Source organism: Bos indicus, chromosome 14 (assembly GCF_029378745.1).
Source record: "Bos indicus isolate NIAB-ARS_2022 breed Sahiwal x Tharparkar chromosome 14, NIAB-ARS_B.indTharparkar_mat_pri_1.0, whole genome shotgun sequence".
Lineage (NCBI taxonomy): Eukaryota > Metazoa > Chordata > Mammalia > Artiodactyla > Bovidae > Bos > Bos indicus.
This window is the reverse complement of record NC_091773.1, coordinates 79694990-79767078: the sequence shown is the minus strand read 5'-3', so window position 1 is coordinate 79767078 and position 72089 is coordinate 79694990.

The window sequence follows — 72089 nt, the reverse complement described above, 5'->3', positions numbered from 1 at the left end:
ACTACTGAATAAAATTTACCAGTAATCTAACAAACGCTACTTCATTAAGATTGTAAAATAATATGCTGGGCTCACATTCCTACCTCTATAGCATCCCAGTTCAGTTCAGTTCAGTTCAGTCACTCAGTTGTGTCCAACTCTTTGCAACCCCATGGACTGCAGCACGCCAGGCCTCACTGTCCATCACCAGCTCCTGGAGTTTATTCAAACTCATGTCCAGTGAGTCAGTGATGACATTGCATCCCAACTAACATACAAAGTAAGCAGAAGAGTATGAGGCAGCGTTCAAGTACAACTTGATAAAGAAGGAAGATGCATCTGTGAAGATTAAACACTAGAGAAGTAAGTTATGCTGAAGAGATAGCAATCCAGAATATTTTAGAAGGAGATTTCATGCATTATAGGAATATTTTCCCTAGTATTCCACAGTGATTACGTCCTAGCTTTATAACTTTGACACTTCTGCACTCATCACACGGACTTCATGTCAAAGAAAGCATATTTGGTAACTTCAACAAACTGTATCTAATTAGGCTCTATGAGCATATTGTTATTACACGAGCCTATGGAATGTGAAGTCAGGAGGTGATAGAATTCCAGTTGAGCTATTTCAAATCCTCAAAGATGATGCTGTGAAAGTGCTGCACTCAATATGCCAGGGAATTTGGAAAAGTCAGCAGTACTCACAGGACTGGAAAAGGTCAATTTTCATTCCAAACCCAAAGAAGAGCAATGCCAAAGAATGCTCAAACTACTGCACAATTGCACTCATCTCACACGCTAGTAAAGTAATGCTCAAAATTCTCCAAGCCAGGCTTCAGCAATACATGAACCGTGAACTTCCAGATGTTCAAGTTGGTTTTAGAAAAGGCAAAACCAATACAATATTGTAAAGTAATTAGCCTCCAATTAAAATAAATAAATTTATATTAAAAAAAAGGCAGAAAAACCAAAGATCAAATTGCCAACATCCGCTGGATCATTGAAAAACCAAGAGAGTTCTAGAAAAACATCTATTTCTGCGTTATTGACTTTGCCAAAGCCTTTGACTTCATGGATCACAATAAACTGTGGAAAATTCTGAAAGAGATGGTAATACCAGACCACTTGATCTGCCTCTTGAGAAATCTGTATGCAGGTCAGGAAGCAACAGTTAGAACTGGACATGGAACAACAGACTGGTTTCCAAATAGGAAAAGGAGTTCATCAAGGCTGTATATTGCCACCCTGCTTATTTAACTTATATGCAGAGTACATCACGAGAAACGCTGGGCTGGATGAAGCACAAGTTGGAATCAAGATTGCTGGGAGAAATATCAAAAACCACAGACATGCAGATGACACCACCCTTATGGCAGAAAGCAAAGAAGAACTAAAGAGCCTCTGGATGAAAGTGAAAGAGGATAGTAAAAAAGTTGTCTTAAAGCTCAACATTCAGAAAACGAAGATCATGACATCTGGTCCCATCACTTCATGGCAAATAGATAGGGAAACAGTGGAAACAGGGAGAGACTTTATTTTGGGTGGCTCCAAATCACTGCAGATGGTGACTGCAGACATGAAATCAAAAGACACTTAGTGCTTGGAAGAAAATTTATGACCAACCTAGACGGCGTATTAAAAAGCAGAGACATTACTTTGTCCATGAAAATCCATCTAGTCAAAGTTGTTTTTTCCAGTAGTCATGTATGGATGTGAGAGTTGGACTATTAGAAAGCTGAGCACTGAAGAACTGATGCTTTTGAACTCTGGTGTTGGAGAAGACTCTTCAGCGTCCCTTGGACTGCAAGGAGACTCAACCACTCCATCCTAAAGAAAATCAGTCCTGAATATTCATTGGAAAGACTGATGTTGAAGCTGAAACTCCAATACTTTGGCCACCTGATGTGAAGAGCTGACTCATTTGAAAAGACTCTGATGGTGAGAAAGATTAAAGGCAGGAGGAGAAGGAGGTGACAGAGGATGAGATGGTTGGATGGCATCACTGACTCAATGGACATGAGTTTGAGTAAACTCTGGGAGTTGGTGATGGACAGGGAGGCTTGGCGTGCTGCAGTCCATGGGGTGGCAAAGAGTTGGACACGACTGAGCGACTGAGCTGAACTGAGCTGTGTCCTAAAACACTGCCTTGGCATGTATACTGAACTGCTTTACTTTTTGAAATTGGATACACCTTATACTATACTCCAAGGAATCAAGTTACAGCAAACATGGCTTTGAAGCTAGACCAGGAATCTCAAACTTTAAGGAATGACAGCCTTTAGTAAAGTATTGGGGGACATTAAAATCAGCCTTTACAAATCCATCTTTCATTAATATGGAGACAATTCTTATTAGGTCAAATATAAGCATTTGCAGAGAGCACTGCACCATTAATAAATAACAAGAAAACCAATTTCAAAGGACTTGTAGATATTTTCCTAACAGAAATATTTTTGTTTCAATTCATATTTGATTTAATTACACTCTCGAAATATGATTTTCTCAAATGAAATATAAGCTCAAATAATTTTCAGTCTAAATGAGTAACAGTGAGTAATAAAGTGAGACAAAGAAGGTTTTTATGGGTTTTGCTTTTTGAAGATAGAGATAGTAGCTGCTTTGTTTCAAATAGAAGGTTAAAAGTATGATTTGTTTAATGATTGACTGCTCCAAGAAAATTGAGTAATTTTGCATTACTAAAGCTAAAAACAATCTAGAAAATTATTACCACTCGTATACTTACAATTGTGTTTTTCTATACAAAAATATTTGCTATAATAATAATGTAATAGTATTTTACATAAATTCTTGGTTTTCTATCACCATAAGGTAGTTATCATGAATTCAAAAAGCATGACATGTAACAAAATCCTGTCATGCAGAATTCATTAACTATAGATTCATTATTAAAATGTAAAGAAATTTGAAACAGAGTTTTAAAATTTCCTAATAATACAAAATTATGGAAAAGATTGAATAGGAAGGGGTCTATATATCTTCAGAAAAAAATAATTTGTAAATAATTTGTGAAAATATTGAATGCTTTGAAAAGACAAAAATATGAATTATCCTTAAGGATACATTGAATGTCCTCTTTCAGTTGTGAGTTATTTCAGCTCTATTACTTAATCTAGAGCTTATTCTGCTTCTTACACGCACATATCTATATTTATACACATAGGCATATGCATGTACATATGTGATGGCATCTCAGGTTTGAGCATATCAAGCATGAGAAAAACAGAGCTGGAAACCACAGATTCAGGTAAAAGTCATGAATCTAAAAATGAACAACTACATTACACTGAGATAAATGTTGTGCAGTAGGAAAGCATGGATCCTTCAGAAGACTGAGGAAAGAGCAAGCTTTCCTCATCATAAAATAAAATAAACAAGAAACATAAACATAACATCATAAAATAAACAAGAAACACTGCTTGGATAAAATAGAGACATGTTAAGATTAGCTATATAAACAGAGGTGAGTCATTCTACTTAGAGTAGCGGCAAATGGAGAAGCTCAAAGCTGAAAAAGATTGGGGAGAGGTGAAGAGCTTCCACTCTGTAGGTGAAGAGGTTCTTGGAATTCAAGTATTTACCACTTAGAGTTTGACAAGAATGTGTTTTTGAGCAAACCAAAATTCCCAGATGAAAAACTCTTCTTGTGGCAGACACTGTAGATTAGTTCTATGTGTTGTTGGAATGCACATAAGTGAAATCGTAATACATATACCTTTTTGTTCTGCATACTTTCAGTTTGGAATTTATCCATGATGTTGATGTAACATTGTTAGTTTACACTGCTGTGTAGTATTCCATTGGGTGTACATATTAGCTTATTTATCTGTTCTAATGTTGATAGACAGTTGGGTTATTTTCATATTTGAGAAATTATAAATAATGGTGATATAATCATTCCTGTATATTTATAGTGAGAACATGTTGTCAAAGCTTTTTAAAGAACATTTACACTGTCAGGTATAAAATAACAAAAGTGCCTGATACTAATTTTGATATTGTATTATGACCCCAATGAACTACACCTACTTTGTGAACCCACTGTCAAAAATCTTTTTTCTCAGTGAGTTATATTGAGACTTCAAGAATAGCACACAATTTATTTCATAAAGCTCGATTTGTAGGTTCTAATCTAGTCCAATATGACTTAGGTATTAAACTAAGTGGGAAGATTTTCAAAACAAGAGAATAGATGAAAATAAGATCAAAACCATAAAGATCTCTGTTCACTACATCATCAGTGACTTGTGGTATATTTTTGAACAGTGCAATACACAACTATGCTTTTTAAAACCATTGTTCAATGGGTGTGGAAGATAAAGTGAAGAATATACAAGGGTCTTTTAAAATGAGTCAGTTCTTCGCATCCATACATGACTACTGGAAAACCATAGCCTTGACTGGATGGACCTTTGTTGGCAAAGTAATGTCTCTGCTTTTTAATATGCTATCTAGGTTGGTCATAACTTTTCTTCCAAAGAGCAAGCATCTTTTATTTTCACGGCTGCAGTCACCATCTGCAGTGGTTTTGGAGGCCAAGAAAATAAAGTCTGTCACTGTTTCTCCCATCCATCTGCACAAATCAGCCATAATTATATATATGTGTGTACTCTCCATCTTGAGACCCCCCCACCCCACCCATCTAAGTCTTCACAGAACACCTAGGGCTCCCTGTGTTTTACACTAGCTTCCTGCTAGTTATCTATTTTACACGTGATAGAATACACATATGTCAACTCTGCCTTCCCAATTTGTTCCACTCTCTCCTAATAAACTTGTCATGGTCATTATCAGCTCTCTTAAGAAGATAAGAAAAAGGAAGCGGTGTCACCCTGTGTATGGAGTTTTGTGGAAATCTCTGTGTAGTCAACTGAGAGTTACGATGAATATATTAACACAGAGGCACTGCATATATTTTGATTTTACAATATTTAATCAATCAGAGTTAACTCTTACAGGAATCTCTAGCTATAAAATGCTTTAAAACAAAACATTTGCACACATTGTTTTCACAATGTTTTAAAACAAAATGTTGTAGACTTTGTTTTCATAATTAAAATATAGCATTTGTGACAATATTGTAATACAGCAGTTTGGTCTTAAAACAGTAAAAGCTATGCTCTCTATTTCTGTTGGAATAACTTGGAGGAAAAGGGCCAGTGGAACTGAAGGGCCATATGCAATGTTGCAGTAGGAATATCACGTTCATCCTAATTTCATAATTCACTGAGAGACTCAAAAGCACTCTTTAAGCTCTCCTGGAAAATAAAGTTGCAAACATTTTCCGTGATTCACAGCAGTCATTAATACTGTGTAGGACATCAACCATTAACATCCAGGTAGAAAGAATGTCGACTTCTAGGGCTGAGGTGAACGGATAGGGTGATTTTCATCACTTCCCTTTCTGTCTGCAGATCACCAACAGTTCCTTTTTACATGTGCTTGGTAATAAGTGCTTGGTTTATTTAATATGTGGCTGTGTGAATATTAAAATCTCCCTTTCTCCTAAAAAGTCTGCTCTTTAAATTGGAAGACATTTCTGAACAGGCTCACAGTCATTTGTTCTAAGGTTTTCTTTCCAGATGTATCTTCTATTTTTATTCATAAACACTGTACCTTAGGCACACTGTTCTGTTTTATTCTTTAGGGGGAAAATCTCTCCAGGTTTGGCTGTCACCACCCCTTCCTGTACTGTTCCAATTTCAACTCTTCCTCAAGACTCTCCAATGCTATTCATTCAGGTAACTGAATTCAGAAAACCCTGGTCTGCAGTGATCTTTTTTTTTTTTTTTGGTCAGAAACTCTGTAAGAATACAGCAGATACATTTCTGAGATATTTAATCATAAGCTTCAGTGTGATAGTTCTTTGGAAATTTTCTTCAGAAAAGTGTGTATTTGCATCTGCCTTTAAACGGGGAAAGAAGATTTTGCTGACTATCACGATGTTAAGACTGCTTTGCACTAACCTTTTATACGATTGATATTATTTTTAGTGGTTGCCAAGATTGATTACAAAAGAAGTTTGAGTTTCTGCTGGAATAGTTACTGCTTGTGTCACAGGTTAAAACATCTGAAGCAGTGGTGAGGACGGCTCAGGGTTCTGCCTTCTCCTTGACCTGCTTTGCTTGACCGTTCATGAGTCAGGAGGCTTCCTCACCATACCTGTTTCCTTCTGATTATCTCCATCTTGATCCAAGCATCTGTTCAGAGAAAAACTCTCTGACCGTTTTTAAATAGTTTCCCTATCGCTTTGATTGCCTGGCGTCACCCTCTCCACAGAGGACCTTCCCCACCCTCCCTTCCTTTTCCATCTGTCCCTCCTTTCTTTCCTTCTTTTCTGGTTTACATCCACGGACTGGAAGCAAGCTGCATGCAGGACTCTATCCCAGTCATCATTTTACCCTCAGCTGCTAACAGTGCCTAGTCCTGATCAATGTTAAAACATCAAGTGGAGAGCTGATAGAATGACTCACTGACTATGTGATTCAGAGGGAAAAATCAGACAAGGAGAAGCAAAACTGTTTTCTGATAAAAATGGCTTTGGGAAGAACACTCTGGTGAACTACAAGCCTTTCTCTGTGGATTTGTTCAGGGAAGGAATTGAAGTCTGGCAGCCATGTGATAGGACTGAGGCAGAAGTGTCATGGGAAAGAAATGCATCGCAAAATATATTATCTGTAGAGGTGATACTTTGAAAATTAACCCCTTGACTCCTCCTATAGTGTAAACTTTGGGCTTGCCAGGGGCTACTGCACATGCCACAAAATAGACAGGATCCAAGTGTTTGCCACTAATAATGTGCAAGCTACTTTATAGGCAAATACATTCCCTTTGGTTTGCATTTTGTGTTCCTATATGTGTGTCTTTATAATGTTTTAGGATTCTAAAAGTAATTTTCAACTTGGATACATATAAAAACAGGCTACAAATTGGATTAAGCACAAGGGTCATACGTGGCTGACCTCTAATCTAGCGGTTTCAGTTTTTGAAATGGGACTATTTCACTGATACCTGCTTCTAACTTGAATTTATGAACTCTCTGGTACACCAATCTAGTTTGGATTGCTCATTCTGTGTTTGTTTGTTTTTTTTTTAATTCTAGAATTGTTTTTTTCTGTTCAACAAATTGCCTCTTTCTTTTATTATTTTCTCATTCTCTGTGTTCTAGCAAATAAATATTAAAAGTTGAAAGAGTGGACAATGTTTCTCAAGGTTCAAAACCTTGTTGACAACCTTTTCCAGGATTCTGCTACCTATAGAAATAGTCTGAATTCCAATGACCAGGCATTAATCAGTGTTGGAGTCCTTTAATGGACCAGAACCTGGTGGTCTGGAGTCGATGATAAGAAAGTGAAAGAGAGCTGGAGGGAGGGAGAGAGAGAGAGAGAGAAAGAAAGGAAGACACAGGGACCCAAGCTTTGATGGTGCAAAGGTATTAGCAAAAATGCAGGCTTATGTATCTTTAGTAAGATGATTACTCAGCTATTACACAGGATGAAATTTTATCAATAGTCACAATACAGATAGTCTAATACATACAAGGTCACTGATGCTGAAAAGAGTCACTGAAGGGAGTTTCTGAAAGGAGTCTAAGCGGATACCGTTTCTCATGATCTCAGTCCTGAGAGCTGCGTACAGCACTACACGTTCTCGGAATAAGAAGTGATAAGGAACAGAGAATTTATGAGTAACAGCACGTAGGAATCTTCCTGTTAGACATTCCTTGACAATTTCCCCTTATTTATTTATAATATTTGTAAAAGGGGTTCTGACCATTTGAGTTTGTTTAAACAATTTTTGCATGAAGGCAATGGTAAACGACAAATATAATTGTCAAGACAATCACCAAAATTACAGTACCAGACCCAACGTTGTGAGTAATGTTTTGAAACCATCTGCGTGGGTCTAGCCCAGATAATTGATCGGCTAGCTATTTAGCTAAAGCTTTCAAATTAGTGGATGAAGGCAGATTTTTAGAAAAGGTTCCAAAGGTTTCTTTTTGTTATAACTGTATATTCACAGAGGCATTATCATGTATGTTTTGTAAATGAAATTTGATTTGTTCCCAGTTGTAGACACTATTATTGAACTGAACAGGTGTAACACAAAATTGAGTGGAATTCCAATCCCATTTTAGCATCACCTGTTTTTGTACATCTATTAATTGATCTCAGCCCATGTGATGACTGTTTTCAGTTTCTGTATTTCATCTTGGATATCCTCATCTATCTGAGCCTGAGTGGCCCATGTAGTATGAGCATCTTTAGTCCAATTTTGGAAAAATTATGTGCTTGAATCGAGGTTTGTAAAGCAACACCAGTAATGGCAGCAGTGCTGCAAATAGCTATTAATCTCAAAATGTCAACAATCAGCCATCCAGTGAATCGCTTAAATCACCGGAGCAGTTTAGTAAGTAACCGGGAAGCAAGTCCAGCCACGGGACCTTCTTTCCAGGGCCGCTGGAGATTTATTGGTAATCACAGATTACGTCAAGATCGAAGAATCAAAAGGGATTCATTTCTTAAGGAAACAGAAGAGTTAAGACAAGTATATAATTTGCAATTTATACAAGTTACAGAACGTAAAGTCTTATTGAATTATAAATTTCTTATAGCTACAACAAAAGGAAGTGGAACACAGGCTTGTATGAAATATGATTGATTATAGTGAAAGAAATAATTACTATGACTATGTTTGGTCTCTGTGAAATGTCTAGTCTAAGTTCCAAGTTCTTAGGTGTTCACAGCAAGTTTCCAGATGTCTTATTGTTTACGCCCAATCTGTTTATTGAGGATGATTTGAGGGCGAGAAGGTGTCATTTCACTGTCAAGCCAGCCAAGGAGTCCTTGTTCTGGAAGTGTTTCATTGAACTGTTGGTAATCCATGCTACTTGAGTAGCATAGTCACACACAGTGCTATTAATATCACCTGAGCAGTTAGACACCCACATACCATGGGGTCCCCAGTCAACACTGGGGTAAGTGGCCATAAACATTGATTTCCCTGAGTTAGCTTGACATTTATCTCAATAAACAGGAGTATACTTAAAGTCTTTATAAGTAAACTTATATTTAACTTTTGTCTTTTTTTTTTTAGAGTTTTAGAAGTATTGACATGGTGTTTATAAAAGGACAGGGCAGTAAACAGTCCAAGAAATGTGTGGAGCTCCTTTTGGGGGGCAGGACGAAAGCCCATGTTTGTCGACTAACATTAGTACATAATGTTGTTGGGCCCATGCATAAAGGAAGGATTTCATAGCCTAGAGAAATGTTAGTTAGTGTTCTTTCTTTCTCAGGATGAGAGGGCCGCTCCAAGCTCTAAGGAGGGGACATACATGTTGAGTCATTAGTGGATATGATTGGTCCTATATCTGTCTATTCTATAACCTACAATAAAAGGGGTGGGGTAGGTATATAAGCGCAATAAGTGTGATCAGTCAAGTCAGCCTGAGCGGGGGAAGCAAAAGAAAGCAAAGCAAGCATAGCGAAAAAAATGTTTTCAGAGTTTTGAGGCATTTCCTGTTGAAAAATCAGATTTTCAGCTTGATTAGTAAGGGTTTTTATCTGTCCCCAAGTAGGGAGATCATAAGGTCGATGATGTTGAGTGCGGCATTTTTTGGAAATTTCTAAAGCCATCATGGCTTGTACTGGAATTTTTTCCTTCTGGGGTTTTTGTTGTTTCATCTCTAGTTTGAATGTTGGGGGCCCCCTTAGGTCGAATCTTCTGAAGAGGAAGCCATGTGAGTTCACTGGATCCATCTGGAGAAATAGAACCATAACCCTTTTCATGTGAAATTAGTTTCTTAGATTTTCATTGATTAGTTAACCAGTCTTGAAACCAAATGGGCAAAGGAAGGGAGGTGTCCTTCAAATGTCTTGAAATATTTTTCTGCATTTGTTAAAATATCTCCTTATGGTAAGTTTAAAAAAATTTAAAACAAATAAAGATACATCAAGGCTGTATATTGTCACCCTGCTTATTTAACTTCTATGCAGAGTACATCATGAGAAATGCTGGACTGGAAGAAACACAAGCTGAAATCAAGATTGCCGGGAGAAATATCAAAAACCTCAGATATGCAGATGATACCACCCTTATGGCAGAAAGTGAAGAGGAACTGAAACGCCTCTTGATGAAGGTGAAAGTGGAGAGTGAAAAAGATGGCTTAAAGCTCAACATTCAGAAAACGAAGATCATGGCATCCGGTCCCATCACTTCATGGGAAATAGATGTGGAAACAGTGGAAACAGTGTCAGACTTTATTTTTCTGGGCTCCAAAATCACTGCAGATGGTGACTGCAGCCATGAAATTAAAAGACACTTTCTCCTTGGAAGGAAAGTTATGACAAACCTAAATAGTATATTGAAAAGCAGAGACATTACTTTGCCAACAAAGGTCCGTCTAGTCAAGGCTATGGTTTCTCCAGTGGTCATGTATGGATGTGAAAGTTGGACTGTGAAGAAAGCTGAGCGCTGAAGAATTGATGCTTTTGAACTGTGGGGTTGGAGAAGACTCTCGAGAGTCCCTTGGACTGCAAGGAGATCCAACCAGTCCATTCTGAAGGAGATCAGCCCTGGGATTTCTTTGGAAGGAATGATACTAAAGCTGAAACTCCAGTACTTGGGCCACCTCATGCGAAGAGTTGACTCATTGGAAAAGACTCTGATGCTGGGAGGGATTGGGGGCAGGAGGAGAAGGGGACGACAGAGGATGAGATGGCTGGATGGCATCACTGACTCAATGGACGTGAGTCTGAGTGAACTCCAAGAGTTGGTGATGGACAGGGAGGCCTGGCGTGCTGCGATTCATGGGGTCGCAAAGAGTCGGACATGACTGAGTGACTGAACTGAACTGAACTGAAAGAACATATTGCATTGTAATCTAGTAAAGTCTCCTTTGGATAAGGAAGATAAAAGTATCCCTGTGTATTCTCCCTCATGTAATGTATTATTTGTAGTTTCAGTGTGTAATGTGTGTGTTTAATTATGTCTTGTGTTTGTGGATTTTAAGGAATGTCTGTAATCTGTTTAATAGAGAATGAATGTAAAAATTGTTTGAACTCCTTAGAAATATAGGCAAGGCCATTGTCTGCATTTATAGAAATTAGGTGTTCTCATTATTGAAAAGCAAGTTAACAGGTGGGTTACAGCATGTCATGTAGCTTCACCTCAGAGAGGTGTGGCCCATATAAAAGAAGAATTTGTATTGATCGAGACATGTAAGAAGGAAGAGGAAGAAAGTTCAGGGCAATGAGTTACATCCATTTGACATAAAATTTATTTTTATTTGTCATAAACCTTTTTTATATTTTTATATTCATCATTTTATTTGTCATTTCTTATATCTTTTTATTAAAAGCATATATCTTACTTTTTTTAGCAACTATGAAGTGTCTTGTATATTAGCATTTTATAGATTGGTGCATATATTTATTATATTATATATCATAATATATATTTATTATATATATTTATATTAATAGTCTAAAATCTCTTTAGTTTTTATTTAAGAAAAACTTTTTGTAAGAGGAAGTTAGTGTTCAGTAATTAATGTTTTAAAATTTTACTTTATTTGGAAACGATCTAGGTATTTAATAAACTTTTATCATTTAGTTTAGTACAATTTTAGAAATTTAAGTTACCCCAATCCTGAGATTATTTTAGATAGACATTTTTTAAAATATAATTATTTTTAAGAGTTTATTTACAAGTTTTCATCTTATTTATATATGTATATATATATATATATATATAAAGATTTAGTTTTTGTTGACAAATTTAGTTTTACCTTAAACCTAGGCATATTAAAAGTATTATACAATGTTGATGACTTAAGGCATGTCTTAATTAAATTAGCAAACAATTATATTTAAATTATATATATATTTAAATAAACATTATATTTAATATTGAATATTTTTCAGTTCACGTGAACTTGAATTTAAACAGAGCTCATTAACTTTATATTATCCAAAAACAGACATACATTGAGATGTTTATGGCTGGAGTCCTAGATAGAGTGGGCTGTGTATCCCAAGGACATGAAAAGAGTTAACTTTAGGTTTTTTCTTAGGCCTGTTTTTGTTTTCCAGGCAGAATTGGAGTTCCAAAAAAGTATTTTAACAAGTTAACCTTTTTCTAACTGCACATATAAGAAGAACCAGTTTTACAATTTCAAAAATATTTTATTTTAATCAATTTTTTTCTGGAGTCTAATGAATATCATGGCCATTCAGTGTCAAAAATATCATTTCTCCTTTTTGTAGTTACAGTATATTATTAATTATATATGTATGAGGGAATTGTTGTCACATTGGATGTAAAGTCTTGGCTACAAAATTTTGACAAATACCCACTCCAGTGTTCTTGCCTGGAGAATCCCAGGGATGGGGGAGCCTGGTGGGCTGCCGTCTATGGGGTCGCACAGAGTCGGACACGACTGAAGTGACTTAGCAGCAGCAGAACTGTGAAGCATACCTTGAGGTAACACAGTCTATTGAAATCTTTTATGAGGCCCGTATGACTAGGATAAGGGAGAGAGTAAATCTCTCTTGGTCTAAAGGGTGTAAAGGTATATTTAAAAAGCAGTCTTGTAACTCAGTAATAATGTGCCAATTTTGAGGAATAGTTGTAGGTGACGGGATCTCTGGTTGTAATGTACCCATAGGTTTCATAGATGCATTAACTTTTTTAAGGTCTGTTAAGAGATGCCATTTGTTAGGTTTTTTTTTTGTTTGTTTTGTTTTTCTTTTTGTTTTTTTTTTAATAACAAAAATAGGAGAGTTCTAAGGAGAGCAAGATTTCTCAATATGTTTTAATTTTAATTGTGTGTCTATAAGTTCTTTAGTGGCCTGTAATATTTTTTTCTTAAGGGGCCATGGTTCTGTCCAAATAGGCCTGTCATTCTTTCAAGTTATTTTAATAATTGCTTTGTTTGTTAAATGAGCAGTGGCCCTTAGGAAAAATGTGGAATGAATATATGAGTTTGTCATTGCATAAGTAACTCCCTTTCTATTAGATTAAGGGCTGTATTTATCACATAATGTCTTAATGTTGTAGGCTGGCCTTTTGGTCCTTCACATGGGTAGATTTGAACATTTTGATAAATGTCTTGTACTTTGGTTTGAGAAATTCCTGCAATTTGGCAAGAGATTTTTGTATAGGCCAGGATTTTGGCCATAAGTGTTTGGAAATAATAGTAATATTAATATTAGATTCAATGTGGAGGAGACCAGAAAACCTTTTACCATTAATTTTGACATTTATATTTGGTCAGGCATATTCAGATACCAACGGTGTCCATAAGGATTGTTTTTGATCTGTACTGTCAAATCTGTCTGTCTGTACATTATCAGAGGAGTTAATAGAAATGTAAGGTAAAAGAAGTAATTGAGCAATTTTGTCCCCCTTTTTGAATTGTCATAGAATCTGAGGTGACATCATAATTTGAATCTGTCCTTTATAATCTGAATCAATTATTTCAGGGTGAACAGTGATTTCTTTAGGAGTCAAACTAGATCATCCAAGTAAAAGACTGCAGGTTTGTAGGGGCAGGGGTCCCAAAAGTCCGGTAGGTACTTTAGAAGGGACTGCTTGAGGGTAAAGGAAAAAATCATTTAAGGCTGGTATATGGACGCCAGCACCGCCAGATGTTTAGGGTTTAAGAAAAGATAGAATTTGTCCCTGGTTTTTATTGAAGGGGAACTGGGGGGTCCCCTGCTTGGAGTTTTCTGGAATAGGTTTTCTTTCAATATCAAATTTAGATTTACAGTCTTTAGCCCAGTGCATTTTTCTATGGCAGCGAGGGTAGATTTTTGTAGGTTTTTTTATTAGCCTTCTTAGGGTAGACCCTTTTAAAGTGGTTTTTATCTCCATATGTAAAGTATCCTTTATTTTCCTTTCTAAAGGCAGCAGCCATTGTCTCAGCTACAATTGTATCTTTTGAGTTTCTGATCCTAGATAGCAACAAGCCTTTAAATAATCAATAATATTCCCAGTCTCATGAATTGGAGTGATAGTTTTTTGAAATTTTTGATTTGCTTTCTCATAAGAAAGTAATTTCTCTAGCTGTTTTTTGGTTTCTTCTCTGATTACAGTATGGGAAATAGCAGCTTCTAATCTAGCTAATCAGCGTAGTTTTTACTAGGTCCTTGTAATACTTTAGTGTAGCTGCCTGTAGGCTCTTCTTGAGGAGTAATTTGATCCCAAGTTTTAAGGGCCACTGGTTTTAATTGTTTATGTAACAAGGGAGGGCATTGGATTTGAACTTCTATGGTATCAAATTGTCTGGTGTCAGTTAATATTTCAAAAGTAATTTGGTTTTGGGGAGTACCAGCTCGAGCATTCTTGTTAGCATGGTCTCTGCCTATATCATGAAATCACATTGTCCATTAAAGATACTTTCCTGGTTTAAGGACAGCCTTTATTAAAACTCGCCAATCATAGAGAATAAAGTTTCCAATAGAAGATGTCACAACATTTAGAAGCTCTTTTTTTTTTTTTTTTAGTAAAAGGTGAATGTAGGCCATACATAGTTATAGCATTTTTCATTTCTTATATGTAAAAAAGATTAATACCATCATATTGAGGAATTATGTGTCCTTGAGCATCAGGATTTTTTAAAACTGGAAAGACGGAGAAACCATCCACGTCAGAAACTTGTGATTGCAAAGTCAGTATTTCAGAGAGTCTCTGTCATGGAGGAGAGCGAGTAAGTGCCGGTTTTTTGCAAATATGAGTCTGTGTTAAGGACTTATCATTATTATCTAAAAAAGTATTGTCGGTTTTGGTGTCTAAAGGTCTCAGGAGAGTCATTATCAGAAGTATTAGGTTCTAGCAAAGGAGAGACTTTTGGAGTTGCGCCTGTTGGCAGAGGAGGAGCATTTGGAGTAGATGGGATAGAATTAGTAGGAAAATTTTGAAATATTTTATGTTTTTTATATTGGGTCTTTTGTAAAGTTTTATCATGTAATTTATATTTATGTAATAAATGTTCTGTCTGTTGTCAAATATTGGGAGGGATAGAATTTACCTTGAAATGGCAGAATTACAGCTTTAATGAGAGCCCATAGGGACCAGAAATCAACTGGAATATTTTCTCTCTGTCTGGCGGCTCGTTCAACATTTTCTTTGACTCAATGCCAAGTTTCTAAATCAAAACTGCTTTTATCAGGGAACCAATAAAACTTTTAACCACTGTTTGAAAGCAAGCCTCTATTCATTGGCACAAAACCTAAAGTCTCTGAGCTTTAAACAAATGGTGAAGTAAAGTAGAGAAATGATGGGGCTTTTCAGCCATTTGACCAAGGTCTTAAGTACTTACCAACCTCAGTAGGTCCCGACCTCATAGACCTCTTGAGTCACTCTGTCCGAAATGCCGTGTCTACCAGAGTCCCTGTTCAGGCGCCACTTGTTGGGGTCCTTTAATAGACTGGAACCTGGTGGTCAAGAGTCAACAATAAGAAAGTGAAAGAGAGAGCTGAGGGAGGCGGGGAGAGAGAGAAAGAAAGAAAGACATGGGGACCCAAGCTCTGATGGAGCAAAGGTATTTTATTAGCAGAAATGCAGGCTTATACAGCTTTAGTAAGATAATTACTCAGCTATTACACAGAATGAAATTTTATCAATAGTCTCAATATGGATAGTCTAATACATACAAGGTCACTGATGCTGAACGAGTCACTGAAGGGAGTTGCTGAAAAGAATCCAAGCAGATACCATTTCTCATGATCTCAGTCCTGAGAGCTGCATGCAGCACCAGTCATTCTCGGAATAAGAACTGATAAGGAACAGAGAATTTATGAGGAACAGCACGTAAGGATCCTCCTGTTAAACATTCCCTGACAAATCAGCAATGAGGGCAGGTGGATTATACATGCTAGACCCAAGAGAAGCCTGTGTTTGCACTAAACTTGCTCTTTATTTACATATGGTGTTGCTACCACATCCTGGCTCCCAAACTTGACTTCTTTCAAATACATGTCAATGAATCTGTCACTTCATTCCTGCCTTCTCACTGTTGGTTGGTTTAGTTCCAGACAGCGTTTCCTTATTGTCTTACCATCTCATTTTATCCCACAGTGGCTTGGCAGTACATGTCTTAACATATAATTTTTATTTATCTATTTTTAATGAAGAGAGAACGTTCTCTCTTCATTTCCAAGGCAACCCATCAAACATCACAGTAATCCAAGTCTATGCCCCAACCACTAATGCTGAAAAAGCTGAAACTGAATATTTCTATGAAGACCTTCTATCAGATCAGATTAGATCAGTTGCTCAGTCGTGTCCAACTCTTTGCAACCCCATGAATCGCAGAACGCCAGGCCTCCTTGTTGATCACCAACTCCCAGAGTTCACCCAGACTCACATCCATCAAATCAGTGATGCCATCCAGCCATCTCATCCTCTGTCATCCCCTTCTCCTCTTGCCCCCAATCCCTCCCAGCATCAGAGTCTTTTCCAATGAGTCAACTCTTCACATGAGGTTGCCAAAGTATGGAGTTTCAGCTTTAGCATCATTCCTTGCAAAGGAATCCCAGGTCTGATCTCCTTCAGAATGGACTGGTTGGATCTCCTTGCAGTCCAAGGGACTCTCAAGAGTCTTCTCCAACACCACAGTGCAAAAGCATCAATTCTTCGGCGCTCAGCCTTCTTCACAGTCCAACTCTCACAGCCATACATGACCACAGGAAAAACCATAGCCTTGACTAGATGAACCTTTGTTGGCAAAGTAATGTCTCTGCTTTTGAATATGCTATCTAGGTTGGACATCTTTTTTGGTGTTAGACCTTCTATAACTAACAGCAAAAAGAAGATGTCCTTCTCATCATAGAGGACTGAAATGCAAAGGTAGGAAGTCAAGAGATACCTCAAGTAACAGGCAAGTTTGCCCTTGGAGTACAAAATGAAGCAGAGAAAAGGCTAACAGAGTTTTGCCAAGAGAAAGCACTGGTCATAGCAAACACCCTCTTCCAACAACACAAGAAATGACTACACATAACATCACCAGATGGTCAACACCAAAATCAGATCGATTATATTCTTTGCAGCCAAAGATGGAAAAGCTCTATACAGTCAGCAAAAACAAGACTGGGAGCTGACTGTGGCTCAGATCATGAAGTCCTTATTGCCAAATTCAGACTTAAATTGAAGCAAGTGGAGAAAACTACTAGACCATTCAGGTATGACCTAAATCAAACACCTTACAATTACACAGCGGAAGTGACAAATAGATTCAAAGGACTAGATCTGATACAGAGCCTGAAGAACTATGGACAGAAGCCATAATGTTGTACAGGAGACAGTGATCAAAACCATCTCAAGAAAAAGAAAAGCTAAAAGGACAAATGTGCCGGGGACCAGCCCCGGCTGATCCAGGGTATTCGAAGGAGAGACGGCATAGGCGAGGATCAGGATACAATAGCTTCAATTAGATATTAATTAAAGATATAAAGAGTAATAGAATAAGGATAGCTCAGTAGGAAAATTCAGTGGAGAAAAGAGGCTGAGTAGCTTGGTTTACGCGGGAGACCAATAAAACTTCAAGACAAGAAGTTTGCACCACTTACGTAGGCCGCAGGCGTCCTTCCGTTCTCCCGAAGGAGAGGAGACACTGAGACCTCCCCAGTCGGATCTTAGAAGCCCAGGCATAATTAGTAAGCATGGTTGGTTCCGCGCTCCAGATGGAGACTCAACCAGAGTGAGAGAGAGAGCGACATGGGGAGACCAGTATTTCGAGAAACTGATCCCAATTCTTTATTTTCCAGAGTCTGTTTTTATACACTAAGATGTTATACAAAAGTCACGTGGGGACAGCAGTCCTGACTTTTATTAAAGTCAGGTGCTTCACACAAATGTATACAGAGGTCTTAGGGGTGTTACATCATCTTCTGGCCAGGGGGGCCTGCTGACAATTTACGACCCTCTCCTTGTGACAGCGGTCAGTCAATCAGGACACTTATTTCTCCAGGGCTGATTATTCTCAAAACAGACGCCACCCAAGTAAAGTTACATTCCTACAGGGTGAGGGTGTAGTGGGTTTTAGTTAAGGAAAGAATTTACTTAGCCTAAGGTCTAACGTGATTAATATCAAAGGTTAATACTTATTTCTTCTATATATTCATTAATGTGTGTAAGGGCAGGGGATGTGGAGACTTAGCAACAAACATTGGCTCAACAAATGAAAAACCCTTCACCAATACAATTTCTAATCAGCCCATTATACTTATACTAATAGTTTTCTAACTTTTCTAAGGAACCTGTTTTTAGAAGGTTTAAAGTATCTCGTGCCTCTCACGGTTGGGAGGCTGTGAGCAATCACATGTGGCCGGACGAGCCTGTCAGGCAGGCTAGAGAACCTTCAGAGGAGTTTGTAGGTTAAAACACTCTTGTCACACCCAAGAGTTTTTATTGACTGGAGCTCTAGGTTAACTCCTTCTCCGAAAGAGGTGGTGGGGGACAGCCCCCCGTAAAGTCAGAGGTGTAGGTAAGAGCACAAAGTAGTAAAGCAGGCAGGCTCTGGTTATGGGGGTAGACACTCGAGGATTTCCAGGGGGACTCCTGAGGCTCGATCCCGCCTTTGCGTATGTCAAGCCTCCTTCCTCATGACCTTTGCCACGGGCGGAGTGCCTCACTCTGGCCCCCAACACAAATGCTTGTCTAAGGAGATCTTACAAATAGCTAAGAAAAGAGGAGAAGAGAAAGGCAAAGGAGAAAGGAAATATAAACTCATCTGAATGCAGAGTTCCAAAGAATAGCAAGGAGAGATAAGAAAGCCTACCTCAGTGATTAATGCAAAGAAAGAGAGGAAAACAATTGAATGGGAGAGACTAGAGATCTGTTCAAGAAAATTAAAGATACCAAGGGAACGTTTCATGCAAAGATGGGCTCGTTAAAGGACACGAATGTCATGGACCTAACAGAAGCAGAAGATATTAAGAAGAATACACAGAAGAACTATACAAAAATATCTTCATGACCCAGATAACCACAATGGTGTGATCACTCACCTAGAGCCAGACATCCTGGAATGTGAAGTCAAGTGTACCTTAGAAAGCATCACTACGAACAAAGCTAGTGGAGGTGATGGAATTCCAGTTGAGCTATTTCAAATCCTGAAAGATGATGCCGTGAAAGGGCTGAACTCAATACGCCAGCAAATTTGGAAAACTCATCAGTGGCCACAGGACTGGAAAAGGTCAGTTTTCATTTCAATCCCAAAGAAACGCAGTGCCAAAGAATGCTCAAACTACTGCACAATTGCACTCATCTCACACATTAGCAGAGTCATGCTCAAATTTCTTCAAGCCATGTATCAACAGTTCGTGAGGTATGAACTTCCAGATGTTCAAGCTCGATTTAGAAAAGACAGAGGAACGAAAGATCAAATTGCCAAAATTTGTTGGATCATGGAAAAATAAAGAAAATTCTAGAAAAAATATTTTCTTCTGCTTCATTGACTATGCTAAAGCCTTTGACTCTGTATATCACAACAAACTGAGGAAAATTCTTCAGTTGATGGGAATACCAGACCTCCTTAAATGCCTCCTGTGAAACCTGTGTGCAGGTTAGGAAGCAACAGTTAGAACAGGACATGGAACAGTGGACTGGTTCCAAATTGGGAAAGGAGAATGTTGAGTTTGTGTATTGTTACCCTGTTTATTTAACGTTATGCATATACGCTATGCATAACGTACATTATGTGAAATGCCAGTCTGGATGAAGCATAAGCTGGAATCATGATTGCTGGGAGAAATATTAATAACCTCAGATATGCAGATGACACCACCCTTACGGCAAAAAGTGAAGAGGAACTAAAGAGCCTCTTGATGAAAGTGAAAGAGGAGAGTGAAAAACCTGGCTTAAAGCTCAATATCAAAAAAACTAAGATCATGGCTTCTGGCCCCATCACTTCATGGCAAATAGATGGGGAAATGATGGAAACAGTGACAGACTTTATTTTTCTGGGCTCTAAAATCACCGCAGATGGTAACTGCGACCATGATATTGAAAGACGCTTACTCCTTGGAAGAAAGTTATGACCAACCTAGACAGCATATTAAAAATCAGAGACATTACTTTGCCAACAAAGGTCCATCTAGTCAAGGCTATGGTTTTTGCAGTAGTCATGTATGGATGTGAGAGTTGGACCATTAAGAAGGCTGCGCACCCAAGAATTGATGCTCTTGAACTGTGGTATTGGAGAAGACTCCTGAGAGTCCTTTGGACAACAAGGAGATCCAACCAGTCAATCCAATGTAAATCCACCCTGGATACTCATTGGAAGGACTAATGCTGAATCTCCAATACTTTGGCTACCTGATGCAAAGACCTGACTCATTAGAAAAGTCCCTGATGCTGGGAAAGATTGAAGGCAAGAGGAGAAGGAGATGACAGAACAAAATAGTTGAATGACATCCTCGACTCAATGGACATGAGTTTTATCAAGCCCTGGGACATGGTGATGGACAGGGAGGCCTGGTGTGCTGCAGTCCACGGTGTCACAAAGAGCTGGACACAAATAAGTGACTGAACATCAACATTAATATACTCTTGATTCCCTGGAACTGTATTCTTTCCTTGGCTTTGAACTTATTTTCTCCTGCCTTTAATCTCATGACTATGCCCATTCTTTTCATCTCTTTTTACAAAATTAGTCAGGTCTTCTTTATTAAAAGGAAATAATATTTCTTCCCTTTACAAAGCTATGGCCTCAAGTTCCTAATAATTATCTTTCACCTCTAGCCAAAGTTGTCAATATTATTATTATTATTTTTAATTTTATTTTTTAACTTTAAAATATTGTATTGGTTTTGCCTTATATCAACATGAATCCGCCACAGGTATACACATGTTCCCCATCCTGAACCCTTCTCCCTCCTCCCTCCCCATACCATCCCTCTGAGTTATCCCAGTGCACCTGCCCCAAGCATCCAGTATCGTGCATCGAACCTGGACTGGTGACTTGTTTCATATATGATATTATACCTGTTTCAGTGACATTCTCCCAAATAATCCCACCCTCCCCCTCTCCCACAGAGTCCAAAAGACTTATATGCATCAGTGTGTCAATATTATTGATGAGTTCAAGTTAATTTCTGTCCTTCCATTCTATTCAGTGATTCATTAAGTTCGTCAAAATAAAAATTGCATGCTATCTCTCATCCTACATAGCCCTCTCCAAAAAAAAAAAAAAAAAGAGAGAGAAAAAACTTTAAATAATAAAATGATCTTTGGAATTTCCAAATCATTAGATACTGATCAAATTATTTAGATATTATCATCAAATATTTTCAAAAGCTTAAAATCACATCCAAAATATATTTACAACAATATTTAAACACAAACCATGTTTTGTTACCAAACATATTTGTGATATAGAATAGAATATTTTCTTTTAATTAAAGCATATATATATATAATATAATATATTATATATACACCTATAGATAGCATTCTCTAAATGTTTTGTTTAAATCTTGTATAATCTACAATTCCATTAAGTTAACAAATATTAACCTAATACTACCATGTTATAAGACCCTATTATATATATATGAGCTCTTACACTAACATATGCTAATTTTAAATCTGTATACAAAAAGTGATGAACATACTGATTTTTCCTTGGAGGCAATCCTTCCCAAGCAATATTTTAATTGATTTGAATTATTTTTGGATGCCCAAGTGTGTTTATGAAATATTTGCATGCTACATTGCATTTTAGTTTAACATTTTATGATAATGAATGAAAATGAAAGACAATAAGCTTTATAAATCTCATTATATTTGAAATATTAAGACAGTCGTGGTGCATCCTGTGTGCCAAAAACCAGTGAAAATTTTAGACCCAAGCAGATGGTCATTGGCCACTACTATTTCCTTGTGTTCTATTTTTGTGATTTACCAATAATTTTTGGTAAAATTATTTAGTACCATGTCCAAATTTGTAAATATACTATTTAATATTTTTTAACATTTCTTCTCTGTGTGTGTTTTATTTTATTTTTTAAATAAATTAATTAATTTTAATTGGAGGCTAATTACTTTGCAATATTGTAGTGGTTTTTGCCATATGTCCACACGAATCAGCCATGGTTGTACATGTGCCCCCCATCCTGAAACCCTTTTCCATCTCCCTCCCCATTAAATGTGAAAATGAAGCATGAAGATCAGTGTTACAAATTTTATGAAATGTCACTTTTAGCTTGTTGTATGTTATAAGGAAGTATATTTGAACTTTCAATATTATATTCATAATTAGTTACTATATACCATATTAGCATTTTTCTTTAAAATAGATTACTTTTGTTTTCTAACATATAAGCTTCATGCAAGTGAAAATCAAATTGCTCTAGTATACATTTTATAATAATTTTATAAAGCAAGTTATTTGGAATTATTATATAACATAATCAGGAATATTTGAATACAAGGGTTTGTCTAGTGGTAAAGAAGCTGCCTGCCAATGCAGGAGAACTAAGAGATGCTGGTTCGATTCCAGGGTTGGGAAGATCCCCTGGAGGAGGAAATGGCAACCCACTCCAGTACTCTTGCCTGGAAAACCCCATGGAGAGAGGAGCCTGCTGGGCTGCAGTCCATGGAGGTCACAAAGAGTTGAACACAGCTAACGTGACTTAGCGCAGCACAGCACAGCACAGCATTGGTGTTTAGCATTCTTCTAATGAGGAAATGAAATTGATTTTGCTTTATACTCAAGATTTAATACACAGCAATTTTAACTTAATCAGCAACTTCTTTGTTTTGATGATTGACAACTTCAGGATAAGTAGTTTTAATGAACTCACATTGAAAAATTGCCATATTTTTGGAGATATAGGAAAGAATTTATTCTCCCTCAATTTCTTGAGATTCTAGCTTGGATTATCTAAAAATATAATCTGAAACTAATCAACACGTTGTAAGATTTTACCAATAAATTCCTAAAGTGGGAAGAAATTACCCCAGTGTGGATATTTCATCAAATGCTCTTTTGTTTGCAAAAGAATCAGTTCCACAAGTAGGGACACGACCTAAGTATCAGATTATCCTTACAGATTGGGAGAATAAGAATCAAATTTTCAAGTAATACTTTTTGATTACACATACGTACAGATCAAACTTATTCACATACGAAACACAACAGAGAAGAGTGATTTTATATTTGCACAGATTTTTTGAGAAACATAAATGAAGTAATACTTGAGAAGTTGTTTTGTAAAACATAAGATGTTGTAATAAAAACACATTATTAGTAATCTGTGGGAATATATACATACAGCAGAATTCCTGGAAAGAATTTTTCTTGTAACTTAAAATTGTATAAAGGGCATTTAACTATTATTATACTAATTACTTTTTAAAATTTTAATGTTATCATTTAAAATCTGTCTTCTAAACAATTTGGTGTCTTGCCATTAACAGTAAAATCCACATATATATAACCACATATAGACGATGTTAGAAAATATATATTATGAACTCTTTTTGACGAAAATTATTTAAAAGATAAAATCTAAGTCACAGAACTTTTCATTTTCAAATCACTTTTAGCTTGTATGGCAATAGTCTTTTTGTGCAAATTCTACTTGCACATATAAAATATGCAGAAATGCTTTTACTTAACTGAAGTCTATGTAAAAGCAGCTATTTATATCTTCATAATTAAGTTTAAGTATCTAATTACATTTAAAAATATCTCACTATTCAGCCAAGTAAGACACATCTATACAGTAGAGTCTAATCACAATTTATAATTTTATGATAAAACACAGCTACCATTGTTAGTGATAAGTAGGAAAGCATGAGTTGGATTTAGGTTTCATGATAATATGATTAAAAGAAATATGCTCACTTATTGCTTGGTATTTATGGCGAGCTTTTAGAACTGCAGGCTATTTACCATATTTTTTTCATAATTTTCAAAGATTAATTCTCATAACAAATTATACATTAAAGCAAAGTTATAACCTCATGTCTAATAGCACCAAAATTAACTTTGAATTCCCTGAATCCCCACACTTTCTTACTATAAAATGTTTTTACACAAACACACACCCACCCAAAACACACAAATCAGTGAGAGATTTAAAGTACAATAACTCCTTTGTATTTTTAAAAAAACCAAAACATTCTTTAAATCTGTTTCCCCTTCTTCTAAGTTATACCAACATATTGTCTATGTAAGTACATTTTGTTTTCTTATAATAAATACACAATTTGTGATTCATTATTAAAACTCTCTAGTAATAGAAAAATATTTGGTAATATCTGACCAACCTAAATAGCATATTGAAAAGCAGAGACATTACTTTGCCAACAAAGGTCCGTCTAGTCAAGGCTGTGGTTTTTCCAGTAGTCATATATGGATGTGAGAGTTGGACTGTGAAGAAAGCTGAGCACCGAAGAATTGATACTTTTGAACTGTGGTGTTGGAGAAGACTCTTGAGAGTCCCTTAGACTGCAAGGAGGTCCAACCAGTCCATCCTAAAGGAGATCAGTCCTGGGTGTTCTTTGGAAAGAATGATGCTAAAGCTGAAACTCCAGTACTTCGGCCACCTCATGTGAAGAGTTGACTCATTGGAAAAGACTCTGATGCTGGGAGGGATTGGGGGCTGGAGCAGAAGGGGACGACAGAGGATGAGATGGCTGGATGGCATCACCGACTCGATGGACATGTGTTTGAGTGAACTCCAGGAGTTGGTGATGGACAGGGAGGCCTGGCGCGCTGCAATTCATGGGGTCGCAAAGAGTCAGACACGACTGAGCGACTGAACTGAACTGAATGTAAAATTAGTCAGCAATAGCAAAAATGAGCATATATGTGGAAAATAAAGTTGCATTTAAAGGAAAATCTTATTAAAACTCATGTAAAACGTGTTTCTTTTAAATCCCCACAGTTTAAAGACAGTTGCAGACTAGTGCACTGAGATCCTATTAGACTACAAAGTCACCCGTGACCCATTCATTTCATGACCACCAGTTTTAGACATGATGCCATTGTGCTTCAGCAACCTTGAATGCTTTTGGGGTATAAAGATGTCCTGTTAGGAGCAGTCAAAGCTTCATCTGTTCTTTCAGTCATTTCTTGTCTCCTATCCTGGTCCCATTCTTGATCTGCCACAAGCAGCATACTCCGTGTTGTTCCAAGCTTGAGTTCACCTGGAAGACTGCCTGTGGTCTACCACTGAAGACTTTTGCTGTTTTTTCTTTGTATTTAAGACTGAAGTTAGTTATCTGTCTGTTGGCTTGACAATGTAACATTTTCTGCACTCTGTTGAATTAGCTCAAAATTAATACAAAATAAAAATATCAATCAAATCCCACTTAACTCCTTGTGATAATTAACTTTAATTTTGTAAATGTTATTCTTTCATTTAAAAATATTTAATTAAAGCTCTTTTTGTTGTAGGTTGTTTTGTAACTTGAGGGAGTGGTATTTTGGTTGTTGTTATTTGCATGTTTGTTTTGTTTTCTTGTTATATTTTTGCAAAATTAAAATTATATAATTAGCAAACAAGAATTAACAAGTAGAAAAATAGTACATTTTTTTCAAACAGCATTTCCACAGACACACATCACCATTTCATCTTGATTAGTTCAGTCATGGTTACTGTAAGTATAGATATGAGGATAATAGTAGGTAAAGAACAGAAAATATTTTAATGAATAAAGTAATAAAGGGCATGTTTGAGGAAGAAATAATTTCCTTATTTGAGAAACAGTCAGAACTAAATTAATGACGGTATTGTGACTAGATGAACTGGCCAAAACGAGGTAAGATCCTCAGAAAACAATTATTTTTTAATAAAATACACTAAATCAGAGGAAAAGAGGAATCTTTAAATAGTTTAAATAAAAGTTCTCTGATGAGTTGGCCTGTAATTTTAGGAAAAGCCTAAAGCAAACCCTTCCCTGGTATTTGCCCTTACGTGTTAATTCTTTCCCAAACATTTTACAGTCAGCACCATCTGGCTTTGTCAGTGTGATAAAATGTGAGAAACTACGTCTGTGTCGCTATCTAAATCCTGAATTATGTATTTTTGGGGTCTGGTTATCACTTAGTTTGCAGTTAGCAGCAGCTCTACATAGTTGAACAAATGTATGTTGTATAAAGATAAAATAGAATTTATGTTTTTACTTTTTATGTTTGATTGTCAGTTAGAGTAGAGATTGCCAGGAAACAATTACAGCTAAAACTCTTGTGAAATTCTACCTGAAGACTTTATTCATTTGCTTTGAATGTGCTTTGGTCTCTTCTCTGTTACCTTGGCTGATCTCCTTGATAAAAGGAAGGGAGTGGGCTGGAAACTAGTTCAGTTCGGTTCAGACGGTTCAGGTCATCAATATGATCATTTATAGCCCTGGAAAATTTGCAGCATTTAAGGGACAACTGTTTAGCCTTGATCAAGTTCCAAAGAAGCAGAATAGCTTATGGAATGAATTGGAATAATGTACAAAAAAGTAGAAAGAAAATCAGGAAGCAGCGATGTTATGGTTTCCAAGAGATTTCTTTCAGAGAGAATGGAGGGTTATACTGTAGAAAGGTACATAAAAGTCACATCAGAATTATACTGAAACACTGGTCATCATTGACAAAGGACTTTCAAACAGAGAGTCTTGTCTGAAAACCATGTTTTTTGATGAAGGACTCAGAAAAGAAAGACTTCCATCATAAGAAAGGCAGCTGTGACTGCAAAGAGACTGCTAATGCATTAAGTTGGAGAAGGCGATGGCACCCCACTCCAGTACAGATCAGATCAGATCAGTCGCTCAGTCGTGTCCGACTCTTTGCGACCCCATGAATCACAGCACGCCAGGCCTCCCTGTCCATCACCAACTCCCGGAGTTCACTCAGACTCACGTCCATCGAGTCAGTGATGCCATCCAGCCATCTCATCCTCTGTCGTCCCCTTCTCCTCCTGCCCCCAATCCCTCCCAGCATCACAGTCTTTTCCAATGAGTCAACTCTTCGCATGAGGTGGCCAAAGTATTGGAGTTTCAGCTTTAGCACCATCCCTTCCAAAGAAATCCCAGGGCTGATCTCCTTCAGAATGGACTGGTTGGATCTCCTTGCAGTCCAAGGGACTCTCAACAGTCTTCTCCAACACCACAGTTCAAAATCATCAGTTCTTCAGCGCTCAGCCTTCTTTGCAGTCCAACTCTCACATCCATACATGACCACAGAAAAAACCATGACCTTGACTAGATGAACCTTTGTTGGCAAAGGAATGGCTCTGCTTTTGAATATGCTATCTAGGTTGGTCATAACCTTCCTTTCAAGAAGTAAGCATCTTTTAATTTCATGGCTGTAGTCACCATCTGTACTGATTTTGGAGCCCAGAAAAATAAAGTCTGACACTGTTTCCACTGTTTCCCCATCTATTTCCCATGAGGTGGTGGGACCGGATGCCATGATCTTCGTTTTCTGAATGTTGAGCTTTAAGCCAACTTTTTCACTCTCCACTTTCACTTTCATCAAGAGGCTTTTGAGTTCCTCTTCACTTTCTGCCATAAGGGTGGTGTCATCTGCATATTTGAGGTTACTGATATTTCTCCCAGCAATCTTGATTCCAGCTTGTGTTTCTTCCAGTCCAGCATTTCTCATGATGTACTCTGCATAGAAGTTAAATAAACAGGGTGACAATATGCAGCCTTGACGTACTCCTTTTCCTATTTGGAACCCGTCTGTTGTGCCATGTCCAGTTCTAACTGTTGCTTCCTGACCTGCATACAAATTTCTCAAGAGGCAGATCAGGTGGTCTGGTATTCCCATCTCTTTCAGAATTTTCCACAGTTGATTGTGATCCACACAGTCAAAGGCTTTGGCATAGTCAATAAAGCAGAAATAGATGTTTTTCTGGAACTCTCTTGCTTTTTCCATGATCCAGCGGATGTTGGCAATGTAATCTCTGGTTCCTCTGCCTTTTCTAAAACCAGCTTGAACATCAGGAAGTTCATGGTTCATATATTGCTGAAGGCTGGCTTGGAGAATTTTGAGCATTACTTTACTAGCATGTGAGATGAGTGCAATTGTGCAGCAGTTTGAGCGTTCTTTGGCATTGCCTTTCTTTGGGATTGGACCTTTTCCAGTCCTGTGGCCGCTGCTGAGTTTTCCAAATTTGCTGGCATATTGAGTGCAGCTCCAGTACTCCGCTCCAGTACTCTTCCTGGCAAATCCCATCAACGGAGGAGCCTGGTAGGCTGCAGTCCATGGGGTCTCGAAGAGTTGGACGTGACTGAGCGACTTCACTTTCACTTTTCACTTTCATTCATTGGAGAAGGAAATGGCAACCCACTCCAGTGTTCTTGCCTGGAGAATCCCAGGGACAGTGGAGCCTGGTGGGCTGCTGTCTCTCTGGTCGCACAGAGTTGGAATGACTGAAGTGACTTAGAAGCAGCAGCAGCAGCAGCAGCAATGCATTAAGTAGGTGTGGGGACAGGCTAAAGGACATTATTATTCTATCTTCTGTTGTTTGAACTTAGCAGAACAAAGCCTTAAGTATGTTTGTAGATTTGAAAATATGTAGAAGTGAGGTTTTCTGTGGTTGAATATATAAATCTGAAAGGTTAATCAAGAGAACATTTCTGTGGTGGATAAAGGTGATAGGTCAGAACTTATATAAGGATCTATTCTTCTACTCAAAGACTAGTGATATTTATACCTCTGAAAATATGAAAATTCTATAAAACAGACATGGGAAGGAATTTCCAGAGTGTCAAATCTGGTTTGATTTTGAAAGTGAGAGTAAAAGTATTAGTCACTCAGTCCTGTCTGACTCTTTGTGACCCCAAGGACTGTAGCCCACAAGGTTCCTCTGTTCAAGGAATTCTCCGGGCAAGAATACTGGAGTGGGTTTCCATTTCCTCCTCCAGGGGATCTTTCCGACTCAGGGATTGAACCAGGTCTCCTGCATTGCAAGTGGATTCTACTGTCTCAGCCACCTGGTCTGATCTTATTCCTCAATCTTTTGCTTAGAATAGTTGCTATGAACATTAGAAGTCCTCTTCCTCTATAAGCATAATGCTGGCACATAGTAGTAGTCAAGCTCATGGCTCTTGTCATGAGCCATTTTAGAGAAACAGAATGTGATGGTGAGAATTTCTGGGTCTTTGGGGTACACTAGTAACATGTCAACCTCTTTCCTTGGTTCAGTGGTCTGTTGGTTCTGTCTCTCCACTTTTACCTTGCTCAAATATAAGGAATGCTCATTTATCTTCATCACCAGGGTAGTATTTAAATGTTCTTAAAAGGATCAAGGCATCATTCTTTGTATCCAACTTATAATTTATTGAAAACAATACTTTGCTTTAAATAAATTCTAGACAGTCCTTTCCCTCACCCATTTCTTTTATTTTTATAAGGTTCTCCACTAGAGATAATTCAGAAATTCCCTATCCTGCATCAGACTGCATCATATTCCCAATTTTGTTAATATTAATAAATTATAGCAACATATTAATAAAGGTAAACTAAAATAATACAACATACATTGGATTTTAATATTTAGCTTCCAATATACTTACTCAGAGACATTACTTTGTCAACAAAGATCTGTATAGTCAAGGCTATGGTTTTTCCAGTAGTCGTGTATGGATGTGAGAGTTGGACTATAAAGAAAGCTGAGTGCCGAAGAATTGATGCTTTTGAACTGTGGTGTTGGAGAAGACTCTTGAGAGTCCCTTGGACTGCAAGGAGATCCAACCAGTCCATCCTAAAGGACTGAGATGGCTGGATGGCATCACCGACTCGATGGACATGAGTTTGAATGAACTCTGGGAGTTGGTGATGGACAGGGAGGCCTGGTGTACTGCGATTCATGGGGTCGCAAAGAGTCAGACACGACTGAACGACTGAACTGAACTGAGTGGCTGAACTTAATACTTATTCATGGGCTTCCCTGATGGCTTAGGTGGTAAAGAATCTGCCTGTAATGCAGGAGGCCAAAGTCCAATCCTTGGGTCAGGAAGATCCACTGAAGAAGAGAACGGCAACCCACATTAGCATTCTTGCCTAGAGAAATCCACGGACAGAGGAGTCTGGAGGGCTGTAGATAGTTGGACATGGGATTGCAAAGAGTTGGACATGACTGAGAGATTAATACACATACACACTTTCTCTAATTTAAACTATTTTGATATTCTAATTTTACTCTTTAAAATGATCTATTTTGAAAATTTTTTCTAAGTGGTTTTAATTCTTGTCAAAAATTATAAATTTCCCAAATCAATTTCCTAATTTCAATACTCCTCTAAACTTTTACTAACATTTTTTGATAGTTGTACATATTTATATAATTGTATACCATATCTAACCATCCTTGCAAAAATATTTGCTTTTGTTTTACATATCATTTCTTCTACTAGATAATAACCTACTAGTCTGTGACTGTCTGTTAATATTTGTTAATCCAGGTCATAGTCAAATTCCAAAAATATAATAGCACTTAATTAAGTTTGTTAAATCAAGCACTAGATTTAGTATTTTTGTAACTTTTTTTGTTAACTGTTTTTCCCAATAAATATTGTCTAAATTCTCTTCCTTCTGTCTCTGATATATCTTATGTACAAAATAAGTATTATTATTATTTTTCTTTTTTGTTGATTTCACCTGCTTTTTTATCACAATGATTTATATATATATACATATATATATATAAATAAACCAAAAGTAGGACAAAAAAAGCTCTTTTAAAATGGAAGAACTATAAATCCAAAATCAAGAGTAGAGGGAAAGAATGGGTAAAGGGCATTATTACAAGACCAATGATTGTGTGTCCCTGATGGCTCACGCGTAAACAATCCGCCAGCCATGCAGGATACGTGCGCTTGATCAATGTGTCAGGAAGATCCCCTGGAGGAGGAAATGGCAAGCCAGCCCACTCCAGTATCTTGCCTGGAAAATTCCACGAACAGAGGAGCCTACAGTCTATGGTGGCTCTAGTCCATAGAGTTACAAAGAGCTGGACGTGACTGAGCAGACACACACAGATGATTATCTAAAAGATGTGTGGATTGGTATTCAACTTGTGCCTTTTAAAGTTCATTTTACATGAATTTTTTCTAAATTTAGCTCAGTGAAATGCATTACAATGACAGAAGAAATACAGTGGCTTATACAGAAGTTTAACTTCTAATTGTGTAGAATACATTTTTGGAAACTCTTCTTTAAGGAATATAATAGTGATCATTAATGGCTATATAGAAACTGTTAAACAAACATTCAGAGCTGTGATGAAAAGAGCTCTGTGTTTCAGATTTGGGGAGACAAATTCTATCCAAATACCTTGATGGACTGAGCAAATTTATCCTCTATGAAGTCTAATTTCCTATTGCTAAAACTACAACCAAAAAATAATAAGTGCTAGTTTTTAAGGTCAAATAATATAATATTTGTGATTTTTTTAAACCTGTGATTAGATATGTCTACATATTTATATCTACATCTGATTTGAAAATATGATGACTTTATGCTCTAACTACCTCGACCTAGTTACAAGGTAGAGACAATAATATTTTCAGTTGTCCTGATGCTACAAGAGAGAAGGAATAAATATAGACATTTTGTTTCACTTGTTCCTCTCTTCTGCAAGTTCCTATAGGCACAGAGGTTTGCTCTCTCTTGTTGAAAAACTAGATGCCTAGAGCTCCCCAAGTTATCACCCCTCAGGCCTCGTATAGCACCCACCTTGCATAATGGCCCGTATCAGTGCCTTACATCATCTGCTTTCATTTCAGAAATGTCTGTAATCTAACAGAGGGATGTACGCGCTTGTGCGCTAAATTGCTTCAGTCTTGTACTCTTTGAGACCCTATGGACCGTAGCCCGCCAGGCTTCTGTCCATGCGATTCTCCAGGCAAGAATACTGGAGTTGGTTACCATGCCCTCCTCCAGAGAATCTTCCTGACCCAGAGGTTGAACCTGCATCTGTCTCCTGCTTTGATAGACAAGTTTTTGATCACTACTGCCGTCTGCAAAGCCCCTAACAGAGGGATGTATCTGCCTTTAAAGTTACTACTTGCATTGCTAGTGGATTGTTTATAGACTGAATGTGTAGTTCCCAGAGGTTTTTTTGGACCAACTCTCCAGTGCAGAAACTCTTATTGTCTCATGGTTTCAGAGTCTGCAAAACAAAATTTTGCAAGCAAACAAAGCAAAAAGCTTTTGGCATATGGAAAGTCTCTTTGACTTTACAGAGTGATCTGATTGTTGCAATTTAGAAATGGATATCATGTTGAGGTTTGAGAGAAAACAACAAAATTCTGTACAGCAATTATCCTTCAATTAAAAATACATTAATTAAAAAATGGTTGTGATTAGAAACATTAGGTTTAACTTTAGCAAAGCTTCTACTATAAACCATCAGTGAAATCATTAAAGGGGCTTGAATGTTAACAGAAAAATTCATCTTTACTGCTAACTGGTAGCATACTTCAGAGAAATCAAGAAAGTTGATTCATTCTGAATAGCAGCCTTCTCATCTTAATGCTATAAAACTGCTTTTGACAGCTTAAGGCAACAAACTCTCTTATCAGTGCTTTTCATATAATATCACCTTTCAAAAAGTCAACAATAGTATACAATATACCTTTCATAAATGTGCAAAATATTAAGTCAAATCTAAAATGAAAAAGGGATATAATAACATGTTTATAAAATGAACAAAAAAAAGAAGGGGTTGTATGTTAACAATGTTGACCTTAGTTTTAGGGAATGTCAGTGGCTAATCTGAATAGCTAGGCATATTTCCATATGGATAACAAGCTCTACACACTTAAAATAACATTGATTTTATTTCGTGACCAGGCTTATATTTATTAAATAGTTTAGTTTTTATTATGGCATATAATTTAACTTTAAATTCCTTTCTTTATCTGTTCTAGCATTAAGCTTTCAGAAAATATGGTCTGTGCATTATTATGAATTTCATGACAGTGCTTGTGCTACCTTAAACTTTTATCTACATAAAACTGTGTCTCACTGAAGTGATACCCAAAAGGCAACAGAATTTAACTTTGTAATCTTTGGAGCATGGTATAAAATCTATCTTTCCAGTCCAAAAGACCATAAGTCAGTACATTTCTTAACTGTGATGTTTTATTGCTCTTTGGAGTTTTAGTTGTTTTTGCTATATTTCAAAATATATTTATATTCTCAGAGACTTAATCGCTTGCAATGCAATCTGTACAAGTCCTTAGAGGTAATTTTGGGAAGAAAATCTGAAAGGAATTGCTGCCAGTAAGAGGGAAAAATTTCCATCCAGAGAAAAACACCAAGGTAATATATTTTCTTTACATATCCAATAACATTTTATGAGACAGCTTTGTGAAAGCAGATATTGTCTGATTTTTTTTAAACAGCCATTTGAATAAACAGAATGTCCTTACTGAAATGTAAATTTATAATTAGAGTTTCATGTGTAATGACTATATTAATTCTTATTTAATAGTTTCTGAACAGAGTATAAATATTCATTTGGTGAATGTATTTATGAAATCTTTTCAATTAGACATTTTCAAGACATGTTGCAGTCTTAATTTTGGCTACACAGAGTTGTGATTAGCAAGCATCAGTGGATACTCCCTGGTAATTCCAGAGAGAAGAAGATTAAAAGCAATTTGCCATTTTCATAACCTGGCTAGGGCTGCCTAGCTATAGACCAGGAGAAGTGCTCTGGCATGCATGGTAAAGTTACATAAAGCTACACTAAATATTAAGATGGTATTTAGCTCATGCAGTTAAGAGACTGCGTCAAAGAAAAGAAAATTCTTTGAATTTTACTGTCTTAAAGTTATGTTATTGGAGAAATTTTAAAAATATATTTTAATTGCTGAATACCCACTGTTTATAAGATGTTGCTATAGCATATCAGATCAGATCAGATCAGTCGCTCAGTTGTGTCCGACTCTTTGCAACCCCATGAATCTCAGCATGCCAGGCCTCCCTGTCCATCACCAACTCCCGGAGTTCACTGAGACTCACGTCCATCGAGTCAGTGATGCCATCCAGCCATCTCATCCTCTGTCGTCCCCTTTTCCTCTTGCTCCCAATCCCTCCCAGCATCAGAGTCTTTTCCAATGAGTCAACTCTTCGCATGAGGTGGCCAAAGTACTGGAGTTTCAGCTTTAGCATCATTCCTTCCAAAGAAATCCCAGGGCTGATCTCCTTCAGAATGGACTGGTTGGATCTCCTTGCAGTCCAAGGGACTCTCAACAGTCTTCTCCAACACCACAGTTCAAAAGCATCAATTCTTCGGTGCTCAGCCTTCTTCACAGTCCAACTCTCACATCCACACGTGACCACTGGAAAAACCATAGCCTTGACTAGACGGACCTTTGTTGGCAAAGTAATGTCTCTGCTTTTGAATATGCTATCTAGGTTGGTCATAACTTTCCTTCCAAGGAATAAACATGTTTTAATTTCATGGCTGCAGTCACCATCTGCAGTGATTTTGGAGCCCAGAAAAATAAAGTCTGACACTGTTTCCACTGTTTCCCCATCTATTTCCCGTGAAGGGATGGGACCGGATGCCATGATCTTCGTTTTATGAATGTTGAGCTTTAAGCCAACTTTTTCACTCTCCACTTTCACTTTCATCAAGATGTGTTTTAGTTCCTCTTCACTTTCTGCCATAAGGGTGGTGTCATCTGCATATCTGAGGTTATTGATATTTCTCCCGGCAATCTTGATTCCAGCTTGTGTTTCTTCCAGTCCAGCATTTCTCATGATGTACTCTGCATAGAAGTTAAATAAGCAGGGTGACAATATACACCCTTGACGTACTCCTTTTCCTATTTGGAACCAGTCTGTTCCATGTCCAGTTCTAACTGTTGCTTCCTGACCTGCATACAACTTTCTCAAGAGGCAGAAGACATCAATTTTCCTTTATCTTCCCTTGAATTACACACACACACACACATTCCTATACAAACCTTAAGAGTGTAGGTACTACATATGTTCACTAAACAACTGTTTAGCATGTGTACACCCCCTTACTCTATATACCATCATGTAATGATATATACTGATATAGTCTAGACTAAGTGGATGTGCTGTGCTTAGTCGCTCAGTCATGTGACCCTCTTTGTGGAACCATGGGATGCAGCCCGCCATACTCCTCTGCTCATGGGATTCTCCAGGACAGACTATTGAAGTGGGTTGCCATGACCACCTCCAGGGGATCTTCCCAACCCAGAAATCGAACCCAGGTGATTGCAGGTGGATTCTTTACCATCTGAGCCACCAGGGAAGCCCAAGAGTACTGGAGTGGGTACCCTATCCCTTCTCCAGGGGAACTTCCTGATCCACTAATTGAACCTGGGTCTCCTACATTACAGGTGTGTTCTTTACTAGTTGAGTTACCAGGGAAGCCAGAGTAAGTAGATATACAGTTGTTTAGTGAACATACTACATACACACTAAATAAAAAGTATATGCATATGCGTGTGTGTGAAAGTCAGTAGCCATGCCTGACTTGTGTGATCCCATGGACTGTAGCCTGCCAGGGTCCTTTGTCCATGGAATTCCCCAGGCAAGAATATGGAGTGGGTAGCCATTCCTTCTACAGGGAATCTTCCCAAGCCAGGGACTGAACCCAGGTCTCCTACATTGCAGGCAGATTCTTTACCATCTGAGTAACCAGAAAAGCCCGTATGCATATATATTACATATGTAAAACTGTGTGTGTGTGTGTATATATATACATACACACAACATATATATATATAAATAACAAGTTGCTTAATGTATGAACATACATAACACACAATATTAAATACAGTATACATACTATATGGTATACATGTAGTGTACTATAGATTCTGTATAAATATAAATTTGAATAGCTAATCATACTCAGATCATTTTGAGCTCTGACACTTGATAAAGCTACTATACATCCCTTTTCTTAATTATATATCTACTTCTGTATTTGAGAATCAAACCAAGGTTTGATGATAATAACCTCCCTTATGCATCTGGTGTTTGGAAGGCACTGTGCTAAGGATCAACCACAAATTTACTTAGTTGTCAAAATAGAATGCATGACAGACATTGCTATTATAGTATTATTTGATTACTTCAGAAAATAAAACATTCTATAGTGTTATAGAAACTTAGCAAATTTATTCACCTAGGAATTATCGGAGACAAGATTCAACGCTAAGTTTTTATGTTGACAAATGATATCTTCTTTTCATTAAACCATTCCTTCATAGAAATTTTCCAAAAGTCAAGCCAAGCCAAGACAAAGTTGGAAAAAATTTTCAATTTTGCTCACTGATGTATATTCTTGGTGAAAGAATTTAAAGTTTGCTAATTTTTCTAGAATCTCAATTTCTTTACACATAATAGAAATATCATTAATTTACTTTACATGATAGTTGCATAATAATTACTGAGAAGTTGTTATAAGGACTTTTAATAGTAGAAAAGTTCAATAACTATTACAGAGTTTTACTGTTTTAAAATTATATTTGTGTAAACCTTGCTTTAGATTATGTGGTGAATAATTAAACATTGAAAGAAAGGGAAGAAAAGACTCATTAATGAATAAGGAGAAAATGGCTCCAAATGTTCTGAAAGAAAACAGCCAAATACCTGTTTTGTCAATCTCACAGAAATTCTTTTATTTATTTATTTATTGCCTTATTATCATTCTTCTGTAACAGGGTAGAAATAGATTTCAAAGGGAGAATAATTACAATAATCCAATCTTTGGTATTTGAACATCTTTCTCATGTAAATCATTCAGTGAGTCCAAAATTTCCCATTTCCTTTTGCAGTCGTTTCTTATTCACCTACTTCAATTCCTGAAATCTTTGATTTTGAAGATAGACGTCAGAATAACAGAAAAGGTTTTACAGCCTACGGGCTTCCCAGGTGGCATAGCGGTGCAGAACCCGTCTGCCAATGTAGGGGACATGACAGTCAGATTTGATCCCTGGGTCAAAGAGTCCCTGGAGGAGGGCATGGCAAGCCCCTCCAACATTCCTGCCTGCGGAATGTCGTGAACAGAGGAGCCCAGCGGGCTGCAGTCCAGAGGGTCGCAGAGTGAGACACGACTGACGCGGTGCAGCACACTCGCACGTTCAGTCTACGTCCCTCTGGGAAGCAGGAAGGTTCCTGGGTGTTTCTTTGCAATTTGATTTGATCTCTGCACATTCCCTTGTGGCTCAGCTGGTAAAAAAAAAAAAAAAATCTGCCTCCAATGCGGGAGACCTGGGATCCATTCCTGGGTTGGGAAGATTCCCTGGAGAAGGGAAAGGCTACCCACTCCAGTATTCTGGCCCGGAGAATTCCATGGACTGTATAGTCCATGGGGTGGCAAAGAGTCAGACACAACTGAGTGATTTTCACTTTCATTTTTCACACTGTAAATAACTAAGTATCAGTGACTAATATGTATAGATACTCATTTTTATCTAACTTAATGTAATGCTATATAGCTACTCTACATTTATGTTTCTTGCTGAATGACAATGTTTTACATTTTAAATATATTTATGTTATTTCATTAACATGCAATCCATGGTTAAATATTCTTTTATACATATGCATTAATTATGAAAAAACACAGTTCCGTAGACAGCAGAAAGAGAAAACTAAGATTGTTTTCACTATTGGATAATGGCACACTTTAATTGAGTAGAAATTTAGGACACTTAAAATTGAAAATATTTTATTTCCTATTTTCAAAGTTTTATTCTATATGTACCACACTACTCAGAATACGTGACAAATAATTTATATAGCAAGTTAAATAGTTCAAATTTGTTTAATAACATAATGCCATCATTATGATTATAGTGAATTATAGTCTAGCAAAATTGCTTACTGTTTTAAAGTGATACCTGGATTGCTCACAGGTTAAATATATATTCTCCTGTAGAATTTTCTACAGTTTCATGAAATTGCTGTTTGCTGCCCATGCCTAATTGTGGCTTATTAAGGGGAGAGAAGGGAGAGCATCAAAATCCTTACCTTGGTGGCTAGAGGATGGAGAAGAAGGTTCAGAGAATGGGGATCTTGGAGAATAGGGGCAAGCTACTTGCTGTTTCCAAAATTTTATTTAGTATTATATTTTAGAAAATAAAACTATTTCAAAGATTAAAAAAAAAAGATTTTTGTACAATAGGAAAGAAACTTCATATTCTGTTATAAGTTAGTCACTAAAGGGATGCTGCCTATAAGTCTTAATTATATATAACGACTCATCTCTGGGAACCCTGCCTCCCAGGTAATGAGCATGAAGTTAAAAATACATTTGTTTAGCTCACTGGAAACATCCTGACCAGGCCAATCTCTTAAGGAAGGAAGAAATTAATATCCTCTCTGGAGTCTGGCTGAACCAGACTTTTATTTCCTCCACTTTTGGTATAAAAGAAGCCCAAATTCTCACTCAGGGAAGATGATTCTTTAGGACATTAGTCCACCATCTTCTCTGTATGCTGGATTTTCAAATAAAGTCACAATTCCTTGCCCCAACAACTAATTTTTTGGTTTATTGGCCTGTTGTATAGCAAGTAGTATGAACCTAGATTGATTAACATTTTTTTCTTGAAGTACACAGAAGCATAATCAGGTAATGTTGACAGGCCTCTGTTATCAATAACCATAATGTAGCAAAAAGTGTGCATAGAGAAACAGTGCTGATAAAAATTAAAAAAAAAAAAAAAACCTATGTGTAGAACCAGTAACATGAGCTCTACTCAGTAAGTCTGGTCTAACCACTGCTGCTATTGAATGTCCAACCTTCTTGCAGCATAGATCGATGCTCTAGCAGTTCAGGTCTCCTACAGGGAAGGCAGATTCTTTACCATCTGAGCCGCCAGGGAAGCCCACCAATATGGCACCACCCCTCAAAGACACTAGCTACTTCTTGGCAAGTTTATGAAAAAGGATCCTTTTTATCTTGAAAGAGGCAATAATTCATCTTAACTAGAACCGACACATTTTGCAAGCATGGACTTCCCTTTTCTGCCTTCAATGTATTAACAAGCACCACTGTCCAAGTGCCTACAGAGTGTTTGGCATCTCAATAAAAAAAACTGTGCAATCACTCCTGTGACCAAGAAAACTATAATACACAAAAGGAGGTGTGGTCATAAATCCATAGGTGTGGACGCCTCGGTTAATATCACACACTGCATCACCAAAAGTTTGCCAGCCCAATAGATTATGAAACAACCACCTTTTGAAGGCAGAGCTGAAGCAGTCAGAAAAAAAGATACATCATAAGAAGTGGATGAGATATAGATGATCAATAGGTAGACAGATCGATAGAGAGATAGAACACATGGATACATGGCGCTGGGAAATCAGAGGAGAGAGGAGGAGTGACTTTGTCTACTGCTTTCTTTCAAAATTACCCAGAGAAAAAGTCTATCCAGAATCTTTGAGGAAGGTCTCTGCCCATTGAGAATAACTTAGAAGAAGTGAGTGGATCTAGTTTTGTACAAGACAGAGTGTGATATATACTAAGGCACTGTGCTTAAATCCTCTCTTCCAAGCCAGCATATATATCCCCTGCTGCTGCTGCTGCTGCTGCTAAGTCGCTTCAGTAAGTGTCTGACTCTGTGCGACCCCATAGACGGCAGCCCACCAGACTCCCCCGTCCCTGGGATTCTCCAGGCAAGAACGCTGGAGTGGGTTGCCATTTCCTTCTCCAATGCATGAAAGTGAAAAGTGAAAGTGAAGTCGCTCAGTTGTATCCAACTCTTAGCGACCCCATGGACTGCAGCCCACCAGGCTCCTCCGCCCATGGGATTTTCCAGGCAAGAGTACTAGAGTGGGGTGCCATTGCCTTCTCCGTGTATATCCCCTATGATCTGGGAATATTATAACAACTTCTCTTACTATGAATTCCTCCCAGTTCACAAGGAACTGCTTCAGAAAAATCATATGCTCTGCTAGGGAGTGTCCTGTGGCAATGACAGGTGCAAAAATGCAGTTGGAGACGAGTCTACAAGACCATCTAGCCCTCCATATAGGACTAGTTGAAGCTTCAGCTGTCCTGATATTGAGAGTCAGCTTCTCTCTCTTTCCAATTTTGTCTTCCTTACTTCCTCACAGGACTACATTTCAAATCACTCCCCAATAAATATTCAGCATGCAACTATCTCCTTTCAGTCCGTTTCTAGGGAAATCATGCTGAGACAATATACTTGAAAAATTCTGTCACAGCTAATCTTCTTGCTGTCATTATTTTAAAAGCATTGCTTTTCCACCCACTGTAATCTTCAAAACCAAGTGAAGGGGTGTATTCTACATCTATGAGTTCTTCTTATGTGTGACTACATTTCTGGTGACCCTTTGAACTTGCAGTTCTTCATTTGTTGGTATGCCTGCTTTATTAAATGCCTGCTTTATTAAAAATAAGTAGCTTCTTCAAATCAAGGATATTTGCCTCTAGAAATTTTCTAAGGCTTAGCAAATTCTTAGTACATAGTAGTACATAGTTAAAAGTATTCATTAACTGAATGAAGAATTTACTTAAATATGTATTATTTACCAGGAAAGAGCTAGTAGCTCTAATAAGCTTGTTCTTAAAACATTCAAAAAGAAAATATCATGATGGAATTTAGGACAGCTCAGTTTAGCACTCTTTACTCTTCAGTGATGAAAATATATCTATCCATCTGCAATTAAGGGATAAAAAGGAAAAGACCAATACAGCTGGGGAATATAAAAACAATATATATAAATACACACACACATATATACACACACATACACACATACATATATATAATATAAACACAAATGTAAAATGTCTAAGAAGTCTTTAAAAGTTTCTGATTAAAAGACACTTTTACAAACAAATGAAGGAATTGCAAATTCAGAAGAGCCATCTATACACATACATATATTTAGCTTCTCTTAAGTGATATTGTCAAGGCACATTTCAATGTTTTGATGAATTGTAGATTCCTAACACATGGGTCTTTAATATTCTTTTGTAAGTACAAAAATGTATTTCACTGCCTTAGTAGTAAATTCTTTTAAATTATCCATAGACTCCATTAGCATAAATAATTTAGTTTTCAATAGATGCATAATTCGGAGAAGGCAATGGCACCCCACTCCAGTACTCTTGCCTGGAAAATCCCACGGACGGAGGAGCCTGGTGGGCTGCAGTCCATGGGGTCGCTAAGAGTTGGACACAACTGAGCAACTTCACTTTCACTTTTCACTTTCATGCATTGGAGAAGGAAATGGCAACCCACTCCAGTGTTCTTGTCTGGAGAATCCCAGGGATGGGGGAGCCTGGTGGGCTGCCGTCTATGGGGTCGCACAGAGTCGGATATGACTGAAGCGACTTAGCAGTAGCAGTAGCAGCAGATGCATAATTAGACATATATGTGGCATGAACTCAAAATCGTACTGGAGTCAGTGTCTCTTCCCTTTATTGAAAAGCTTTTTCTTAGGCTAGCCACTATTTACCAATTTGCTTCGCCTTTTATCAATCCAGGACTTCAGCATACCACCAATCAATCCTCTCAGCCTTTCCTTTATTCTTAGAACATTTATTTTCAACCTTTTACTATTATTTCAGGAATGTTATAGATGTCAGGACAATAATTTTAAAACAATGTTGTATCTCACTTTAGAAACTGGAATCAGTCAAAATTGTTAAAAGAAATTTGAGAAAAATATGGTAAGAATATAGGAAGCATAATCATTTACAACTTTTGTTCTGGAATTACCTATTACAGATATATCTGGCTTTAGATAAACAAAGAAAATGATCATTGGAGGAATTATGCAGTTAGAAATGTGCACTTCATTTTCTTCTATGATTTTATACTTGAGGGAAAACTCTAACCACTGTATTACCTGATGGGGCTTACCTGGTGGCTCAGAGGTAAAGATTCTGCCTGCAATGCAGGAGACTTGGATTCAGTCCCTGGGTTGGGAAGATCCCCGGGAGAGGTGAATGGCAACCCACCCCAGTATTCTTGCCTGAAGAATTGCATGGACAGAGAGCCTGATGGGCTACAGTCCATGGGGTGGCGAAGAATCAGACATGACCCGGTGACTAACACTGTACTGTATTAACTGAGAAGTTAATTTTTAAGATTTCAGTGATTCTCAAAAGAGTTTAGGTTATGGATAATAGGGTCCTTTAGCTCTTTGCAATGGAAATTGGTAAGAAGTTCATATTTTAAGTCATTTTTATTGACACTCTTCCCAAATAGACTAAAACATGCCTTGTTACAGTTGCCTAACATACAATAGATTTTAATTAGAGGATGCATAATAGAACAGATTTTAGAAAGGACTGAAACAATAATCCAGACAAAAGGAATTTGTGAATCTTCTTGACTCTCTCTTAGAGAGTCAAAGAATTACTATTCTTATAGTCATTTTTTGAAATTCTAAGGGAAAATAATATTCTAATTTTTCTGTACTTGGAATATACACACATTTTCTTCCTTAATTTTTTAGAACAAATGGACTCTAATTCAATTTTAAGTGATAAAATCCATTTAGTAGCATTGCCACTAATTTCCATTTTATAGACATTAATAAATTTATGTTAAGGATTTTCTGTGTATGCTTCCTTAGAAGCACATACACAGCTATAATGAAATTTATGCAGGGAGAATATTTTTCTATCATCCAAATATTTTACAGATATGAATATTTTCAGCAACTTGACATTCATCCCTTTACATATTTAATGCTTTTGTTATTTAGTCACTAAGATGAGTCTGACGCTTTTGTGACTCCATGGATTGTAGTCCACTAGGCTTCTCTCTCCATGGAATTTCCCAGGCAAGAATACTGGAGCGGGTTGCATTTCCTTCTCCAGGGAACACATTTACATACTTAAATTTAATTACTTTTTTATAAAACATTTCAGCATCCGATTATGCATCTTATCTGTGCACTCTTTTATTCGCCTGCTCATACTTTATAGAAGTAACTTACTTTACTTTTTTTCTGAATTTCCTCTTCCTCTACTTCTCAGAATTATTTCTAATATTTGTTCATTGTTTTTCATGGACAAGTATCACAGATACTTTTGGCCTAAAAGCTGTTCTCCCCTTCTCTGATTTTGGAGCAGTACTATTTTCTAGCCTCCTCTGTAGCAAGGGTTTGTTATAGAACACAATTCTGAATAATCAGATATAAATAGAAATTGCTTAATTTGGCTCCCAAGAAGGTTCTTAAAAGAGGGCAGATCCAGAAGTGTATAGTAAAACTTTCACTGGCTTGCAAGAACGGATTTTGCCCATCTCTTCACAATTCCATGTTTACTGACCTCATACTGGTATCTTAAAAGTTAAGTTATAGTGGGTGTATTTATATTAGCAAAATCAGCAAATGCTACAAATCAAGGACATCCCCATTGCATGCTTTTTCCAAATGTAGCTAGATGTAGCTTCTAAATATATCACTGGGGCAGACTCTTACCAACCGCCTCGAGCCTTCCTATTCTTTCTTCCGAAAATTCAAACAATGATATAGAGGAAAAATAACCACCTGCGTCTGTCTAATGGCATAATGGAACTGCCATAATAACCCAGGACTGCCTCCTTCCACGATTTCTGTTACAAGAGAAAATTTAAAACTGCTTTACATACACCACTGTCACCGTGCGTTTGGCTGCAATTATACATAATTCTAACAAATACAAAAATGATCATTTTGCAGATGATCTATGTTTCTTATAAAACAGATTTTCATTTCAAATTTTAGAGAACTACTATCTCACACATAAGTTAATGGTTAAAAGATACATCAACAAAGAACTGGTAAGTTTTGATATCTAGAACTCACTCTGATGATAATTTGAAAGATCTGGTGAAACTCATTTATGAGTGCTGATTTTACATGGACGTTTCACATGGAGCATTTGAGGATGTAGGGCTCACCTGAAGTGCCATAGGGCACAAATAACTTAATAATAGAAATATGCAATGAAATGGCTATTCCAGCACACAATACCATCTGAACCTCCTTTCAGGTCGTGAGTACAACTCCTTTCAACCTCACACGATATTTACAAAGAGCGAAAAATACCTGAAAAGTGCAGCCTGATGTACTTTGACTAGCAGTGGATCTATTGCAGAAATGTGGAGGAAATCTCCACTATTTATAAGAGCAGTGCATTTATAATGTGGAGCAGGTTAGTAGCTCTTGCAGGGTGTACTGGTAAAAGCAGAGTGAAGCGATTCATCTAAAAGACAGTATAATCAACCTATACCCCTCTTGTACTGTGTGGTTAGAAACACAACTTTGTGCTATTCAGAAAACTAGTATTGTAAACAAAAATGAGATACATTAAAATTTAGTAGTATAGTAGTTATTTAGTATATTAACTAATATAAAAACACTCCAAGTGTGGTTTAGGAAAGTTTTGCATAGTAGATAGATGCATTTAGTCATTTGACGTAAATCTACATCGCTTGTACGTGTGCCCACCACTTTACTGTATTGTTTTCTTTCTATAAAATGTCCAGTGTTTTCTTTGTGTCTATACTGCCTTTTTAAAGATTTGTCTTTTTTATTACCTTTCAGAAAATTGTACTATAAACAAAAATATTAAAAGACGCTTTCAGGGAATTATATTACTAGTCATAAAAAGTTGATTCTTCCAAAACATTTATTGTTCCTTCTCAAGTAGTTCTGATTATCAGCTCTGAAACAGAGAAAATATTTTATTTCAGCTTATGAGAAAATAGCCCAGATGTATATTAGGATCAAGGGTATACCTTGTTATAAAAATGAACTGTTTTGAAGAATAAAAACTCAATTTCTGTAGAGTTTTATATATATTTACATATTTCCCAATGCTTTATCTATATGAATATTAAACTTTAACATGCCTAAGATGTGAAATAATGTCCTGAAGAATCTGTCATTAACTCATATTCTACTCTCCTTATTAAGGCACTACTGATTCCGATGGTAGTACAGGCCAGTAATGTTAAATTTTTCACAGCATCTCAGATGTATCTGTTGTAGGTAAGCCTCAACTCATGGATCTCAAAAAGCTAAATTAAAGGGACAACTAACAGTCTTAAGAAAATATTGTTGAATTTCTAGCTGTTTTGGGTGAGGGAAGACTATTTCAACTTTTTTGCAATATTAATATGAATGAGGTAGGATTCTTTCCATCAGTAAAATAACCTCACTTGCCTGAAGCCTGAGGGAAAATGAGAAATTTTGAAAATACTTCTCAAAAGATTTTGATATGGCCACCAAACTGTTTAAGATATGGCGCGGTCTAGATGGAGAAGAGTGTGATTCATGGCACAGAGTTAAGCAAGAAAGCAGCAACAACAACAAGGCATTGCATCAATCTGTTTGGGCTGCCATACCAAAATAGCACAAACTAGGTGGCAGAAACAGGAACTGACGCCTCACGGCTCCAGAGGCTGCAAGTCCACGCAAGGTGCCCACGTGGCAGGCTGCACTCCGAGGCCTCTTCTCTTCGTGTCTAAGCAGCTGCCATCTTGATGGGTGAGTATATGAACCTTTTATTTGTGCAAGAGAGTACAAGCCCTTTCTGATGTGTCTTCTTATAAGGACTCAAATCCTATAGAAGCATATTCCTTTTATGAAATAACTTAACCTTAATTGCTTCCTTATAGCGCCCACTTCCAAATACAGCCACACTAGAAGTTAGCGTTTTAGTAGAGAGATTTGGAGGAAACATTTAGCATGTGAATCTGGAGGAACATTGGAGGAAACAGAAGCATTCAGCCTGTGACAGTTAAACCTTAATTTTCTGAATCATCAATTACTATAGTATCTACATATTACAGGAAAATAAAAACTAAATTCAGAAGATTATTTCTAACTCTAAATTATTTTTAACATCACTCCAGAGTGGCTTATATCTTTAAAACAGTAACAACAGAAAATAAGAAAAAAGACAAAAATCCAAAATAATAAATGATAAATCTATTTTTGAAAGAGCTTATAGTACAGAAGAAGGAAAACATGGAAACAAGAATTAGTTGTATAGCAGTGGCATTTATGTTAGGCAAATTAAATATACATGTATAAAAACATTTTGTATCTTCAAAGGATGTTAACAAAAGATTAGAAGAAAGAGTGGAGAATGACATTAGAATGAAAGAAAAATAAAATTTTAATCAACAGAGACATCAACTGGACTGAAAACAATATTTAATCATCTGAAGTAGATGATTAACTTAATTCATCTGTTCCTGAAAATTATTAACAAAACAAAGGAGAAAAAAATCACATGAGCAAGTAATTTACTTAATAAAACATTTGCTAAAAACCTTGTGTAAATATTCTTTAATTCTTTAAAAGATGAGATCAAATATCTCTTTATAGGATAGAAAATTTTATTTAATGTCTGCTTGTTTATTTTTAAGGACAACGCAATGGGAATTTAATTGTAATTATTCTAAAATATTTTTTCCATATGTATTGTCTTCACAAACTTTACTACCAATAGCTCCTATTCTAAACATGACTTAAGAAAACAGAAGTCTTTGAAAAAATAAGTATAAAAAATTCAAAAACTAGTAAGAATCCTCAAAAACTAGTATCAATATCAAAATAATAAAAACATGTACTTGGTGGCATATGTATCCTTTGTATCTGTGTTTGTATGCTTCTGTATGAATATGTATCAGGACTGAACGACACTCATGATCATGATAGGCAAGTGGGAGGAATTAGTATTATTTTATTATAAGGTATTCACACTACCCATGAAGTGATGCAGTGGTATTTGAAAGTAGATTTGGATTAACTATAAATACTACATATTCCAGGGCAGCCATAAAAAAAAGAAAAAAAAAGTTAAAAACAGCATAACTAATAAACCAATAATAGAGATAAATGGAATCATATAAAATGCTAAATTACAAAAACAAAAAGAAGAAAAATAGATGTGGAAATCCAAAAGTAGGGACGAAGAATTAGGTCAATAAACAGAAAAAGGTAACAGATATGGTAGATATTAATCCAACTCTATTAATAATCATTGTGGTTGTTAATGGCCTAAAGAAATAAATGATAAAAGTTGTCTGAGTGAACCCCAAGCCAAGAAACTTACTTAAAATATAAGACACATATGAATTAAACGTAAATGTTTAGAGAAAAATATGCCATATTAACACTAATCAATAAAAGGCAAGAAGAGCTTTACTAATTTCAGATAAAACAGATTTTAAAGGAAGACACATTATCAAACATAAAGAAGGGGTATTGCATAATGATAAAGGGCTCAATTCTTCATAAAAATACAATAATCTTAATATGTAAGTGCCTGAAACAGAGCAGCAAGCTATGTGAGGCAAAAACCATCAGAACTGCAAGGAGAAATAGATGAATCCATTATCATAGTTGGAGACACTAACACCCTTCTCTCAGAAATGGGCAGGTCCAGCAAACAGAAAATCAGCAAAGATATAGTTAAAGTCAGCAATACCATCAATGGGTATAAAGACATCTGTAGACTACTTCATCAGACAACAGCAGAATACACATTCTTCTCAAGCTCATGTGGGAAAGTCACCAAAAGACACCATATTCTGGGCCATAAAGCACACTTTAACAAACTTAAAAAAGTAGAAATCATGCAGTATTTGCTCTCAGACCACAATGGGATTAAACTAGAAATCCATAACAGAGAGATAACAGGAAAATAGCAAAATGCAGAGATTAAGCACCATGGATCAGAGAAGAACTCTTCAGAATAATTAAAAATATTTTTAACAAAATGAAAATGTGAACTGTAATAAATGAAGTACTCTAGTGGATATTTGAAATGGGAGAGGGTATGCATGTGTGGGGACAAGGATTCAGTGGAAAGGTGCTTTACTGTACCCTCAAATTTGCTGTGAACTCTTAGCCCTAAAAAAAAAAAAATTTAACTATTAAAAAAAGAAAAAAATCCTGTGGAATTTTCTAGGTGGACCAAACAATCAAAATGGAGTTCTGAACAAAGGAACAGATATCATAAGACATTTACAGAGAAAGAAAATTAAAGGAAAAAAGGGGTCTGGTAATATATTGAGAGAAATCTGACCATGGATTGCCATAAAAACTCAACCTGGTACAAATATGCAATGAAACACTACTCATCCATAAAACACGGCTGGGCCAGAGACTAGAGTGCTAAGCGAAGTGAGTCAGAGAGGAAAAGACAAATACCGTATGACAGCATTTATATGCAGAATCTAAGATATGATATAGATGGGGTGCCATTGCCTTCTCCGATGATACAGATGGAGTTATCTATAAAACAGAAACATACTCACAGACATAGAGAACGCCCGTGTGGTTGCCGAGGGGGCGGGCACGGTGGAGAGAAGGATTGGGAGCTTGGGAAGAGCAGACACAAGCTACTGAATACAGGAGTAATGAACAGCAAGACCCTACTGTGCAGCCCAGGGAACTGGGTTCAGTACCCTCTGATAAGCCGTAATGGACAAGAAGATGAACGAGAATGTGTGTTTTGCTGTATAGCAGATATCAACACAACATTTTACATCAATTATAGTTCAATACATTTTTAAAATTATTTCTTTTCAATACTATATAAGGCTCCATGTAACACAGTTGGCATTGTCCAGTGGAATAACATGGGGTACTGAATCCTGTCAACATCTTGGGGGATTGTATGACTCTGGGAAGATGACTGAGATGTAAAGATCCTAGTGTTCCTCAGACGTAACGTTGGGGCTAGAATACCCACCTTCTGTAAGGATTAAAGGAGATGACATAGGGAAGCAGCACTGAGCTTCCCACAGGTCAGTCTTTAAAAAAAAAAAAAAAAAACCCATATTTCTGCTAAGTTCTTCCCTTTAACAATTCTTTTAGCATATTTTTAGGACTTTTTAAATATTGATCTTGCAAATCTCTTTTTGATGTCAAGTAGGTGAAGTCTCACCTAAATAGTGAGTCACCATTCATTTCACTATTTGCCAGGAAATACCATGGAATTAAAGTCTATTGAAAAAAAAAATTTAAACATGTATTATAAAAATCATTAATAGATAACACTTTTATGGACTGGGATATACCCTCAAATGTATTTCGCAACATTTATAATACAACATCGATATTCTTTGCACATAAGTATGCTCTATCTTGCTCTTTACAGTTCCTTAGAAAAATCAGATAGCTAAAGCAGTAATAGAAATAGATTGCCAACACATAAAATGTTTCTTTTCACTTTAATTGGTGCATGACATTTCAGTTTACAGGTAATACGTATCGTTAATCTGAATAGCACAGCCTTTAACTTGCTTCAGTTAAATGTTCAAAAAATGAACGACCTTACATTTACTAAAATCTAAACTTGGGAGAGACGCTCAAAGCTGAAGTATTCATCTTGATAATAGCCAAGAAGTCAATTGAATGTCTTTTTCAAAGAAGAACTGAGTCATACTGAGCTATTTTCAGTAAATTTTATGTTTGCTCATTCAAGTCAAGGTCTCAAAGGGAATTGTTTGTACATCATAAACATTCAGCTAAAAACATTTAGTGGGGAGAGCATCAGAATGACTCTGCATTTTTATATGGCATACAAATCTTTAAGGAAAATATTTTTATCCTTTAATTTTTTTCCAGCATGAATCAGATATCCACATACATCATAATAAAATCTATTTCTGTTATCTTGCTCTTGTTTATACATTTAAAGGTGATTAATGTCTACAATTGGCCATCTTATTTTAGTCTATTTTTCTATAAATTTAAAAGTATATATATATATATATATATGTTTCAAAGAGTGGTGTGATGTTTTGATTGGGTTTTATTCAGGCAAAGGCTAACTTTAACGTCAGATATAGTCAGTATCAGGTGGCATATTCCCTAAAAGAGGCCATCTTCGAAGTTGTAATCATGAAGCAGATGTAATAAGACTCAGCAAAGTAGCAGTGTCTTCTTTGATTTGTTTCATTTGTAAAGTTTAAATTACCGAACAACCTGTGACTCCCTCTGTTTAATTCTTATCATAAGTTACAAGTTTAACAAGTACTCTAGGCCTTGCTGATGAAGGGTTAGTAAAAGAACAGGTTGTCAAATTGTTGGAGACCTGGAGTTTATGCAGAACACCGATGTTTGGCAGTCATCCTTATTCATGACAGCGCACAGCATGGATCATATTTGATCCTTCTGAGCATATGTGCTGTCCTGCGCTCAATTGCTCAGCCATGTCCTACTTTTTGAGACCCCATGGACTGCAGTCTGCCAGGCTTATCTGTCCATGGAATCTTCAAGACAAGAATACTGGATTGGGTAGCCATTCCCTTCTCCAGGGGATCTTACTGACCCAGCATCTAATCCAGGTATCTTGCATTGCAGCTGGATGTTTTACCCTCTGAGCTACCAGGGAAGCCTAATGACCTAGATATAAGATAGAAATTATAAAACAAATGGGACCTACTTAAACTTTAAAAAACTTTTGCACAGCAAAGGAAACTATAAACAAAGTAGAAAGACAATCCTCAGAATGGGAGAAAATGATAGCAACCAAAACCACTGACAAAGGATTACTCTCCAAAATATATAAGCAGTTTGTTCAAGTCAATATCAGAAAAACAAACAACCCAATCAAAACATGGGAAGAAGACCTAAACAGACATTTCTCCAAAGAAGATATACAAATGGCTAAAAAATACATGAAAAGATGCTCAGCATCACTCAATATTCAGTTCAGTTCAGTTGCTCAGTCATGTCTGACTCTTTGTGACCCCATAGACTGCAACATGCCAATATTTCCCGTCCATCACCAGCTCCCGGAGCCTACTCAAGGTCATGTCCACTGAGTCAGTGATGCCATCCAACCATCTTACCCTGTGTTGTCCCCTCCTCCCCTTGCCCTCAATCTTTCCCAGCATCAGGGTCTTTTCCAATGAGTCAGTTCTTTGCATCAGGTGGCCAAAGTATTGGAGTTTCAGCTTCAGCATCAGTCCTTCCAAAGAAGAATCAGGACTGACTTCCTTCAGGATGGACTGGTTGGATCTCCTTGCAGTCCAAGGGACTCTCAAGAGTCTTCTCCAACACCACAGTTCAAAAACACCAATTGCTCCTTATTAGAGAGATGCAGATCAAAACTATATTGAGGTATCACCTCACACCACACAGAGTAGCCATTATCAAACACATCCACAAACAACAAATGTTGGAATGAGTGTGGAAAAAGGGGGACCCTCTCGCTCTGTTAATGAGCATGTAAATTGAAACAGCCACTATGGAGAACGATATGGAGATTCATTTAAAAAAACTAGGAAAAAACAACCATATGACCCAATAATCCCCCTACTGGGCATGTTCCCTGAGGAAACTGCAAGTGAAAAAGATACGTGTACTCCAGTGTTCCATTTACAATAGCTAGGACATGGAAACCCCTCACTGACAGATGAATGGGTAAGAAGTTGTGCTCTTAATACATATGCCTGCTGGAATAATACTCAGCCATAAAAAGGAATGCATTTGACTCTGTTCTAATGAGGTGGATGGAGCTAGAGCTGAGTATACATAGAGAAGTAAGTCAGAAAAACAAATATCTAAGTTAATGCATACATTGGCACCCTACTCCAGTACTCTCGCTTGGAAAATCCCATGGACGGAGGAGCCTGGTAGGCTGCAGTCCATGGGATCGCTAGGAGTCAGACACGATTGAGCGGCTTCACTTTCACTTTTCACTTTTATGCATTGGAGAAGGAAATGGCAACCCACTCCAGTGTTCTTGTCTGGAGAATCCCAGGGATGGGGGAGCCTGGTGGGCTGCCATCTATGGGGTCGCGTAGAGTTGGACACGACAGAAGCGACGTGGCAGCAGAAAGATGGTACAGATAAAACTTAAAACTACCTGCGGGACACCAGTAGAGATGCAAACATAAGCAGACTTGTGCGCACAGGGCAGGGAAGGAGAGGGTGGGGTGAGCTGAGAGGGCGGCACTGATACACGAATACATTGAGCGCATGCCAAGTCGCTTCAGTCGTGTCTGATTCTTTGCGACCCCATGGACCGTAGCCCACCAGGCTCCTCTGTCCATGGGATTCTCCAGGCAAGAACACTGCAGTGGGTTGTCATGTCCTCCTCCAGGGGATCTTTCTGGCAATATATACATATGTAAAATTAGATAGCTAGTGGGAATTTGTATGTTGCAGGGAGCTCCAATCTAGTGCTTTGTGACAGCTTAAAGGGGTGGTGCGCGGTGAGATGTGGTAGAGAGGTTCAAGAGGGAGGGGACAGATGTATTCCTACGGCTGATTCATGTTTATATACGGCAGAAACCAACACAATATTGTAAAGCAATTTTCCTCCAATTAAAGAGAAATTTTTAAGACAGACTAAAAACCTCATAATGTTTGATGTGCTCAGTCATGTCCAGCTCTTTGTGATCTCATGGACTGTAGCCTGCCAGGCTCCTCTGCCTGTGGAATTTTCCAGGCAAGAATACTGGAGCTGGTTGCCATTTCCTACTCCAGAGGATCTTCCTGACTCAGGTTTTGAACCTGAGTCTCTAGTACCTCCCACACTAGCAGGCAGATTGTTTACCATAGTTGCACCTAGAAATAACTAACTCTAGGCTGTGTGTGTCTTTGGTGCTGCCTCAGAAGTTTTAAAAGCAAGAAGCAATGTGGTCAAGTGTCTTGATTGTGTCCCATACCGTCTATATAAGATTAAAATTGCCAGGCTTCCAGAAATATCAAGAATGCATAGAAGCGGTAATATATCGCTGCAATGAAGATAAAAATGTATCAATTAAAACTGACTTTCTGTTTTCTACACTGATCGCTGAATACTGTACTTTAAAGATTGATCTCTATTGCTATCTTGCATATATCCTGTTGCTTCTAACTGTTGTATAATACTTCCTGGCTCTGATCTACCGAGTTACGTTTGCTGTTTCTCTCAGTGGTGTACAGCTCATTGTCAAATCACAAACAATATATGCAGTGCACATCATCGCATACAGTGTTGCCTTTACTGTTTCACATTTGCTTCTTGGTTCTTAGTAATCTATTCTTACAAACAGATCATTCTTTACGTGTATTTCTTCAATGCGTTCATTTCATATTCTTTCTTCAAGACCTTATTCACGCAGTGTCTTAAATCTCTCTTAAATGCCTGGGACCGCTTATGGCAATATGAGACTTTGAAAATTTCTCTCATTGAAAATAGAAGGTTACTATGCATGCCAAATATGATTGTCTACAACAGTCCAAAATCAAAAGAAAGACATGAGTCTACAAGTAACTCATGGCAAATAAAAGTGAAATGTGTCATTTAGAAACAGGATAGTAAATTCAACCAAATCTTTTAAAAACAGCTAATCTTTAAAGTTCTTAAATAAACTATCGGGAAAAGCTAACACTGAAAATTATCTTTGTGAGGGGTTCTTAAAGTCCTTGTGTTCAAAAGTTAAACTTAGGTTTGTGTTATGCTTTATATTTTTAATACCTTTCATGATAAAATTTACAGAAAAGTATTCCCAGTTATCAGAGAAACTGTTGTCTTTTCTCCATTTTGTAAATGTTTCTTATAATTATGGAAATTGCCTTCAAAATTCATTTAATATTCATATTGGAATAAAGCATCTGTTGTGGCAGATGGGGCAAACGCCATCAAGTTCAACTGTTTAAATAACCCTTAAGGATCGATGTGTAGTTTACAAAAATAATTTGTAATTCATTTTGGATTAATTAATTTGAATTTATCATGTTCCATAAAGGCACACTGCAGCTGCTCCCAGCATTGCATTGATTGTTTTCAACTGATTACTCCTACTAAAATACGCATTTTGACAGTGAGCAGACAATACCTCTATTATTCACTCTTTATCTTTGCCAGTGAGCACAATCCTCAAAACAATCTGAAAATATAGCATACCTGAACATGATGACTTGTTTGCATAATTAACTAGGGATTTACATTTCTATACTGTGAAATTTCAATTCAAATGTGGCAGAAATAGATACAGATACAAGTGAGTTTATTCAGATATCGCTGAATACATCTTTTGTTTTGCATTCTTTTCTCTTCCCATTGACCTCTACCCCTCCACAAGATGAGAAAAATAAGTGTGTATTTTGCACTCACAATGAAAAACCGAGGGCAATTGAATTCTATTCTTGGATGAGGATTAAGAGAAATGATAGTTATAATTTAGCGCAAGATTTATAGACACAAATGCAATCATTTTAAAAAAGAAATTTTTTGGCTCTTGTGAGAATTCATTAACTATTAGAGCCATTTTTCAATCTTCATTGTCAGAGCTTAAAGGTCTCAAAAAATATCACTGAAAAATATTCTCACATGATAATTTAACTATTATTTCTTAAAAAAGAGTTCTACTGAATAAAATGATTTCATTTTGATTGAATGTTTATAATAATTACTAACTGGATTCTGTAATATATTCGTATTTTATTACACAATTTTTTATATTGTTGGCTTTTATATTCTTCCCTTCTCTACTTTGTGAAGTGAAAGTGAAGTTGCTCAGTCGTGTCTGACCCTCAGCGACCCCATGGACTGCAGCCTTCCAGGCTCCTCCGTCCATGGGATTTGCCAGGCAAGAGTACTGGAGTGGGGTGCCATTGTCTTCTCCGTCTCTACTTTGTACTTCTACTTAAAAATAGCAATACTCTAGTTAGATCAATTCCAAACAGAGTAAATATTTGAATAAAATCACAAAAAAATATGTTTCAATTTCTAATAGTACTAAATTTTGCCTGGATGATTACCAGGATATTCTCAGAATATTCCAAGCAGACCATAGTCATAAGCACAGGAGAGGATATCAATTGGTGTCTTACCCAATAGCACAAAGTTTCTTATTTAAGGGTTAAAAAGTTCATCATTGTTACTGTTGTTCAGTTGCTAATTTTGTCCAAATCTGTGACCCCATGGACTGCAAAACATCAGGCTCCTCTGTCCTCCACTGTCTCCTGGAGTCTGCTCTAACTCATGCCCACTGAGTAGGCCATGCTATGTCATCTCATCCTCGGTTGCCCCCTTCTCCTTTTGTCTCCAGTCTTTCCCAAGATCAGGGTCTTTCCAATGAGTCAACTCTTTGTATCAGGTGAGCAAAGTGTAAGAGCTTTAGCTTCAGCATCAGTCCTTTCAATGAATATTCAGGGCTGATTTCCCTTAGGATTGACTGACCTGATCTACTTGCAGTCTAAGGGACTCTCAAGAGTCCTGTCCAACACCACAGTTTGAAAGCTTCAATTCTTGGGAGCTCAGCCTTCTTTATGGCCCAACTCTCACATCTGTACATAGACTACTGGAAAAACCATAGCTTTGACTATATGGACCTTTGTCAGCAAAGTGATGTCTCTTCTTTTTAATATGCTGTCTGTGTTTGTTATAACTTTTCTTCCAAGGAGCAAGAGATTTTTAATTTCATGGCTGCAACCACCATGTACAGTGATTTTAGAGCCCAAGAAAACAAGATCTGTCATGCTTCTACTGTCTCCTCTTCTATTTGCCATGAAGTGAAGGGACCAGATACTATGATTTTCATTTTCTTTTTTTAATATTGATTTTCAAGTCAGCTTTTTTTACTCCTCTTTCAATCTCATCAAGAGGCTCTTTAGTTCCTCTTTACTTTCTACCATTAGAGTGTTATCATCTGCATACATGATACCGTTTCACATTGAGAGGATTCCTGCTGTGGTCCAATCACAGTTACTTGGGTGTGATTTCTTCCATATGACTTTCATTTACAGCAATTCAATACGATGTCTAAATAAGTAAGACAAAATGGACAAAGACTATGAGCAGACAAATTAAAAAGAGGGGCCACAAATGCCTAAGAATCTGATACAAGTGTTTTCAACTTCCATGGTCACCTGAAAAGTTAAAAAAAAAAAGAAGTGTTTCCACCCATAAGTCTGGTAGAAATTTAAAAGAAAAATATATTGATCACATTCAGGGTTGGTGAGAATGTGAAAAGACATGTAATTTTATACACTCTGGTAGAGGCAAACTTTGTATAGCCTTTTAAAATATAATTTGGCAGTGACTATTGCTTACATCCTTTAACTCAGTAGTTCTATCATCAATCCTCTTTCTACAGAAATATATGCCTAGGTACAGAATAACTATCAACAAATATGCTCATTACAGGCTTGTGAATATTAATAAGTAACTGCAAATAACTTGATCACCAATAAAAGGATTATTAATTCCATGTTATGGAATATTATACAGTGATTAAAAAGCACTACATGAACAGACATGGAATGATCTCCATGGCATATTTTTAAATGAAAAGAAAGTTTTGGAATGATACATGCAAATTGAAAAATAATACAAATACATAAATGGATACAAATATATTTTTGTACCTGTTTTTATTACACACACATATACAGGTAGTTGACAGATAAATATACATGTTGAAAGGAAAAAAAAATCTGGAAAGATAAACACAGGTCTGAAAATGTTGATTATCCTTGGGAAAGGAAGGTTGTAAAACTGGTTAACAGGAGATAAGAGATTGTGGTTCAGAAAAGGGTACAGATTTAAAAGCAACTTTAAAACAAACAAAAAGGAGAATGGAACTGGAGGAATCAACCTACCTGACTTCAGGCTCTACTACAAAGCCACAGTTATCAAGACAGTATGGTACTGGCACAAAGACAGAAATATAGATCAATGGAACAAAATAGAAAGCCCAGAGATAAATCCACGCACATATGGACACCTTATCTTTGACAAAGGAGGCAAGAATATACAATGGATTAAAGACAATCTCTTTAACAAGTGGTGCTGGGAAATCTGGTCAACCACTTGTAAAAGAATAAAACTAGAACACTTTCTAACACCATACACAAAAATAAACTCAAAATGGATTAAAGATCTAAACATAAGACCAGAAACTATAAAACTCCTAGAGGAGAACATAGGCAAAACACTCTCCGACATACATCACAGCAGGATCCTCTATGACCCACCTCCCAGAATATTGGAAATAAAAGCAAAAATAAACAAATGGGACCTAATTAACCTTAAAAGCTTCTGCACATCAAAGGAAACTATCAGCAAGGTGAAAAGACAGCCTTCAGAATGGGAGAAAATAATAGCAAACGAAGCAACTGACAAACAACTAATCTCAAAAATATACAAGCAACTCCTACAGCTCAACTCCAGAAAAATAAATGACCCAATCAAAAAATGGGCCAAAGAACAAAATAGACATTTCTCCAAAGAAGACATACAGATGGCTAACAAACACATGAAAAGATGCTCAACATCACTCATTATCAGAGAAATGCAAATCAAAACCACTATGAGGTACCATTTCACACCAGTCAGAATGGTTGCGATCCAAAAGTCTACAAATAATAAATGCTGGAGAGAGTGTGGAGAAAAGGGAACCCTCTTACACTGTTGGTGGGAATGCAAACTAGTACAGCCACTATGGAGAACAGTGTGGAGATTCCTTAAAAAACTGGAAATAGAACTGCCTTATGATCCAGCAATCCCACTGCTGGGCATACACACTGAGGAAACCAGAAGGGAAAGAGACACGTGTACCCCAATGTTCATCGCAGCACTGTTTATAATAGCCAGGACATGGAAGCAACCTAGATGTCCATCAGCAGATGAATGGATAAGAAAGCAGTGGTACATATACACAATGGAGTATTACTCAGCCATTAAAAAGAATACATTTGAATCAGTTCTAATGAGGTGGATGAAACTGGAGCCTATTATACAGAGTGAAGTAAGCCAGAAGGAAAAACACCAATACAGTATACTAACGCATATATATGGAATTTAGAAAGATGGTAACAATAACCCGGTGTATGAGACAGCAAAAGAGACACTGATGTATAGAACAGTCTTATGGACTCTGTGGGAGAGGGAGAGGGTGGGAAGATTTGGGAGAATGACATTGAAACATGTAAAATATCATATAAGAAACGAGTTGCCAGTCCAGGTTCGATGCATGATACTGGATGCTTGGGGCTGGTGCACTGGGACGACCCAGAGGGATGGTGTGGGGAGGGAGGAGGGAGGAGGGTTCAGGATGGGGAACGCATGTGTACCTGTGGCGGATTCATTTTGATATTTGGCAAAACTAATACAATTATGTAAAAAAAAAAAAAAGGAGAATGGGGCTTCGACTCAGGAAAAAAAAAAAAAAAACACATTGTTTAAATGTGAGACAGAGAAAGACAAATACACTGATCATTTCCTTGGCGCTCCTTACTCACTGGACAGTTCTTGTGCTTAAAAAGAGTGACATCTTCCTGATCTCTCTTGGCAGCAGACCTATATCTACTGAATGGCAATGATAGCTCCCAGGCACAGGAAGACTTGCACATGTAAACGTCGCTGCCCCTCCTCACTTGTTAGTACTTAGAGAAACAGCTACTTCCCCTGAACAGACATGTGACTGAGCATCACTTTGAAATGCAAATTTCTAAACCTGAAGAAATTATACAATTGGCATATACTAAATTAGATAAAGGATTAATTTTGTTTGCTTTAAATAAAGTGACCAGGTGGGATAAATCTGCATCAGAAATAACAAGCTATAAATTTGCTACCAATTAGAGTTCTTGGACTCTTTAATCAATAGAAACTGATGAGGCCAGAAGAGAGATTTACACAAGGCTTTATCAAGACTCACTTGATGCAAGAGAGAGACAAAAAGAGTAACAGATGCCCTTGATAGCTCCCCAAGGGTTCCTTAGATAGGGTGAGGACAGGTGTGGTGTGGAGAGAGAGGAAATTAGCCAAGACGGCATGTTCAGACTTGCTCACCCCATGTTTTGTAAATCAGTCAGTTCAGTTCAGTCGCTCAGTCGTGTCCGACTCTTTGCAACCCCATGAATCGCAGCACGCCAGGCCTCCCTGTCCATCACCAACTCCTGGAGTTCACTCAGACTCACGTCCATTGAGTCAGTGATGCCATCCAGCCATCTCATCCTCTGTCGTCCCCTTCTCCTCCTGCCCCCAATCCCTCCCAGCATCACAGTCTTTTCCAATGAGTCAACTCTTCGCATGAGGTGGCCAAAGTACAGGAGTTTCAGCTTTAGCATCATTCCTTCCAAAGAAATCCCAGAGCTGATCTCCTTCAGAATGGACTGGATGGATCTCCTTGCAGTCCAAGGGACTCTCAAGAGTCTTCTCCAACACCACAGTTCAAAAGCATCAATTCTTTGGTGCTCAGCTTTCTTCACAGTCCAACTCTCACATCCATACATGACCACTGCAAGAACCATAGCCTTGAGTAGATGGACCTTTGTTGGCAAAGTAATGTCTCTGCTTTTCAATATGCTATCTAGGTCGAAGAGTCTGAAATGCAGTACTTGGATGCAATCTCAAAAACAACAGAATGATTTCTGTTTTGTAAATAATGACTATGAAATCACTTCATAGCAAATAGATGGTAAACAATGGAAACAGTGAGAGACTATTTTTGGGGAGCTCCAAAATCACTGAAGATGGTGACTGCAGTCATGAAATTAAAAGACGCTCCCTGGAAGAAAAGCTATGACCAACCTAGACAACTTATTAAACAACAGAGACATTATTTTGCTGACAAAGGTCTGTCTAGTGAAAGCTATGGTTTTTGCAGTAGTCATGTATGGATGTGAGAGTTGGACCATAAAGAAAGCTGAGTGCTGAAGAACTGATGCCTTTTTCTCAGGGATTCCTGCCCATAGTAGTAGATGTTATGGTCATCTGAATTAAATTTGCCCATTTCGGTTCATTTTAGTTCACTGATTCCTAAAATTTCAGTGTTCACTCTTGCCATCTCCTGTTTGATCACTTCCAATTTACCTTGATTCATGGACCTAACATTCCAGGTTTCTATGCAGTATTGTTCTTTACAGCATTGAACTTAACTTTCACCACCAGTCACATCCACAACTGGGCATTGTTTCTGCTTTGGCTCAGCCTCTTTATTCCTTCTGGAGCTATTTCTCTACTCTTCTCTAATAGCATATCAGGTACCCACCAACCTGGGCACTTCATCTTTCAGTGTCCTATCTTTTTGCTTTTCATAATGTTCATGGGCAAGAATACTGAAGTGGTTTGCCATTCCCTTCTCCAGTGGACCATGTTTTGTCAGAACTCTCCACCATGACCCGTCTGTCTTGGGTGACCCTACATGGATTGCTTCGTAATTTTACTGAGTTAGACAAGGTTGTGATCCATGTGGTCAGTCTGGTTAGTTTCCTGTAATTGTGGTTTTCATTCTGCCTGCCCTCTGATGGATGAGGATAAGAAGCCTGTGGAAGCTTCCTGTTGGGAGGGACCAGCTGTAGGGAAAACTAGGTTTTGCTCTGGTGGGCAAGGCCATGCTCAGTAAATCTTAAATCCAATTTTCTGCTGATGGGTGGGCTGTGTTCCCTCCCTGTTGTATGGATTCCTTTCCTGACTTATGCCAGCATGCGCTGGCCCCCAGGACTGTGGCAGTCAGTGCCCCTGAGCCTGTGGCAGGCCATGGTTGGCCCACACCTCCACTGGAAGCTCCCAGACACTCACAGCAAGCCTGGCTCAGTCTCCTGTGGGGGTCACTGCTCCTTTCTCCCGGGTCCTGGTTCACACAAGGTTTTGTTGTGCCCTCCACGAGTCTGTTTCCCCAGTCCTGTGAAAGTTCTCTAACCAAGTCCCACTGGCCTTCAAAGTCAAATGTATCTGTACTAGTTTCTCTGTATTTTGTTGCTTTAGGAGACGTTTGTCCAGATGCAAGCCCTGCAGCAAACCATCCCAGGTCCCAGCCAGTCTTTGTTTCCTGCCAAAACACCAGCTCCAGATACAGAACTACTGCCTCTCGTATCCTTTTCTTGCCATTTCCAATTGCAGCTACAGGTCAACTGTGATTATTCTAAAAAAGGTGGGGCTGATACAGAAGGCCCAAATACTTATCAAGAACCCATTAGGAATCTTTGATTTCACACGTGGCATATGTATTCTATCTCTGGACTGAGGCATATCTATTTCTTATGCAAATTCTGCTGGTTGGGATGCTTGCTTTAACCAGAACTCTAAACAAGAAGAAACAGCTTCCAAGGTCTGAAGGAGAGGGATGAGGTCAAACATCGAAACCGAATCTTGACCCTTATGACGACATAGAAATTAGAAAGGAAGTTCTTACTGTTGTGATTTACTTAATAGTTTCTGAAAGAATTCTGTATTTAACTCCACCTCTTAACCACATCAGCTGACAAGAGTCCCTTGCCTTTTATGCTAAAAGGAAAAAAAAAAATCACAAACCACATAGTTTCAAAAGATCAGACATAACAAAGTGTACATAGTCTCCAAACAACACTGTCAATGTGGTGAACTTTAGTATGCCTCCAACAGTGTTTTTGAAGCTATAGAGTTAAAAATGATTTATTCAGTCCAAGACTCCTCAGTCATATTGATTGCAAAGTATCTCTATTTTTCAAGACTGATTCCTCAGCAAACACCAGTGGTGCTGCAGGATAGTATTCTCCAGCCAGTTATTCTGCTCATCTTTAACCGTACATCTCCTGGCATTGTCATCTGTTATAATTTGACATTAGTCTCCTCTTTAGGTAGCAACTATCATTTAACCCTATTCTTGCTTCTCTGGATTGGAATGTGCTGAGAGAAACCATGATAACCTACACTTCGACCCTTTTTCAGGAAAATAAACACCACTTGGAATGCATTTCCCACTTCAATCTTTTCCACCTACAGAAAGTTTTCTTTCTAACGCACTTTTCATGTGGATGTCCTTTATCCTAGACATTAAAATTAACATTTCAATCTTAGATACAAATCTCTCAAGTAAAATTCATTTCTTTAGGGCTCTCCAAGTTCTTTAGGATGAGTAACTAAATTTCCTTAGTTATACTCCTGTTTGGATAAGAGAATGTCATTTGTAATCATCTGCTTTGAAGATTCAGACAGGCACACATATTCTCCATTTACTGGTGCCTCTTAACAACAACTTTGATCTTTTTTAGTATTTTAAAGTTAATTCAAAACATGTTTTTTAATATCATCTTCATAGGTATACATCCTTTTCAAACAGAGTTCAACTTTGTTGTAGATTCTCAGAAATTAACATAATTCATTATCCATTTATAACACATGGCTCAGGTTGGGGTTTTTACCTAGTATTTGTTCTCTAATGATTGTGAGGAAATGAATATAACCAAAAGCCACAGTATTAAAATAGGATGAGAAGATGAAATTTTGAATATATTCATTGGTCTTACTACTTCAAAAATCTTAAAATTACCACCTCAGAGTTTTCTCTGTTACTTGGTAGAAAATATTCCCAGTTTCCTTTGTGTATGTCCTTTTCATCTCAAAAACTCTAATTGTCTAATGTCTGTATATTTTAATTTGCAATTGCTTAGTGGAATTCCTACCTCTGAATTTAATAAACTAATATTTGATCAGTATAGAAGAGCTGAAACTTATTAGTACTCTGTTGTTACATGGATATTAATTTATTATGAATTTTGGTTGTTGTTTTAGTTGCTAAATCGTGTTGGACTCTTGCAACCTCATGGACTGTAGCCTTCCAGGCTCCTCTGTCCATGGGATTCTCGAGACAAGAATTCTGGAGTGGGTTGCCATTTCCTTCTCCAGGGGATCTTCTGGACCCAGGAATTGAACCCAGATCTCTTGCATTGCAGGTAGATGCTTTACCGCCTGAGCTATGAGGGAAACCTTCCTATTATGAAGTGCATATGTCATATAATATTTATTATTGTATAGACAGTGCCGTTTCTAACTTTGAGGGAGGTGTTTACTTTCTTGGCATGACCCTATTTTGACATATTCTCAGTTGCACACCCAATTTGTGGGAAATAAACTGGGACAGATTTTTTTTTCCATTTAAGTTGTTTCTTTTGGCTCCTTAGCTGTTCTTAAGCTTCTTTGAGGTTTCTACCATCAATAATCTTTTAACATGCTGACACAGGAAGCTATCAAGAGGCATTTTTATCTATCCTTATATGATTTCATTCATTATGTTCTGTGATATAGCTGCAGTAATATGCCTGTGTATCATCTCAACTTTGTGCTGAATTAAAAAAAAAAAAAAAACAGAGATTCAAAACCCATAGAAATATTCCTATATTCCATTTCCTTACCTAGTGAAGACATTAAATGTAAAAGTTCTACATTGCTTAAGTTATTGATGAGCCATGATACACAGATGGAGCAGAATATAATTTCACTCTAATAAGATTTTCATGTGAAAAATGTGTCGATTTCTTTCAGCACATTTAAGTTATACTGCAGAAACTGAATTTTAATAAATATTTAAGAAGAAATTTCAAGACTCATACAAATAGATTTTAATGACAGTCTAAAACCAGATTTTGTAATTTTGAATTTTCATCTTATAAGTACTCATCATTTATTTTTAAAATACATACAAAAATAAGTACCTATAATCTTAGCTATAAGTATTGAAAGGTGGTATGTACACTTGAACTACAAAGAAAAAAGATGTTAATATGTTTAAATCAATGGCTTATTTATTGAGTAATTTTTAGTTGAGAACAATTCCACATATAGCTTCTTATTATATAGATTTTACTGTTGAGCACTGAAGAATTAAGGCTTTTGAATTGTGGTGCCGGAGAAGAGTCTTAAGAGTCTCTTGGACTGCAAGGAGATCCAACCAGTCCATCCTTAAAGAAATAAATCCTGGGTGTTCATTGGAAGGACTGATGTTGAACCTGAAGTTCCAATACTTTGGCCACCTGATGCAAAGAGCCAACTCATTGGGAAAGATCTGATGCTGGGAAAGACTGAGGGCAGGAGGAGAGGGACGCAACAGAGGATGAGATGGTTAGCAGCATCACCGACTTGATGGACATGAGTTTGAGCAAACTCTGGGACATAGTGAAGGACAGAGGAGCCGGGCGGGCTGCAGTCCATGGGGTCACAGAGTCAGACACAAGTTAGTGACTGAACAACAACAACATTCTCCTCTTTGATTCATAGTTGTGCAATCTGAACTAAGATTCAACAGTTCCAGGAGAAGTTCAGAGAAGAAAATGTGGTATTAGGCAGAGGACACTGAAAAGGTCCAGAATTATTTTTTAGCATAACAAATCAATAAGTTATTATTATATATTGCATGTCATTAAAATTACCTATTTACCTGACCCTCAATAAACTTATGGAGAAGACAATGGCACCCCACTCCAGTACTCTTGCCTGGAAAATCCCATGGACAGAGGAGCCTGGTAGGCTGCAGTCCATGGGGTCGCTAGGAATCGGACACAACTGAGTAACTTCCCTTTCACTTTTCACTTTCGTGCATTGCAGAAGGAAATGGCAACCCACTCCAGTGTTCTTGCCTGGAGAATCCCAGGGACAAGGGAGCCTGGTGGGAGGCCGTCTATGGGATCGCACAGAGTCAGACATGACTGAAGTGACTTAGCAGCAGCAGCAGCAGCAGCAATAAACTTATTCCTTGGTAAGAAAAACATAGTACACATATGCATATTATTCTACTAATTGTTTTATTAGTACACATTGTTCTATTCTTACTAAAACAAAAATCGTAAATATATTTATGTATTCATATGTAATAAATGAGAAAACTGAACTACAAAATGTTGAAGGAATATCTCCCATCAGAAATCTGTTCATTTTGAGCACAGAGCATCACTGAACATCTAAGTAAATAACAATTATCAATTTATGGGAACAGCAAATGTGTGCTCCATAATTCATCGCTCTTGGGGGAAAAAACTAAGGATAAACATATGAATGCACTCATGGTAGAGCTACTCCTCTCCTGAAGGGGCACCGATCACCAGGGTAAAGGTAGAACCTGCAGAACACACACATATCGTCTGAGCTGATTTTCAAGTGCACACGTCTGGTTCTAGATCATCAGTTTAACTTCCATGCGATGCTGCTTCTCTGAGCTGTAGGTTCTTCATTTGTTGCTGGAAATGAAATAATAGTTCCTACCTCTCCAGGTTTAGAGTGAACATTCAGTAATATTTTCTCCCTTGCAGAGTGTTAATCACATTGAAATGAATGTTAAACCAATTCCAATTTTATTGTTAAAATAAGCATTACATTTTTGAGACACTTGATGCATATTGTCTGGTGCATGAGAGTAAGTCCCCATTATATGTAGGTTTCTTTCAAGCTGCTGAGCTGCAAAAAAGCCTTATTGCTCTATGCTCCCCAAAATACCTACTGCCACAGAATCTTAACTGTAGCCAAATGCATTTATATAGATTCCCACCACTAAGTCTGTTTAGTTATTAAACTCCGTGTGACTTCTCTGCCCTCACTCATGCACACGTGACATTCTAACCTGTTTTATGCCTTTAGTAAATTACCTATTTTGTAAGATCCACTTATCCTTCTACACAGTAATTGAATCTGAACGCTTTTCTAAATACATTTCCTTGCATTTTTAATCGCCTGCAATCACTTTGAAAACAGGATTAATATATCATATATTAATTCTTATAGTATGTACAATTGTGTCAGAAACATAATAGGTGCCAAAATATTTTGCATAAGGGAACAAACGAGAACTGGGAAAAATTGATGGGAGATGCTGGTTTGCAATAATATCATGTGGTATTATGTAAATTACTTACTTAAAAATCATTTAAAAATATAACATTTAAAAAGATAACGAGACATGAATTTTATATAGAACACAACATGAGGAGTTCTTTGCTACCTTGAATATATTTGGAATTAAATCAGTTCATTAACTTTATATCTTTTTGTACTTACTGGAAATGAACATTGTTTAAACTGCATATATTGTAAACATATGGACATTTACAATATTATAAAATTATGAAAGAGATTAAGCCATCTGGTTCTCTAATGCATGTGTTCATAAGACAAGTCAATCGATATCCAGGGTCATCTATACTGTAATAGATATCTATCTATAATGACCTACTTATGCAGCATTCTTTTCAAAAGAAAATGTTTTAAAAGTCACAAAGCATAACTTTCTTAGTAACACAGATGCACTGGTCAAAATGAGAATAAAAAAATACACTCTAATAATGTAATTACTCAAATCTGAGCTTATGAATAAAAAATATCAAAACTATAAACTGTGATAAATAATACCGTCTTCTACCCAACATTAGCATCCCATAAATACACCTGTCATGAAAATGACTATTTTGTTTATTATTTAAATATATGTTTCTTCTAATAAACCTGTTTTTAATATTTTTGGTTTGCCTTTATAAAGACATTTATAATTTTTTTTAGCCAGAATTTAGCCCACTGATTATGATGTCTTTTACTTGAAAATAACAGATAAATGAGTGAAAGGTTAAGAAATATATTTAAAACCATGCTCTTTATATCTGTGAGTGTATTTAAGTTTTTTAATATCCATTCATTTTATTTTTCAGGTTCTGCAAATAAGTGATAACATAGTATTTGTCTTTATGTGCAAATAAACTATTTCAATGATAACATAAAAAACAAAATCAAAGTAACATTGATTCTTGAGGTTCATCAAGCTCACATGTTACAGTCAACTTCTGACAGAAACGACTCTCAAAAATTAAAAAAAAACACACACACCCACCCCTAAAAAGTCAGCTATTTGATGACTCTGAAAATTCAAGCTCATGGGTGGATTGTAGAAAGGGGAAACTTGAATTAAGTGACTCGTACTAAGCCGAGTGTTTTCTTTTGTTAATTTTTGCTTTTATGTTCTCTTCTTGCATTGACCTCGGTGTGAGCCCCGCGCCACGTAAAGCCCGGCTTTGACATAAGGGACAGTCGGGTCTGGCTCTGTGCGACCCCGTGGACTGCTGCCCTCCAGACTCCTCTGTCCATGGGTTTTCCAGGCAAGAATACTGGAGGGGGGGTGCCATTTCCTTCTCCAGGGGATCTTCTCATCCAGAGATCGAACCCAGGTCTCCTGTACTGCAGGCAGATTCTTTACTGTCTTTGCCACCAGGGAAACCCCCTAAGACAGGCTTTAAATGTACCTAAAGCTGATGGAGTTCCCAGCCTCTAGGGAAAAACATGGACTGTTAGCTTCAGGTCATAGCAGGAATTCTTATTAATATTATTATTTTTTTAATTCAGAGGCTATTTTTAGCAAGTTACAAGTATAAGAAATTGAGTTCCCTTTGTGCTCCTCGCTCACGACCCTCCCCCTCCACGGTCTCTTCAGTTATTATCATCCTGCATTTGTGGACTACTGTGTTTGTAATTTATGAGTCAATATTGATGCATTATTATTGGCTAGTAATAATAAAAGTCACATTTCTGTTTATTGCCCATGTTTCACATTATGTCGGTTTTGACACATTTTAATGAAATGTTTCAATTTCATACAAAGTAATCTGTCTGAAATACGTCCTGTGTTCCACATACTTATCACTGGTTCCATCCCCAGCCCCAGTTCCTGGCAACCACTGGCTGTTTCTTCAAATCTCCGTAAGTTTTCTCTTTTACAGAATATTATATATTTGCATTCATTCAATAGGTAGCCTTTTTATACTGGCTTCTTTCAGAAGACAAATCTTAAGTTCTTCCACATTTTATTGTGACTTGGCAGCTCGCGTCTTCTTATGGCTGAATAATATTCCGCAATATAATATTCCTCAATTTATACATTCATCTACCAAAGGGCATTTCACTTGCCTCCAAGTTTAAGCAAGTATAAATAATACTTCTAGAAACATATGTTGGGAGAGATTTTTGGGTGGATATGTTTTCAACTTGCTTATGTAAATATCAAGAAGTGTGATTGCTAGATACTATTAAAGAGCTTGTTTAGTTTTACAAGAAACTGCAAAACTGTCTTCCAGAGTGGCTCTAACATTCTCACTCCCTCCAGAAACAGCTTCACATCCTTGTCAGTTTTGGGTATTGTCAGTGTTTTGGATGAGAGAAACGCCAAGACTTAAGCTAATAAACTGGAGAGGAGGCCACCTATGAGCAGGATATTATGTGGTTATTCACGGCAAAGAAAAAACAGAAGACGTGACAGAACCAAAACAGCAGAGCAAAGCAGAGAAAGTCAAACTATAAGAAACACCATTTCAGCAAATCACAGGTTAAACTCTGAGTGGCATATACCAGGGGGAAACTCATACATCATAAAAGAGTCATTGAAATTACATCTCCCAGATGAAATAAAAATTATATTTTCAACCTAGATGGATTAATTGCATGGTAAAACAAACAAAAGCAAAAACTATATATATATATTTTTTTTTTTTTCAGATTTTAACAGAGCCCAGTAGCTCAAAGCATAATACTACATTTGTTCATGAAAAAAATCCAAAACATCATTTAAAGAAACAAGAGAAAAGGCAATAAGCATGCCAACACTCCAATGAGCCAGATATGGGAATTATCAGACAAATGCTTTAAAGCAGCTCCTGTAACACTACTCAGGGTTTCCCAGGTAACGCTAGTGGTAAAGAACGTGTCTGCCAATGCAGGAGACGGAAGAAATGCAGGCTCAATCCCTGGGTCGGGAAGATCCCCTGGAGGAGGGCGTGGCAACCCGCTCCAGTGTTCTTGCCTGGAGAATCCCATGGACAGAGGAGCCTGGTTGGCTACAGTCCATGAGGTCGCAAAAAGTTAGATACAACTGAACCAACTTTGCATATGCGTAACACTGCTCAGTGAGAGGAAAGTAAAGTCTCTCAAAATGAATAAAAAACATTCTCAGAAGAGAAGTAGAAATTATATGAAAAAAAGAACCAGATATGTTTGAAATTGAATTATAAAATATTTAAAATAACACATTTACTCAGTGGACTAAATAGTAGAATGGAAATAAACAGGAAAAAAAATGGAAGTGAAAGTAAAAGAGTCCATTAAGTAAATGAAGGTAGATAAACGGTAATTAGCCAAAAGAACAAACAAGTGAAAAGTTAACAACACATTGTGGTTAAATTTTAGAAGATCTAATATTTATTTACTTGAGGACCAGAAAGATAATATGAAAAGACAGCTAGGAAGGCAATGGGGGAATAAGTAATTTTCAGAGTTTGCATTTTTTGTAATATGAAGATTAAGATTCAGAAACTCAATAACCCTAAATAAGGTCAACTCAAATATTCAATATACTTACAGATATGCCACAATAAAATTTCTGAAAACACAAAATAAGCAAAAAATCTTGAAAGCATCAGGAGAATAATGACATTTTACATAGAAGTGAATACTATTTTGAATGACTGCAGATTCCAGTGGCAATGAAACAGCAAATTTAAAGTGTCGACAAAGAAAACTGTCAATGAACAATTCTGTATAAAATGATAATATCACTTAGAAATGAATTGAAACATATTATCAAACAAAAGAAACCTAAGGGAATTTTCCTCCAGAAGTATTTTTTCTTTCTTCAAACACACACAGACTTTACTTTTCAGACCAAAAAAAAAAAAAAATTCAAATAAAATCAGAGAGAAACTTGGAACTTTAACCAAGATATAACATAGTAAACATCTGGACAAATATAAAACACTGATTTTCTGAAGTCTAAAATAAGAACAGCTATGTAAGCAAAACTGAAACAGATAAATACTCAATGTGTATAAATATAATAAATATGACAATTACAGCACAATGATTTTAAGCATTGATATTTTACTTAAATTGGTAAAATAGTAACTAAGAAATCTATGGATGGGTAGGTATTTATATTGTGAGGCTTTCAACAACCACCAAAAACACAGCATTACTAATTTACACCAATAGAAAAATTTCAATAATAAAAATATCCATGTAATCCTAACGTAGGTAGGAAGGAGGAACCAGAATAAAAACCAAAGGGAAGAAACAAGTTTAAAACAGTGAAATGGAAGACTCAAATCATATTGTATCAATAAACTACAAGATGCATTCATTGCAATTGGTTGATTATAATATTTAAATGCAACTTACCTAAACATAGCAAATAAAAGAGAAAAATTAGCAAATTGCATTAAAAATATCAACTATAGGCTGTCTATAATAAACTACTTCATATATAAGGCTCTGCATTAAAATTCCAAACATGGAAGAAGATGCAAACACGGGTTAAAAGTAAGGTGTATTCTGCATACTAGTATTATACAAATTTTCTTTAAAACAAGGAATGTTTTCAAGGATAAAGAAGAATATTACTGATTGATAAGGGCAAATTTAGCAATGAGATATAAAAATTTTAAGCCATTTTCCCCTAACTACATAGCTTGAAAATTTATCAAGAAGCAATTGATGGAAATAAAAGAGAAATTGTTGTTGTTGTTAGTTGCTAAGTCATGGCTGACTCTTTTGCAACCCCATGGACTGTAGCTCACCAGATGGACGTGTGTTTGAGCAAGCTCTGGGAGTCGGTGATGGACAGGGAGGCCTGGCATGCTGCGGTCCATGGGGTTGCAAGGAGTTGGACACGACTGAGCGACTGAGCTGAACTGGACTGTAGTCCGCCAGGTTCCTCTGTCCAGGGGGTTTCCTGGGCAAGACTACTGCAGTGGGTTGCCATTTCCTTCTCCAGAGGATCTTTTGACCCTGAGATTGAACCTTTATCTGCTTCACTGGCTGATGGATTCTTTACCATAGAGCCATCAGGGAGGCTCAAAAGCGAAATAGCAATACTGAAATTATAAGGCCTGGGCAACACTATGCACCAACGTGAGATATGAAAGTTATATTAACACACCATCCCAAAACAGCAGAATATAGATTCTTCTCCAGTTCCATTTGACCATATTCTGTACATTAAAATTTATAGCAAACGTATTCAATTCTTCTGTGCATATATTTAAAACTGAATGAGTTCTCAAATCAATGATGCAAGCTTTTAGCTGAATAAACTAAAAAATAAGATCAAACTAAATCCAAAACTGTAAAATGGTGGTTATAAAAGCAAATTTCAATGAAAGTGAAAAGAGAAAGCAATAGAGGCAATCATTGAAATAAAAAATGCTTTTTGAAAGAGTAATACATTTGTTAAACCACTATTCAGAGTTATCAAGAAAAAAAAAGACCACTATCAAAATCATTAGTAAAGAGAGGAAATATGTACAGACCATACAAGTAATAAAAAGATAAAATATGAATAAGATATTGGAAGTGCCTATCAATAGATGAAGGAATAAAGATGTGTTGTGTTACAATGGAGTGTTACTCAGGCAAAAAACTGAATGAAATCTTGTCATTTGCACCATCATGGATGGACCCACCATGTATTCTGCTAAGTGAAATAAGTCAGTCAGAGAAGGACAAATACTGTACCATTTCATTTACATGTGAAATCTAAACAAAAGCAAATGAATAAGCATAACAAAACAGAGTCAAATGTACAAAGAAAAACCAGGGGGTTACCATAGGAGAGGAGCGTAGAGGGATGAGAGAAATTGGTGAGGGAGATTTAAGGGTACACACTTCAAGTTACACAATAAATGAGTCAAGGGTATGAAACGCAAAGAAACTATTTTACCCTGGGTATATAATTTATTTTCAAATATTGCTAATAATATTCTCAAGGTGATTCCTGTTATTTCTATAAGGTAGTAGCAGTGTTTCTTCTTTCCTTCTGAATTTCATTAATTTGAGTATTCTCTGTCTCATTTTTGTGGTCAAACTAAATTTTGGTCAATTCTATTTATCTTTACAAAGGAGCCACTTGAAGTTTTTTGACATTCTCTGTATTTTTAAAATAACTTATTTTGTTTATTTCTGTTCTTTGTGATTTCTGCTTTCCTTTTACTTAACTAGCTTTTTTCAAGGTTTACACGGTGAATTTTGAGTTACTGATTTAAAATATATCTTCCTTTTTAAGACGTTTTCAGCTACAAACTTTCATACAAGCACAGTTGTAGCTGAATCCCATAAGTTCTCAGATATTTTCTTTTCATTTTCATTTAGCTCAACACTTTCAGTACTGAACTTTTTAAAATTTCATTTTGAAAACAAAATAGTTTTGAGACATATCACTTAATATCCAGATACTCCCAGATATTCTGCCTTTTCAAATTTATTTTTATTATTTATTTTAGTTAATAATATTGTAGGTGAAGAAAAGCTGACTTAAAACTGCACATTCAAAAATTTAAGATTATGGCATTCAGTCCCATCACTTCATGGCAAATAGATGGGAAAACAATGGAAACAGTGAAAGACTTTACTTTCTTGGGCTCAAAA